At 33.0% G+C, this 72,089-nt stretch overlaps 4 protein-coding genes and 1 pseudogene across 4 annotated transcripts; 4 read left to right on the top strand and 1 right to left on the bottom strand.

Annotated features, from left to right (window-relative positions):
- The first annotated feature begins 4,221 nt into the window (after nucleotides 1-4,221).
- LOC7467615 (adenylosuccinate synthetase, chloroplastic) lies at nucleotides 4,222-6,840 on the top strand. The gene is made up of 4 exons (XM_002323425.4): nucleotides 4,222-4,623; nucleotides 4,742-5,434; nucleotides 5,792-6,103; nucleotides 6,407-6,840. The coding sequence occupies exons 1-4, from the start codon at nucleotides 4,324-4,326 to the stop codon at nucleotides 6,575-6,577; spliced, it is 1,476 nt and encodes a 491-aa protein (XP_002323461.1). The 5' UTR covers nucleotides 4,222-4,323; the 3' UTR covers nucleotides 6,578-6,840.
- Nucleotides 6,841-21,586: 14,746 nt separating this feature from the next.
- LOC7465309 (L-type lectin-domain containing receptor kinase VIII.1) lies at nucleotides 21,587-24,130 on the top strand. Its single transcript, XM_024587291.2, has one exon. The coding sequence runs from the start codon at nucleotides 21,763-21,765 to the stop codon at nucleotides 23,911-23,913; it is 2,151 nt and encodes a 716-aa protein (XP_024443059.1). The 5' UTR covers nucleotides 21,587-21,762; the 3' UTR covers nucleotides 23,914-24,130.
- Nucleotides 24,131-35,987: 11,857 nt separating this feature from the next.
- On the top strand, nucleotides 35,988-38,060 carry LOC7465307 (DNA-binding protein S1FA). The gene is made up of 2 exons (XM_002323423.4): nucleotides 35,988-36,249; nucleotides 37,529-38,060. The coding sequence occupies exons 1-2, from the start codon at nucleotides 36,196-36,198 to the stop codon at nucleotides 37,742-37,744; spliced, it is 270 nt and encodes an 89-aa protein (XP_002323459.1). The 5' UTR covers nucleotides 35,988-36,195; the 3' UTR covers nucleotides 37,745-38,060.
- Nucleotides 38,061-48,694: 10,634 nt separating this feature from the next.
- On the bottom strand, nucleotides 48,695-55,334 carry LOC112324434 (cell number regulator 8). The gene is made up of 3 exons (XM_024587059.2): nucleotides 54,768-55,334; nucleotides 49,537-49,739; nucleotides 48,695-49,071 (listed from the first exon to the last, which is right to left on the bottom strand). The coding sequence occupies exons 1-3, from the start codon at nucleotides 55,048-55,050 to the stop codon at nucleotides 48,832-48,834; spliced, it is 726 nt and encodes a 241-aa protein (XP_024442827.1). The 5' UTR covers nucleotides 55,051-55,334; the 3' UTR covers nucleotides 48,695-48,831.
- LOC18106218 (luminal-binding protein 4-like) lies at nucleotides 51,918-54,166 on the top strand (annotated as a pseudogene).
- Nucleotides 55,335-72,089: the final 16,755 nt, after the last annotated feature.

The following is a 72,089-nucleotide window of genomic DNA, read 5'->3' as shown; positions in this document are numbered from 1 at the left end:
TAAGAACACTAGACTCAACATCCTTAGGTCTAGGATCATCCCAGATCCTAATGTACAATAGAGGAATCTAGAGCTATCATCTCCCTATGTCTTACGTCAATCAATATTAATGTTAAGTAAAAAAATCATTTAAGAGTTATTTATATATCAATCAATATTAATGTTGATTATAATGGTTGATCCCATCGACATTAATATTATATACAAAATGGCGTAGAGTCGTCTTCTATAGGGATGTGATACTCCTATCAACATTTAATGTCGTGTAAAAAGACACTTACATCAACATTAATATTGACATAAGAGACTTTCTCTTTATTTCGATGTGAATAATGAAAATACTTTTTACCCCTCGAACAAAAAGAAGAAAATTCAAGAAACAAATGTTATAAATACTATTTGAATGACCTTGGTAACAAATTCACAATTTTCAATCTCTTACAATAGATTCTCAGTATTCATCATATACGAGCTAAAATGAAACATTCTTGTTCTTAGAATTTAATATTTATTTATTATTTTTCACTATAAAATCACTGATTTAACTAACAAATGGTCTAAAAAATCACACCTATAAGGATTGTTTTGTAGAAATCCATGCCTTTGTCATTCACCCTCTAAGCCATCTGTTCGAAAAAAAAAAGAAAATTAACATAAACAAATAATTATCAATTATCCAAACACTTAAAAATTCAATTTCCCTAACATATTGAATTCCATAGCAATCCATCATTAATTAGCCAAAACACGGAATATGAGAGACACACCAAAATAGCAAACATTTGTTTTTTTTTAACATACATCAACGTCCACCGTGACACCAAATAAATATACATACATCCATACCAACATACACCAATACATTGCCGCAGCATTGGACAACAATTGCGCCAGCCTTTGAAAACAACAGTGGGGAGATCGCTTGAAAACAAAAAATAATACTATTTTCGGATGCTCAAACGCGCTTTCTTTTGACTAACATTAAAATAAAATAAAACCAATCATCTCTTCATTCCTTTTCTATTTCTAAAACCCGCAACTCTTCAATTATTTTAATATTTTTTAATAATTTTAATATACTCATGTTAAAAATAAAAAAAAAATCTAAATAAATTTAGTTTAATATATTTTTAAATAAAAAATACTTTTAAAAAAGATTATGAAGTATAAATCAATTATTTTTAACTGTGAGGCATTGGAATCGGAAAGTTTGACTAAATAAATGTTGCGTTGAAAAAATCATGACGGGCACTGGAAGTTTGGACCGATCATTGGACGTTGAAGTGTTCATTTGACCTTGACCAGGCAAATAACGAAATACTTGAATTGGAAGTTTATATTTAGTCTGTCTAAGACAAATTCAAAACCAAGCCGAACAGAAATTTAATAAAAATAGGAGAGAAAAAACCGTCCAAGTTTCAGAAATAAAGCATAAAAAGAAAACAATGGGTTTCCGCCGTGGTTTTTAAGAGCAAACGTTCAGTTAGGGAAAAGTCAGTTGACCGGTGGCGCATAGGCATTGACATTAACAGCCATCGTTTGAAAGTGCTGGCGTTGATTTGGTATCTATGTTAGACTTCAACCCTGTATAAAAAAATTTAGAATTTTGTTAATTTTTTTTTAAAAGTTCAAAATTAATTTTTTAGTTTGACGGTATTTAAATTAAACAAACAAATAATCTAAATTGACATTAAATTTTATCTCCATGTCACTAGTAATAATTACAACAAACTTAAGACTTTATCACCTCGATCGTCTTTTGTTTAGTTTATACATTTAAATTTTTAAAAACTAGTTTAATAAGTTTATATAAAAAACATATTGAAATGATGTGTGTTAAATATATATCATTTGAACTAAATAATTAAAATGTTATTAAATCAACTATCTTACTTATAAAACTTTTATTTGTTAAATTGTTTAGTTTTATGTGGTTGTTATACAATTTTAAATTAGATATTTCACACTTGCATTTGAGAAGCTAAAATTTTAATTCTCAATATTTGGCTATTGTTTATATAAAAATTATCATGATTTCAACTTAAGATTTGATTGTCCTAATGAATGATGTTTCAGCAAATATCATCACCTTTTGAGATACATCGTAAGAAACTTGAAAAGTTCAATGGAATGAACTTCAAGAGGTGACAATAAAAAATAATATTCTACTCTTGGTTGAAAAAGCGCTAAAACTATCATATAATAAATCTAATCTCATTATTGTTGTAACTATGGACACATGAAATCATAGAAATTTTATATGCCAAAACTATACCTTAAATGGATCGGACAATATAATTTATGATATGTATAGTTCAATTAAAAGTGTATAAGCACTATAAAAAGCTTTGGATAAAAAATATAAAGCTAAAGATGTTGGTATGAAAAATTCATAGTCTGCAAATTTCTAGATATCAAGATGGTGTATTCAAGGACCATGAAATGTCAAGCTCAAGAGTTTTAACTTATCTTACATGGTATTCATGCTGAAAATATGGTTTTGAGTGAATTCTTTTAAGTGTTTGCAATTACTAAAAAATTATCACTATATTGAAAAGACTTTAAAGACTATAGGAAGTATAAACACAAGGAAATGAAAGTTAAAGACCATATTTTGAGGTTCATAATAGAAGCGGATAGCATGTTATTTAATAGGAGAGCTTATACTTCTTTAATGGCCTGAAAAACATATAGTTAAACAAGTGGCAAATACCCACAATAAAAACCAAAAGAAAATGATTATTGTGAAAGGGAAGGGAATTACCAATAAATTCAATGGAAAATGTTTTATATACACTAAGATTGAACAGTTAGACAAGGATATCAAAAATAAGAATCAATAAAGAAACCCTAAAAAAAAAAAGAATTGTTCAAGTCAATGTCACCGAGGTTAATCACCTCATAAATGAAGTTTTGAAAATGAATATTTGTCTGATGTTATTTTCAAAGTCAACCTAATCAATAATCTTGAGTAGTGGGGGTGTTTATACTAGTACAACAAGGTATGCATACGCTGAAAAAATAATATTTTCCTCTTATAAAGAAGTGAGTGATGAATATTTGTACAGAGAGAATTCATCAACCTTTAAGATATTAAGCATCGAAAATTTCATATTGAATATGACTTCGAAATAAATTCTTTCCCTCATCAATAAACTTCATGTTATTAATATTAAAAAGAATTTAGTATCTGATTTATTATTGAACAAATATGGTTTTTCAGAGTGATAAATTTATACTAAATAAAAATAAAATATTTGCATGAAAAGGGTATCTTTGTAATGACCTTTATAAAATTAATGCAATAACTAAAATGAATACGGATAATAATAATAATAATAATAATAATAATAATAATAATAATAATAATAATATATCCTTAAATAATCATGTAAAAGATTAAAATACTCTCAACCCTAAGGCTTCTTATTTTTTCTTCGAAAGGTAAAAATATAATTTCATTATAATAACGAATAGTATTTTTTATTTGTATGTAAAATAATTTCTCTACACGTTTTAGAATATTTGTAATTAATAATTTTTAGATTCCTTCCCTTGAACTTGCATTTCTTACCACATTTCACACAACAATAGTTCAAAGTTATAAAGAGATGGTATCCCCTGAATAATTCTCTAATTTTCCCCACATGTTTTACCTCACCTCCTTCCACAAGATCATAACCATTGTTTCATCATTGCATACCCAAAATTTCTTCATTTGCTTTGATGGGTTTTAAAGAGTAGAAAATATTGGAAATTGGATCTTGAGGAGGCTTTTTTTGTATATAAATTATAATTGAGATTATGGGTTTTTGATGGTGTTAAGAGTGATCATGAAAAAATTAAAAAAAAGATGAGAGACTTTAATTTTAATCTTTCATATAAGAATTTAGGGTTAGAGTTACGATTTAGAAATTAAGGATATGTATTTAAAAAAATAATTTAATTATTTTTTTAATTTAAAAATCTTGGTAGATTAAAGATATAAAATGTAATTTTTAAAAGAATATAGATAAAGTAAAAATAAAAAATATATTGGTTTAGTTTTTTTTGCAATTTATCTTACAAGAAATCAACGAATTAATTACATTTTAGGAAAGGTCAAATCACCCTCAGAAGTCTGATTGACTGTCACAAATCCCAGCGTACAATCAACGCCGAATCCCACACATCACCACCTCACCCATTCCTTCTCTCACCCGCCCGTCACTCAATCACTCCCCTCTCCCGTAAGGCGTAAACCCTTCGCCCCTCAAAAAAGAGCGCCTCACTTTCCTTCTTCCTTTTCTTGAACTCCAACTCTGCTACCTCTCAGTTTTCACTATGAACCTCTCCTCTCTCCGCCTTGAATCCAACCCTAGGTGGTCCTACCATGCCGCCCACTTCCCGGCCCACCACGGGCTCAACCCCAGTTTCCGAAGAAACTTCGTATCATGCTCGTCCATCAAACCCTCTGCCTCTTCCTCCTTAAGTGTTGCCGAGTCATTCACTAGAGACTCAGCTAGTCGAATTGAATCATTGAGTCAAGTTTCCGGCGTCTTAGGCTCCCAATGGGGTGATGAAGGCAAAGGCAAACTGGTCGACATCTTGGCCGAACATTTCGACATAGTTGCTCGCTGCCAGGTTTTGCTTCATACCCATCTCACTTATAGAACTGAATTATTTTTACTTCAAATATCTACTGGGATTTCTGTTTTTTCTGTTTTTTTTTTAATTTATTGAAGTTACGGTTAATTTGCAGGGCGGTGCGAATGCCGGTCACACTATTTATAATTCAGAAGGAAAGAAATTTGCATTACACCTTGTTCCTTCTGGAATTCTTAACGAGGATACTCTTTGTGTAATTGGGAATGGGGTTGTTGTCCATTTGCCAGGTTTGTTTAAGGAAATTGATGGGTTAGAAGCTAATGGGGTTTCTTGTACGGGTAGAATATTAGTGTCTGATCGTGCACATCTGTTGTTTGATTTTCATCAAGAAGTAGATGGGCTTAGAGAAGCTGAGCTAGCGAAATCTTTTATTGGGACTACTAGGAGAGGGATTGGACCATGCTATTCGAGTAAGGTGATTAGGAATGGGATTAGAGTATGTGATTTGAGGCATATGGATACTTTTCCGCAAAAGCTTGATGCTCTGTTATCAGATGTTGCTTCGAGATTTGAGAGTTTTAAATATGGTCCTGAAATGCTTAAGGAAGAAGTTGAGAGGTATAAGAGGTTTGCTGAAAGGTTGGAGCCGTTCATTACTGATACAGTACATTTTATGAACGAGTCCATTGCAAAGAAGAAGAAAATTTTGGTTGAAGGTGGTCAAGCTACCATGTTAGATATTGATTTTGGAACTTACCCTTTCGTGACTTCCTCGAGCCCATCAGCTGGTGGGATCTGTACTGGTCTTGGCATTGCCCCCCGAGTTGTTGGTGATCTCATTGGAGTGGTAAATAGATACTTCCTTTGTTTATTTTAATCTTTTTTTCTTACCACGTTTTAGAGCCTTTTTGTCCTTCTCTTTTGTATTATTAGTGTGCTGGTGATTGCTACAAAGACTTCATATTTTAGCACAAGAGATTTTCATAGTATACATGATAGTTCTATTGCTTTCTTCCCAAGAAAGATTTTCCTATTAGGAGATTTAGATGAAGCTTTTTGGAAAATGCATTGATAACATTTGCCTTTTAAGTTGAAAGAATACGAGGAATGTGTATTGATTATAGTATTAATAGATAAATAGTAACAGATAAGGTGGAATGGCTTATGATGCTCATTCTAGCTTGTTGCATCAATTTGCTTGCAGGTAAAAGCTTACACTTCAAGGGTTGGTTCTGGTCCCTTTCCTACTGAGATATTGGGTCAAGGTGGTGACCTCCTAAGGTTTGCTGGGCAGGAGTTTGGAACAACTACTGGTCGACCTCGTCGTTGTGGTTGGCTTGATGTAGTTGCGTTGAAGTATGTTTGTCAGATTAACGGCTTTTCTTCTCTGAACCTCACCAAACTCGACGTGTTGTCAGAATTCTCTGAAATCCAGATAGGTGTTTCTTATAAACAAATTGATGGTACACCAGTGGAATCATTTCCAGGAGATCTCTGTCTCCTTGAACAATTAAAGGTAACCTTATCCTTTCCCATTTTCAGATTATATTATAACCAGCCAAGTTTATGAATAAAATGGGCATGGTGGACGAAAAGCCATGTTCCAACTGTTCTTTCTTCATTTTATTGTGGTCCCAGCTGTAAAAGCAGTTTTAGTTAATGTTCAAGATAAATTTCATCATCGAAAGAGTTGAAATTGCAACAGTATAATACAAATATCTATATCTTATGCACAACTGTAAAAGGAGCATTTTTATGTTACACTCTCATCAAGTGTCCTGTGGAACTCTCTAATTCATGTGCTTCCAATGCTGTTCAGGTGGATTATGAAGTCTTACCTGGATGGAAGAGTGATATTTCTTCCATCAGAAAGTATGCGGACCTTCCAAAGGCTGCACAGCAATACGTGGAGAGGATAGAGGAGCTTGTTGGTGTACCTATTCATTACATTGGTATTGGGCCGGGACGTGATGCTCTCATATACAAATAATATGATCATAACTAGATGTTCTGGGGGGTTTTCATGTTCATGCAGGTGAGATGAAACTCATTACCTTAGCACATTTAATCCCGATTATGATGCGGCCTTTTTTTCTGGGCGAAAGCCAGGATTGTTAATTTTTTAAAATGAATTTTGATAACTGTTCTGTACTATCCATTTGAAGTTCACTTTGTATCGCATGTTCAATAATTTTGACACATACGCTAATGTTTTATTGTTTACCTCTATTTTAAAAATTAAGTTTGAAGGCAGCTATCAAAGGTTCTTCATTATAGTTCCCACAAATTACTTTAGCTTTCATATTAAGCACTAGTTGCATTCATAATTCCACAAAACTGTATATTTTAAGTGATGCAGAGAAATCTTACTGGTGTTATGGATGGAAAAACAATTAAATATAATAAATCAATTTAATCATAAATATCAACACAATAATTATATTAATATTAACCATTTAAATTTTATACACCACCATTAAAATTTAAATGACTAAGTCAATTTAAATAACCACCCCTACAAAACTTCACTCATGGATCATCATGTGTGTGTGTGTTTGTCGCGCTCTCTCTCTAATCACCCAACAATTTTGTTCTTATGTATTAAACTTCATTCATGGATTATCATATATTTGAAGATAAATTTCCATGATTGGTGATTAATTTAATGGCTCCAGTTCTATTTGCCTTGATGATTGAATTACTTGTTGGCATATCAAACCTTTACTAATGAGATTTGCAATGTAGTTTTTATATTTGACAAAATCTAAAAATATAACCCCATGAGATATCAAATATCTGATGGATTTATGTCTAACGGTCACATGCCTTCTTTTTTCATTAAAATTTTCACTTTTAATCTTAGTTATAGGAGCTTGGCTATTACAATGCATTGATATAAATAATATTGGTTTATAAACAAATGGTATATAAGAAGGTGTTACTTGATGTATAATATTATGCAATTCTAAAAAATAATTCTATCAATAAGAGTAAAGTTATTTTAATCCAACAAAGGTGTACTAACTACATCTTTTCTAACACTAAGAACATGAAAAATTTCATCCAAAGTAAGAATTTTTTAGATGACAACTCTAATTTGACTTGGCCTTCTCCTAAGACTTGAGCTATAATTTCATTCCCCATGCTCATTGTCATTAGAAACATGAAAAACTTTATCAAAAAGTAAGTTTTTCCATATGTAACTCTAATTTGACTTGGTATTCTCTTAGGACTTGAGCTACACCATCATTCCCCATACTCACAATTCTTGTGCATGATACTTGATAATAAAATGAAAATCATATTTTATCATTACACATATGAACATTAGGCCTAGAATCCAACCACCAATCATTTAAGTTAAAAATCCTATTTAACTCATGGTTAGAAATAAAATACCTATGAGTTGTGAAAGAAGAGCTGGCTTCTATATTTAATAAATTGTCGTATAGTTTAAAAGACTCTTAAGATTCTAAAGTTTTAGATGCTCGACCAAGTTGATTGTTGCATTTGTTAGCAACATGATTGTATTTGCCACAAACCCAATATTGCACCTTTTTTCTTACTGTATTGTTACTTTTAAGCCTATTAAAATTATTATTATTGTTGTTGTAATTAAATTTTTTTTTACCGTTTTTCTTAAAAGTCTTAGACTTATGTTTGAAAAAACCCTTAACAACATGTGTTTTAGCTTGAAAAACATATTTTTGTTGTTACGAGGCATAATTTTTTCTTTAATCCTTAAAACAACAAGCAATTCATCAAAAGTAAAGTTTTTGGGTTTATGTTTTAAACCTCTAGCAAAATCACTCCAAGAAGGCGGTAATTTTTTAAGAAGAGAAAAAACAAGAATTATTTAATTAAGTTTCATTCCCTTAATTTTCATATCATAAATAAATTTTCAAACTCATGAATTTGATCAGAAATATATTTTTCATCAACCATTTGAAAATCAAGCCAGTTATCAATTAAATACATTTTTAGACTTTTTTCTTCTGTACAATATTTATATTTGAGTGCATCTCATAATTCAAAATCAGTTTTAGTATTACAGAAAATAAGATAAATATTATTAGAAAAATCACTTAAAATTTTATCATGATATAAAATATCTTTATTAATAGAATCATCTTTACTAAAGAAAAATACATCACTTCAAGAAACTACATCAGTCGATTTTTTAGCACCTTTTGTTTTTATAACCATTTAAAATCACAAAAAAAAAAAATCAATTTTGTAAGCTAAAATTTTATTTGTTGTTGCCAACAAAGAAAGTTTTTACCAGAAATTTTTTCAGGTTGGTTAAATAATAAATTTATGATGTTCATAGCAACAATCAAGCAAACAAATCAATATTTTTTTATAGATAAAGTAAGGGAAGTAACATGTTTTTCTTTCTAATATTGTTAGGAAAATTAAAGATATTTGAAAGAATTAGGCAAATAAATTCAACCAAGATTTCCGTTTCCTTTTTCAACATTTAAATTGGCAATTAAAATCAATAATAAAATTAAAATTAAAAGTAATTATGGAAAGAGTAAGGGTTTTGAAGAAGTCTAGAATTGTGGAACATAATAACGCTACTTTTAGAGAGAAAACATCCTCTTTGTACAAGGATAATTTTGAAGATACAACAACCTGTTCGAATTTTTTAGATGCAACAAAAATTTCCTACACCTTTAAATCACTTTTTTGCTTGCTTAATTAATAATGTATCAGAAAAAAAATATAATAAAATTTAAGAGAAATATAAAAAAATAAAATATTAAATTATGTGTAGTGGTGTATAAAAAACTAAAATAAAAAAATATTATTAAAAGTTTTGATGATGAAAAGAATATATATATACTCAATAAATATATCTGTTATCAAATCTATTTGAAACAACTAAATGTATAATAATTTAATTTCATTATAAATATCAACACATTAATCATATTAATGTTGAACATTTAAATTTTATATGTCACCATTAAAATTTAAATATATCTGTTATCAAATCTATTTGAAACAACTAAATGTATAATAATTTAATTTCATTATAAATATCAACACATTAATCATATTAATGTTGAACATTTAAATTTTATATGTCACCATTAAAATTTAAACGGAAAAGTCAATAAAAGTTACTAATTACAAGAAAAAAGCCATTATTAACTATAATTTTAAATCAACATTCTAGCAGAGAAGGCAGACCATAGTTTACTCGATTCATGGCTTCCTTTCCACATTTACCTCCATTTATCCTTGAGGTCTATTGCTCTGCGGCCTTCCATAAAATACATAACTACCATAATGTAAAATGCCCCTTCCTTGGAGCTTTTCTGGCATTTGAATATTTCATGCAACCCTTCCTGTAACAGTAAAAGCAATTGCCAGTGAAGTATCGAGGGAAAAAAAATACCGAGAAGAAAGCAGGGAACAACCTGTTCCTCCTGAGCTGTCCACGGAAACTTTTTATGCCTCAGTCTGTTGAATGAGTGATGTGATGTGATGTGAAAGTTGAATGAATAGTCTTTTCTATAATGCACAGTATCGTAAACACTGATGTGTTAAGTTTATTTGTAATATTATCCAAAATGAACTCGGGGAACAATCATTTTACTATTTTTCTTTACACTATTACGGTATTACCTCATATTCAAATACATTATATTATACTTTAAAATACATAAAAAAAATACTATACATGTTCTATAGACTTAGATTTATTGTACTATGAACCACACTGTAGACATAAAATGTTTGCACTGTGAACGACACTGTAGCATTATGAAAGCGTTATCTTTATTGTTTTTTAGTCAGAAAATGTTGTTGGGTCTTGCTTAGCATGACCCAATAGCGTTGGGTTCTGTTGACTATGAACATAGACTCATTGCACTGTAGACTACACTAAAGACATAAAGTGTTTGCACTATGGACGATATTGTATCACCATGAGACATTGTCTTTTGTGTGTTTTAGTCAAAAAGTAATACTGGGTTTGGTTTGACAGAACCTAATAGCGTTAGATTCAGCCTCCAGCAAGACTCAATATTGTTGGGTTTGTTTTTACAATCAAACCCAAAATAATTTTAGATATGGTTTAACTGCTAGACCCGAAATATTTAATATGTTCTTTATACTTTTTATATTTTTTTATATTTAAAAAATAATTTTATTGACCCAACATAAAAAAACAGGTAAATATTCTATTAACATTGCTTTCTTGTGGTCTTTACAGTATTACCTCATATAAACATTGCCTACATGTAAATTCTATCCTACTTTTTTTTGTTGCTTTAAAATTTCTAATTTGAACAAACACAATGCTCGAGGTAAGCAAATTATGGTTTATACCATAAAAATATAGTATTATAAGAGCACGTGACGTCTGAGCGGTTCACACGACGCTCATATTCCGGTGCCGACAACCAGAACCGGTAAATTCATGGTTCGGTGACCACGCACACTAGCGGCTCCATCCCGTTCAGCGCACATGCGAAGCGGATAGTAAGATTAATTTAAATGAAATATATCGTCAATTAATTTGTTGTTGCTTATAAATATATTTAACTTGCAACCTTTTTTTTTCCTTACAGGCTATGTCTCTTGGACATGAGCCGAGTCCAATGGAGCTGTTTGTAGAGACGCACGTGCGGAGTCAAGACCTCCAAAAAGGGATGCAACAGTTCGTGGACAACCGTGCTCAGCACTTCATGGCATGTTCGTTCAATCATTTTATTTCGTAACTTATTATTTTCTTGAATTGAATATGATGATTTTTTAAAAAAAATTTCAGGAGACCTATAATAGCTGGTTGAGGGAGAGATATGCGGGCGATCCTTCGACCCATCCGGATTTCGATCCGGATTTGTGGATGGAGGTAGGATCGTCTGGTGGACCCGATAAAAATCAGGTCTAAGGGCTCTCCAACACTACGGCTAAAAACTTGCAGTCGACCCGTAGTGTCTCAACCGTTGGGAGCTCTCCATCAGTATCAAGCACCCGTCTGAGAAATTCGTGGCCTTGAAACAACAATATGAACGACTCTCGATGGATTATGATCATCTCCGTCAAATGGTCATGGAGATGAGATCAAGGATGAGTGATGACACATGTGCAGCCCCTTCTTGGTCTTACAGTCTCGGGAACAACCAGCCTTCTCCTCCTCCTCCTCCTTCAGCTCCGCCGTTATTCTAGTTTAATTTTGTTTTTGAAATACATTAAATTTGTAATGAATATTATTTAACATTATTTTTTTATTTTTAATGTTTAATACAATTTTATTTGGTTATTTAGTTTTTTTTACTATTAATAAATAATTTTTAAAAAAATATTTTAAATAAATATCAACGGCTTTACATACGGATCTTGGCCGTCGGTATTTTACCGAGAGTTGCAAAAAAATTACCACCCATGCCACAATTACCGATGGAAATTTTCCGTCGGTGATTACCATTACTATTGCCGATGGATATATTCCATCGGTATTAGACAGAGAGTTCTGAGATATTTACCGCCCATGCCACAATCACTGACGGATATTCCGTCAGTGATTACCGTTGAAAATACAGACGGAATTATTTCGTCGGTAAAGTTCTCGTGGGAATTTTTTTTTAGTGCACTTCGCCGTCTGTAATACCGTCAGTGTTTGGTTTTTTTTATTCCCGATAGAATTAGCGAGGGAATGGGAAATTACCGACGATCAGTATTCCAATGGACGGATTCCGTCAATGAGACCGTAGGTAAAAATGTTACCGACGATTTGCGTGCCTCACACCGACAGAATGAATCCGTCAGTAAAACTGTTTAATGGTGTAATGTATGTATGCAAATGACACAAAAAAGCCAGTTAATTTTCAATAAGTCAATGTGTGATCTTTGTCCCTGCAAAGAAAGGTTGTTTTGCCGCAAAGAAAGGTTGTTTTGCCACAAACAAACAAAATAAAAACTCATGTTTATTCTTCAAATTACTGCCAAAATTTGTAGCTAAAAAAAAAAATATAGTCTCATCTAACTAACCTCAATGAACCCTTTTTGGGTTGCAAGTTAATGGGCCTAAACTAGTAATCAACTAACATATGTTCAATAATAAAATAAACCCATAAATAATGTCTAATGGGCCAGAACAAACCCAAACTAAAAATAATTATTCAAAATTAAATAATAAATAAATAAAATAGGATAATAAAAACAGAGTTTTCATGCAAAAATTCCTCCATATAGCCTGAATCTCCAATTTCCACACATTCTTGGCAGATTTCAGTCTTGACTTCAAACACGTCGTTCTCTTTTGTCTAGATGAATTATTGGGCCTACCATATATGGTCAGAAAGCTTAAGATGTGTAATTTCTATCCAAACTTGAATCGCAGAAAAGTTACACATGTAACTCCATATATGTCTCAAACAGTACATGAAGGTCGAATCTAGCAAATTTGACAAGATTTGTCTAGTAACTTTGACCCTCTGATATAATATATTTTCTTGTATCTAGTATCTCCCTGTAAAATTTTAGCTCACTCTGATGTACGGTTTGAGAGATATGTCTGATCTTGCAAAAATGATCAACATATATTTTAAAGCCAAATTCAGACATCACTGGGTTCGTATCATCATGGGTAAGGAATTTCTTCCATGATTACATAGTTGAGGTAATTTAACCATATACCATTGTCATGTGAAGCTTTACACCCTAAGCTAATTAAAAGGGAAATTGTTTGTTTGTTTTTTTAGACATGCGATGTGTCACTCTTGCTGGATACCATGAATGGAATTGAATAATAGAAAGCATCACAAAGAAGCTTTGGAATGAGAACTTTTTAAGTATGTAAATACCATAAAAGAGGCCCTCGAGAGTGAATGACTTATGACAGTCTCTTGTGCTGGTAATGTTACTATTTCAGCTAGAGATCCAATGTCACGATACGTGTGTACGATTTTTTTTATTTTAATGAAAACTTAATTATCATTAATATTACTTCTATAAATCAAGGTATAACGAGCAAATTACGTTTAGTTGGAAGGACCATGAAAAAAATGGTAGAGAGACAATAAGTAAAGCTACTAAGCAGTGGTTCAAGACTTCATACCTAATCACAATGTTGTCCGTATAGCCTGAATCTTCAATTTCTGCACATTTTTGGTAGATTTCAGTCTTGACTTCAAACACATCATTCTCTCTTGTCTAGATGAATTACTGAGCCTATTATATATGACCAGAAAACTTAAGATGTCCAGCTTTTATCCAAACTTGAATCGCAGAAAAGTTACATGTGTAACTCTAGATATGTCCCAAACAATACATCAAGATCCAGTCTAGTATATTTGACAAAATTTGTATAGTAACTTTGATCCTCTAAAATAATATATTTTCTTGTGTCTAATATTTTCTTATAAAATTTCAACTCACTCTAATGTACGGTTTGAGAGATGTCTAATCTCACAAAACTGATCCGTAGATATTTTAAAGTCAAATTCAGACACCACTGGGTTTGTATCATATAGGTCAGGAATCTCTTCCATGATTGCATAGTAGAGGTAATCTAACCATATACCATTGTCATGTGAAACTTTACACTTTAACTAACTTAAATTAATAGGCTAGCTAACCAGCTAATACTAATTAGAAAGGAAATTGCTTGTTTCTTCTTTTAGACATGTAAAACGTTACTCTTGCTGGATACCATAAATGGAATTGAATTAGAGAAAGCATCGTAAAGAATCTTTGGAATGGGAACTTTTAAACATGTAAATACCATAAAAAAAAAAGGCCCTCAAGAGTGAATGCCCTATGACAGTCTCATGTGCTGATAGTGTTGCTCTTCGGCTAGAGATCCAATGTCATGATACGCATGTAATACTTTTTTTCTCTTAATGAAAACTTAATTGTCATTAATAATACTTCTATAAATCAAGGTATTACAAGCAAAAAGTGGGAAATTACATTCAGTTAGGAGGACAATGAAAAAAAGGCAAAGAGATAATAAGTAATGCTACGAAACAGTAGTTCAAGACTTCATACCTAATCACAATGATAACATTTCATTACTACTTTCTTGCTTTCAGTCCATTGGCATTGACATTGAAGGAACAAATCCTTTTTCATGAATGAAGTTACCAGATTTCCAGTTTGACATGTAGCGTTTAAGGAAAAAATTTGTTTTGAACCAAATAGACAAAGAGAAACTCAAAAAGAAATTTGGTTGGGTTAAAGAAGTTTTATAATGATATCTACCATGATTGACTTAAATCAACCATGATTAATCAAAATCGACCATATCAACAATCGATCAATTCCTTTCCTAAATAACTAACCTTTGCAAAAGCCATTATGCATTTTTATGAAGATTAGTGGCATGAAAAAACACAAAATGATATGATGGCTATAAAATAAAAGGATGACATGGAAAAGAAAGAGAGGAGAGAGAAAAGAAAAAATAAAAGAAAAGAAAGAAAGAAAGAAAGAATGAGGCGTTAGAGATGCACCGGAGCTCCAATGATAAAACTCTTATTACCACCGAAAAGATATCGACGAGATGAATCTGTGGACACTATGGAAAGCCAACTTTGGAGTTTGTGGTAAGTCACACTACAATCTAAAAGCAACGATATGCTTACTTGCTAGCATCTCATTACTAGCTTTGAAGTTGGTTTTTCATAATGTTTATGGATTCGTCTCGTCGATATTTTTTCTATGATATTGAAAGTTTCATCATCAAAACTCTTATGTGTATCTGACACCTCATTTTTTTTTTGTTTCTTTCTTCTCTCTCCTCCTTTTTTTTTTCCATTCATGCCATTTAGTTGTGCATGTACTACATTGTAACTATGAATTTTAATAGGTTATACATGTGCTACATGCACAACAACAGGTCGCACATGTAATAAATGTGCAACTAGTGTTTTTGTATTAGAGTGAGAATTATTTTTTTTAATTGTATTAATTTGAGAATTAAGTTTGTCCACTATGGTATAATGGGAAAAAATACTCGATATTTGACGGATATTTGACAAATGAACTTTCATTTTTACACTTCTAATTATCACAGCACCGGAAGAGATTCTAACAACTGGTTATATTATTTGTATTTATAGAATAATAATAATAATCACTTCCATGCTTATGGAATTATTTACAAGAATTTCAACAATAAACAAGTTTCAAAATTTTAAATCGACTTCACTTAACATAAATTTTATGAGAGCGTGGGTAAAAAATTAGTTTAATTATATAAGTATGTCTTTGTGTTTATTTGTTTTTAAAAAAAAAAATTAATTTTGTCATGTTCAAGTTTTAAAAATCACAAATGAATTCTTGATATTTTGAATTCGTGAAAGAATTAATCTCCCATCTATGTGTTGATATTTCTTTTCTATCATTCTTTCTTAAAATTAATTTGTCGAAGGACAAACTTCTTAATCTATCAATACAGGACTCACGTTGTTCTTTGTTTTGACAAAAAAAATCTAAACAAATGTAAAACTTCCTCAATCTTTTTTGAAACAATATAAATACGTCGGAAGAATGGGTGGTTGGATTATAAAAGCCATTCTTACAAATTTTCAAGGTTGAGATTGCAACGAATCTTCCGTTTTGGCCTATTCTAATTCCATAACCATCCTTAATTTATTTTTTTTGTTAATTACTTTAAGTATCCGAGCCAATTTGTGCGTATCTCAATTAATTCCACGGGCCTTGAAGTTAACGACCATATAAGCTTTTAGTTACCATCATATTAACAATCACAAGGTTCAAATCTAAGATCACAAGAATAACAAATCATTTAGTCTCAAACTCTTATTATTAACCACTTACTAGATGATTATTATTTTTATTTTTATTTTTATTAGAGGTGTTTTTCAACACTTTTGGTTTGTCTTTATTGAAAGTAATATTGAATCATTTATGCTGCCCTTTATCAGAGGTTCATCTGATTTTTTTAAAACTAATTTCCACTAACTAAAAGTACACAATCAATTAAAAAAATAAAATATTTTATGTTTATAAAACAGAGTTAATAGTAGTAAAAAAATCACATGAATTATTCCAGTTAAGCACGTTACAATTTTATATACTAAAATAAACCAATATTTTATTATCATGGAGTGTTGATCATACACTCAGCTTTTCTTAATCACCGCATTGTTCATTCTTTCACGCTTATGATCCTTGTTTTATATAACTTGATTCTTATTTTCAACATTTACAAATCAGTCCTAAATCTTAATTTTTCTTACACTTCAACCCCTTTTTTATAATTTTTTGATATGCTAAAATAAGATTATTTTTAAATAAAATAATTAAAATAATATTTTAAAAAACATTGATGATCAAATAAGATTATAGATTTTTAATGGTAATGTTAGTATTATTTTATGATTAGTTATATATAAATGTAATATGAATATTTTTTAAAAATATCTATCATAAATATTCAATAAAATCAAAATATTAAATTTTTTTGCTAATTTTTATATAATCTTCTCAAATTAATTATACTTTGTTTTCAAGTATAGTCATATAAAAGACATAAAGGCAATTTTTTCTTTTTTATTGAAATGATGAACTTCCTATATAAATGTAATAAGATTTTTAAGAATTTAATAAATATTATTTATTGCTTAAATATAAATACGTGGCTTAGAGGGGGGAATTAAGCTAGTGTACTTTTCTATCCAGCATAATAAAATATTACATCCAATAAAATATCTTGCTTGGAATGGAAACAATTCTCGAGTACAGTGAAGTGCACTCAAGCCACCAAGCAAGTCCACTTCCATCCATCCCTCCTCGTGGACCGTCAGATGATATGACCAGAACGAGCAGCAATGATTAGATGTCTCGTGCACGTCCACCTAACGGTGGGATCCCATTTTACACCGCACCACATATATATACATACGTACAATATAATATTTATATCATAATGATTCAGTGCGTCAGTCCACAGCGCCATCATACGCTAGAGATCAATGTCGTAGGTTGGAAATCTCTCAAACCCACGCAGTCTCGTCATTTCACGTGCTTACGTGGGAATTAAAGGAGAGTGACGTGACTGGGGTCGTACGTACGCACCCTTGTGCAGTTTAGTGAAGGCCCCTGAATATACAGGATAAATTGGGCATTTAACATAAGAAAAGAAAAGAAATGAAATGTCGAATCAACACTTTTGGTCGTGACTGTAAATCAAATGCTACGTTTTTAAATTGTAACATCAATTAAATTTTATGGCTAAAATTTAGATGCATAAATATAGATTTTGATCGACTGCACCTACATACAATACTATTATATCTCAACTGGATAAAAAAATTAATTATTATTTTAAAACTATCATTACTCGTAATCGATATAAAATAATATTGATGTTCACCAACTTAACATCTTCAAGTTATTTCAATATCAATATTATTATAATTCTGTTTAAATTCATTACAAATAATGGCGGACAAATAGTTGCTTATATTTTTTACATATAGCATGCCTAAATTACTATTTAACAATAAAATGTTTCTCATTATTGTATGTAATATTAATGTTCATATCAGGAACAATAATGTCACCGTAATGATATAATATAAATATGTGATGAAAACATTTTGAAAAAAAAAGTCAAATTAGATTTTGGTCAATTGAATTTAATTTTAACTAAATTGTTTTATCCTCAATTCTAATTGGAAAAATGTATAGCAAATTTAATCAAATTATTAAAATTTAATATAAAAATAAACTTGACCAAAAATATACACAATTCATGATAACAAATCTAATTGATATATTCATACTCAATTGCATTAAATTAAACTCAAATTTATAGCAAATTAAAATAATTCAAAAAAAATATCAAATCCATAACAATTTAATGCAACGTATAATCCATCATAATTATACCACATTTATATTATATTGCATGAAATCATCAAGTGTAATTAATTATATTATTAGATAATTCCATCAATCCACATATAATATTTAATTCAACAACTTATTTAAGAGTAAACGCAACATATAATTAATTAAAATAATTAATTTAGTTTATTTTTATGTTCAATTATATCAAATCAATTTTAATTTGAGGTATTTATAACTAATTTATTATTAATTCAATAAACTCTAAATTTACCATAAATTATAAATCCAATCTAAATAATTATTTTATTTTAACTAAATTTAATAAGATCATAAAAAAAGATTGGAGTGGCAATGACAGCATAAACGATGACAACATAGGAAACAAGATAAAAATGTTTAATGGGTTTTTTAAAGATACAAGGGGTGACGAAAAGAAATGATTTGATACGAAAGAAAACTTAAATTTTAATTAATATCACAGTTAAAAATAATGATATTTAAGAAATGTTACTATTTATTTGGAAGCAAGATAAAATAAAAATATATAATATCACTAAGTTTTTTTTTAAGACTCCAAAACTTTAAATTTAGTGTGCTGATTAAAAAAAAGAAAAGAAAAAAAAAACCCAAAAGATAGGACTTTAAGCTTTTCGCTCCACAAAGTCGCGGGCACCCGTCCCCGTGTATGTTTTTTACATTTTTATCGAAATGCACGCGTTCTCCAGAGCAGTGAGATGGACGCGCTCTCGTGAACGGAAATTTGGGTGTTTTAGGGGCAAAACATGGCATAGGCATTACCCATTTTTGGATCAAAGAATTACTTCTCCTGCTCAACTTAGCTTTATATGACCGACGCCAAACGACGGCATCTTTAGTGTGGTTAATGTGGAAGCATCGCTGATCTGTTCCTTTTCTCTTGCTCCTTGTCAATGATATGATGTCACATTTTAAATAAAGAAAACCCACCTAACATATTATTCCTAAAATAAGACACTTGATATTAGATTGATTTTTTTAAATGTTTTAAAATAATTTTAATATTTTTTAATGATTTTAATATCAAAAAATCAAAATCATCTAAAAATACATAAAAAAACATTTATTTTATGTTCTTTAAAATAAAAATATCACTTGAAAAATAATTTGAAAAACACTTGGATCACATCACTATATAATATTTGTATATAGTAATCCTAAGGGGTGTAGCTCAACTGGTCAGATCCTGAGTTTGCTTCTTAGGGGTCACCAGTTCGAGTCTCACAAACCTCAGAGCCACTAGATGTTACATGATTGTTAGCTTTAGGGTTCGTGAGAGCGCAAGCTAACCCGAACACCCCGTTAATAAAAAAAAATGTGTATATAGTAAAGATGCTATGCTTATTAACCCATTGCATTTTAAGTGATTAGAATATGCAAACTGGATTAAAAAGAAAAAAAAGGGAAAATTTATCATGTGATCGATTGAGGTTATAATTGATTAGAATATGCATTTTGCCCAGAAATCATCAATGGATACCTAGAATTATAACCTCAATTGATCACATGATAAGATACCTAGAATTATAGGGTCGCCATATTTGAATGTATTTATTTACATGGTGATTAATTTGTTCTAATTCCAAAATCCATCACCAGTTCAGTTGTATAAGTTGTCAATGAACATTCCAACATCCATATTTTGTATAAGTTGGGCCGTGTAGATCGAAAATTATAGACACATAGAATCAAGCATTAGTTATATATATATATATAATTCTGGTGAGCAGATTGCCTAGAATTATAACCTCAATTGATCACATGATAAGATACCTAGAATTATAGGGTCGCCATATTTGAATGTATTTATTTACATGGTGATTAATTTGTTCTAATTCCAAAATCCATCACCAGTTCAGTTGTATAAGTTGTCAATGAACATTCCAACATCCATATTTTGTATAAGTTGGGCCGTGTAGATCGAAAATTATAGACACATAGAATCAAGCATTAGTTATATATATATATATAATTCTGGTGAGCAGATTGCCTAGAGTTATAACCTCAATTGATCACATGATAAGATACCTAGAATTATAGGGTCGCCATATTTGAATGTATTTATTTACATGGTGATTAATTTGTTCTAATTCCAAAATCCATCACCAGTTCAGTTGTATAAGTTGTCAATGAACATTCCAACATCCATATTTTGTATAAGTTGGGCCGTGTAGATCGAAAATTATAGACACATAGAATCAAGCATTAGTTATATATATATATATATAATTCTGGTGAGCAGATTGCCTAGAATTATAACCTCAATTGATCACATGATAAGATACCTAGAATTATAGGGTCGCCATATTTGAATGTATTTATTTACATGGTGATTAATTTGTTCTAATTCCAAAATCCATCACCAGTTTAGTTGTATAAGTTGTCAATGAACATTCCAACATCCATATTTTGTATAAGTTGGGCCGTGTAGATCGAAAATTATAGACACATAGAATCAAACATTAGTTATATATATATAATTCTGGTGAGCAGATTGCCTAGACAAACTGTAATCACGGACACCAGCCCAGAAATAAAAAAATGTAGTGAGGTACAATTACAAATGCTCTTAATAAAAGAAGAAGAAGAAGCTCAAATAGCACCAGCGCCTGTACATGCCATTAAAAAACCAAAAGATACCATGCACGTTGTCGATGTTCAATAGAGATTCAGCAAAAGACAGCCATGTTTATGTCATCCCATTAACATAAAATTATACGAAGCTAATCTTGATGTTTGATTAGACTGCTAAGCAGCAGCTCAAGTTTATCTATACTGTTTTTTAAGATATTTTATATATATATATATATATATATTTCTTAACTTTTAATACCAAACAATTCAGGTTTTCTGTACTTTCTCTTCTTTTTTTACTTGCATCAATAATGCAAACCAGGCATGCTTTGGATGAATCTCTCTTTTTTACCCTACTTTGGTCCTAATTAGCAACTCCAATTTCCATAAAGGGCGGCCATTCATGACTTTTACCGCTACGTGCAACCATGTAACCGTGCGAAGCAAACAAAAAGGACAGGAGGGGAAAAAACGTTTCTTCTTCACCGAAAAAATAACCGTTACATATGGCCACGTGTCAGTCCCTCACTTCCACCTGTCTTCTTCACCTCTCTTCGGATTCCCTCACTCGCACACCATTCCTTTGTTTCCTTGCTTGCTTCCGTTTTTGTTCTGCTTCCAGTTCTTTTCTCACTCTCTGACAAAACCCGTGAAGCGTTCTCAATCTCCTTCTCTTCACCTCTCCAATAAACCTCAAACAGTCAATTCTATAATGCTAATGTCTTGATGTCTCTCTCTTGCAAAACTTCGGACATTGGTACTTTACCCCTTCCTCTGTTTCTCCTCCTCTGTTTAGTACTGTTAACAACCAAAGCAACATCGACTGATTTTGACTTCGGTACTTTAACACTTAGCAGTCTTAAGCTCCTCGGCGACGCTCACTTAAACAATGGCAACGTCCGTCTCACTCGTGACCTCGACGTCCCCAATTCTGGCGCCGGCAAAGTTCTCTACTCTAAACCCATCAGATTCCGGCAGCCCTCCACTCACGCCATCACCAGCTTCTCCACTTTCTTCTCCTTTTCTGTTGCTAATCTGAACCCTTCCTCCATCGGCGGTGGCCTAGCTTTTGTCCTCTCGCCTGACTCCGATACCCTCGGTGCTGCCGGCGGCTTCCTTGGACTCCTCAACACCAACGACATGCCAAAGGCTGCTTCCAGTTTTGTGGCGGTCGAGTTTGATACTTTAATGGACGTGGAGTTTAAAGACATTAATGGGAACCATGTGGGTTTGGATCTAAGTAGTATGGTTTCTACACAAATTGGTGATTTAGGAGCTATTAATATTGATTTAAAAAGTGGTGATCTTGTTAATGCTTGGATCGATTATGATGGTACAAACCTAAGCTTTAACATTTCTGTTTCATATTCAAATCTTAAGCCCAAAGAACCAATCTTGTCTTTTAATCTTGACTTGGACCAGTATGTTAATGATTTTATGTATGTTGGGTTTTCTGGGTCTACTCAAGGAAGTACAGAGGTTCATAGTATTGAGTGGTGGAGTTTCAGTTCATCTTTTCAGTTAAGTTCAGGTTCTGAGTCATCTTCTCCTGTACCTCCACCTCCAACGGCTAGTTTGATGAATCCAACGGCCAATTCTGTTAAGTCCCCGCCACCAACTTTGGCTCCTAGTGGTTTAGAGTCAGTTGGTGGTAAGAGTGCTAAGTCTGATTCGTGTCATAATCAGCTCTGCAAGCAGGGTGCAGGGGCTGTTGCAGGGGTGGTGACTGCTAGTGCTTTTTTTGTTATCTTCGCCGGTGTTCTTATCTGGGTTTTCTCTAAAAGGTCCAAGCGTGTAAAAGAGTCAGAGTCTTTTGCATCAGAGGTTATCAAAATGCCTAAGGAGTTTAGCTACAGAGAGCTTAAATCAGCTACTAAATGCTTTAATGCGAATAGAATTATTGGTCATGGAGCATTTGGTATTGTTTATAAGGGTATATTGCCGGAGACTGGTGACATTGTGGCGGTGAAGCGGTGTAGTCATAACAGTCAAGGAAAGAATGAGTTTTTATCTGAATTGTCGATAATTGGGACTCTAAGGCATCGAAATCTTGTTCGGCTTCAAGGTTGGTGCCATGAAAAAGGTGAAATTTTGCTTGTTTATGACTTGATGCCCAATGGGAGTCTTGATAAAGCTTTGTTCGAGGCAAGAACGCCTTTGCCATGGCCACATAGGCGTAAAGTCTTACTTGGTGTTGCTTCTGCTCTAGCTTATTTGCATCAAGAATGTGAAAACCAGGTGATTCATAGAGATATTAAGACCAGCAATATTATGCTGGATGAGGGGTTCAATGCAAGATTAGGAGATTTTGGATTGGCCAGGCAAATTGAGCATGATAAATCGCCAGATGCAACAGTAGCTGCTGGTACAATGGGGTATTTAGCTCCCGAGTATCTATTAACAGGGAGAGCAACGGAGAAAACCGATGTATTTAGTTATGGAGCTGTGGTTCTTGAAGTGGCTAGTGGGAGAAGACCCATCGAAAAAGAGACCAGTGGGGTTGGGAAAGTTACGCTTAATGGGAATTTGGTTGAATGGGTTTGGAATTTACACAGAGAAGGCAGATTGCTAGCGGCAGCTGATGATAGGCTTGAGGGTCAATTTGATGAGAGCGAGATGAGGAGGGTTTTGCTGGTTGGGTTAGCTTGTTCGCACCCTGACCCAATGGCTAGACCCACTATGAGGGGTGTGGTCCAGATGCTCGTGGGGGAAGCTGAGGTCCCTCTTGTCCCAAGAGCAAAACCTACGATGAGTTTTAGCACTTCACATCTCTTGTTGAGCTTGCAAGATAGTGTGTCTGACTGTAACGGTATGATCACCATTTGCACTTCCTCGTCAGAAAACAGCTTCATAGGTGGTGGTCATGACCTTGTCTGATCAAAGTGAAGAAACGGGCCCCAATCTTTTGTTTATTGACTCATAATACATATATTATTATTATTATTATTATTATTATTATTCGTTTATGTATGTATAACACAATAACATCCATTGTAATCACAAGGTCTTTAGGGACATTTTTTTTTTTAATTTTTGGTTTTAAATTAATGTATCCTTTTTGGTATAATAAAATGAGTAGTGAGGGCTTCAACTATAGCTATATACAAAGAGAAATGGTGGAGGGTCATTTTCTTGCTTTCATTGGATGATTGTTCCTTCGTGGAAGGGGTGGGTAGTTGCTTTCACAAGCAAGCTTATAGTCAAAAGTATAGTGGTTAGTTAGAGATATGCTTACAGGAAGTGAAGTTATTATTAAAAAAAACAAAAAAAAACTAGTGAGATTATTACAATCCAGTTACGAATTATTGTAAAATTCTACTGTATTTCACAACTGTTATATAGATCGTTACTATACGCCAACGCTTTGAATCAAATCCAATATGTGCTAATAAAACTGACTGCGTGATTCGTTACTTGGCTCTATTGTCGATTTTCTGCGTTTTCCTCCATTGATAGTTGATTTCAAGAACAGGAGAAGGTGTAGGTTTGAGTGATGTGTAGCCAGAAAGATTCAAGAGTCATGTCCAAAGGCCATAAACAAATACCGGACAAATACAAGGAGATGGAATAAAAATAGAAAATCCAACGCAAATGCTCAATGCCTACTCTGTCGTTTGTGTGTAGAAAACAACGAAAAGACACCTCCCGAAACTCTTTTGTCATTTTTTTTTATTTTTTTATTGTTTTTGCAAGGTTACTGATAACTAAAGGGTAAGCCTAGCGCCACTCCTTCGAAAATAAGTTAAATAAATCGTGGGGTATCTGCCCATTTCACTAGCTAGCAAACAAATTTGCTCGGAACTTGACAATTCTTCTGTGGAAATACGAACAGCCCTCCCCAAAATGCCTCCATGTTATACTCTCTCTGTGTTTGTGGCCCAGGTCCAGCAACGCACCTTGTCATGTATATCAGCAGAAATGAACGGCCGTGTATTGGCTACTTTTCAGATATCAACGCTGGGACTGATTCCCCAGCCTTCCAAATTTTGGGAGTGCAGCCAGATTTTCCTGCATTCATAGATTCGTTGTCACAGAAAGATTATAAAGCACCATCTCCCATAGATTCCATGACCTTGTACTCATATTCACATGCGGATAGGTTTTTTACCTTGGTGTATCGACAAACATATTTGTCCTGTTTCTTATTTGTCTGATAGTAAAACAATTTGGTGTCTGAGTTGTGATAATAGTAACAAGTAAGATATTGATTGGGCCAAAAATAAATTAGGCCCAACCGAGCCCAACAAGAAGGAAATAGGAGAGAGAAGAGAGAAGCCTAATCAAGGCTAGAAAAGAAGAAGATAAGAGAGAGAAAAGAGAGGCTTGACAAGGCCCAAGTAAGAAAAGAAAAGGAGAAGAGAAAAAATTAGAGGGCAATCAAGCATAGGTTAAAGGAGAAGAGAAGAAGGGAAATGGAGAAAAAGTAAAAAGATAGCTTAACCTGGTTCGATAACAAGCCCAATTGGGCATAAAAGAAAAGAAAAAGAAGAAGGAAAGAAGGCATGAAAAACAAGAAGAGAAGGAAAAGGAGGGAAAAAAGATGGGGGGGGGGGGCATCTACATTGGAGATTTTTCAATGACACATGAATGTTACCCTTACCAAAACAAAGTAAAAAACACCAATTAAATGACAAAGCATGTCTCACGCAGAATCTGAATACAGTGGGGAAGAGCATGTGTTGGCACTTGTCTTACACTTGCCAGATACACCTTTTATTTTCTTCAATTTCAGTTATTAATTCTTTTATAACTTTTCTATTCAATCCTAATTCGGCCCAACCGATACTAATAAGGGAGAGGAGAAAAAGGAAAGGAAAAGAAAAGAAAGAGAAAAAAATGGCCCAACCTTGGCTCAACCGAATTCACCAAGAAAGTAAGGGAGAAAAATAAAAAGAGAAAGAGAGGGAAAAGGTGGCCAACCTAAACTAGTAAGCATAACTAACTCTCTTTGTGTCGACAAATCTCATTTAGACATGACACGAGGTTCAAGGCATAGTATACTACCATCGTCCTGAATTTTTTATTTTACAAGTTATTAGTGTTGGCGCACACTTGAATTCTCATATTACGAGTTATCAATACGGTGCCCACATGAATTCTTTAAGTTGTCAATATAGTGCTTACCTAAAAGCTATGCATCACAAGTTGACAAGATGAGCACCTACATGAACAACTTGTCCTAGCAAGCTAATTACACGAGAGCTCATGATGAATAAATATTCTCCATGGTTACTCCTACGAATAGATTTTCTATTCTATAGCACATGTGGCCTGAGGTGTATATGTATCAAAAAACCACCAATTATAAAAGACAACACAACAAATCCATATAATTAAACCATAACATAAGTTCTCTTACATTTTTATTCTTATTCTTCTACATATTATTTTCCTCCTACGCTTTGCTAATTTAGGTATTAGAGGGTCCTATGTTCTATATAGGAGAATTGTTTTGCAGGAGAACGTGCATCATCAGTCCAAACCAAATAAAAATAATTTCAACCCACTAAATAGTTATAGAAAAACCCGTATACTTTTAAAGTTTTTCCAACTTTGTTAGATACTATTTATGTGTTCGCACTTCGTTATAGGTCAAAGCATGAAAAAGGCAGGAAAATCAAACATTCCTAAGATGGTAATAAACATATATGTATGATTTCTTTGAATAGAGCAATGAAACTAAGATAAAGATTGGAAAAGCCTAAAAGGAAAGTCTCATTGTAGACATTAAAATATCCATCAATAATTGAGGTGTTGTGAGCCTTGAAGATTCATAATCCTTTGAGTTTATGGCAGATTGAAATGTCTGGTAAAATGGAGCAAATATGTTGCCTCCTATAACCTCAAAAACACTACAACTCCCCAAAATCACATCTTTTGGCATGCCTTTCTTCTTCATGTACTCTTTTAGATTACTAACTATTGTCTCAATTAGATTCTCATAAACTCCATGGAATTTATTATATCTTGTCACATGGGTTGTTACAGCTAGAGGCCCTTCAAACCCTATTAACACTTTATTGTTTTATAGATTAACATAATTGAATGGTGTTATAACATGAACATTGAATTGAAATCCAAGTACTTATAGGAAATAACACAAATTTGAGTTCATCGACCATATAATTAGAATCATATAATAATGATAGAACATAGAACTACATTTACAATTATCATCACCAATATAAAACAAATTTCAAATCCTGTATATTTTCTTATAGTAAACGGTGAAACAAAAACTAACTCCTTAAGCCAAAAATCCAATCAATATGAATTTAAAAAATTAGTGAAATTATTTCTATTAACATAATTTAGCTATCATAACAATGTATTTCAATTAAGAAACATTGAATGACCGGAACTAAAAACTTCTACTCCTACTAAAACAAAGTTTCATAAGAGTCTACAATTATCATCATCAATAGAAAATAAATTGCAATGCCTTTATATCTTCTTATAGGAAAAGGTGAAACAAAAACCAACATGCTCTTTAAGCCAAAATTTCAATCGATATGAGCTTAAAAATTAGTGAAATTAAAAGAAACTAGAAGGGCTCCTCCTTTTACTGTAGCACAATTATTGTTCACAGTCTCACAAATCATTATGGCTTGGAGCAGTAATTTTTTTTCAAATTTTCAATTTAATCCTCAAACTTTTATTTTACACAATTGAGCTATTTTGAACATAAATTAACACCCAATTTCATTATTTTTTAGGAGAGAGGGTTGAATTGAAAGACAGGGGATGGAAGTAGAAAAAGCAAGTAACAGAGATGACAACTTTAAAATTTATTTGAAAAGTTCATTTTAGTTCCCCGTCTTTTTTAGATATTGGTGACCAGTCCCTTTAATTTTAGAAAAATTAATTTCAGTACCAAACTGTATTTTCTTATTTTTAAGTCCTTTTCAAATGGCCGAATTCCAACATAGAAAAAGAAAGTTGTTGTTGTGATTATTCAAGCCATCAAACGATAGATTTTTGTGTTAAATGGTTCTATATGATAATGAGAGTTCAAATTAGATGTTTATTTTTTTTACCTTAAAAATGCCTAAAAATATCTGAACTCCAAAAGATTTTTGGTTTCGGGTTGATTTTGGGTTTTGATACGGTTTTTCATGTTTTTTGAGGTCATTGATTGGTTTAATAAGGTTTCTATGGTGTTTGTTTAGGTGTTTTAGGTTAAAAATTGATTGAAAATAAGTTTTTAGAAGTACAAAAACAGCAACCTTGTTTTTCTGGCCACCACAGTGGCTGGAATCTAGGGATTCTAGATGACGGATCGTCTATTTTTTTTTTTAAGTAAATTAGGGCGAATGACATGAACTTACAAAAAAAAAACCCCAACAACGCCTAGCCTCAATTTTTTTTTTTTAAATTTAAACCTTTTTTATATCTTTTTTTAAAACAATTTTGAAGTCTGTAATTTACTCACTGTGATTTTTTTTGCTTATTTAGTATTTTTGAAATATCAATTATTTTTTTATTATATTGGATATGTTTAATTTTTGAAGAGGTTAGTATGATTTAGTTGTACTGTTTTTATATTTTTTTTATATATTAAATTTATTTTTTTTAAATAAAAATATTTATCTTTTATAATATTTTTAATATGTGCAGCCTTGCACAATCTTTTTCCTTTTATTTTATTTAATAAATTTTATGTGTGTGTCATTTTCTATAACAAATTGATTTTAATAAACAAATTTATTAAACATAATCAGGTAAATAACCCGTGTTGTAATATTAAACATCTTGATCTAAATTTGTTTCTTAATTTTTCCAATTTTATTTTTATTTAACGTTAATAACTTTTTTTTTCATTTCTATACACAATGATTCTTGATTTATTTAATTAGATGCATGGATAAGTTTTTCGAGTTATATTTATGAGTTTTTTTATGTAAAAAAACAATTTGAAAAATTCTACATGTTTAATTTTTTTTTTTTATCATGTATTGATGTTTTTAGCTTGATCCTTAATTTTTTGGATTTCTGATTCTTTTCCTTGATCATTTTATAAACGTTTTATTGTTTATAATTTCACCATTCAATTCAAGTTTGTAGTATATATTTTTTATTTTTGTTTTGATCCTCATTCTTTTGATTTTTATTTTTTTTGTTAATGTTTTTATTATTTTCAATTTAACTCTCAAATTGAAAATTTTATCTTTTATTTTTGATTTAAACTCTCATGCTTTTAATTGCTATTTTTTATTTTAGATTTTTTTGTGTAATTTCTTTTTCCATTTAATCCTTCAACGTTTCATTTACTAGGGATCGAGCTTCACATTTTTTTCATATATAGTGTTTTTCATGTTTGATGACCTAGGTTACGAGTATGAAAAGTTAATTGATGTTGACGTCTTCTTTTGTCTTATTTTCTTTTCCAATACAATTGTTCAACATTATTTATTTTTTTTCCTTTTTTACAATTGTTTTTTGGTACCATACTTTCATAGAGTTATCCCGATCTCATGTATCAGGTCATGAGTTTCGCGTGGTAACACAGTTTTGCCCAAGGCAATATTTTAATTTTTTTTTATTGTTGTCTTATTTTTTTTATTATATTATCAAATTAATCATGATTTAACCTGGTTATCGAATCTCCTTACTTTTTTAAAAACATAATCGTCTCTTAAACTTTTTTTTTCAGGTGAGAAAAAATTTGGTCCAGCCTATAGTGTCTTAGTGGCCACCAATCTAGTTATATGCTATTAATATAATTTAGCTATCATAGCAATGCATTTCAATTGAGAAACGTTAAATGACTGGAAGTGAAGAATTCTACTCTTATTGAAACAAAATTTCATAACTTTTTGTAACTTTGCATGGAAAAAATTAGAAATCCAAGTACAATAGTGACAGAGTACTAAACAACACCAAATGGTAGGGATGAAAATGAATACTCATGGATCGGGTTTCACAATACCCATACTTAAACTCAATTAAAAAAACTAGACCCGAACCCGATCGAGTATAAACAAAACCTAACCCAATAGGGTTTCAGTTTTCCAATTGATAGTCATTGCACATCCATGCCCAGTTAAGCCTAACCTGAACTTAGCCTGATAAATTTGCATTGATATAAACATAACAATTCGAGAATCAATTAAATTTGCATTGATCAAATTTATTTATACACAAGATTATAGATAAAAAGGGACAAGTCTCACACATATGAAGCATCTAAGGAAATAAAATCCATCAAGATCAAATACTAGAACCAATACAGCAAGTCAGTAACAAATAACTCAATATACCTCCTTTTTAAAAATAAACCAAAATCACCAGAACTAATACATTAAGAAATAAAGCAAATTCACCAGAACCAATAGATAAAACTCAATATACCTCCTAAAGCTCCTATCTTGTTTTACATGAGAAAATAAAATCCATTGAGATTAATCACCTTGAAAGAATAGAGAGAATATTATGGAAGAATGGCTCAACCCTTTAAGGTTGGGATTCTGTTGTATTTATAGTCATTATACAAGGCCATGCAAATTTGCAATCAGTTATACAATAGCATATTATTTGCCTAATTTATAGCCTAGACATTAGCTAAGAGATATAGTCAATTGCCTAAATTATAACTATACAATTTGTCAATATCTCTGTCAATATCTTGAATCCTATCATGCCCCCTCAAGGTGATGGGGAGGATGCCACAACAACTTGTCACTAAAGAAACAAAATGTTGACGAAGGTAATCCTTTGGTAAAAAGATCAGCAAGTTGATTGTTGGAGCGGATAAAGGAGACCTGAAGGAAGCCAGTCGAGACAAGCTCACGAATAAAATGGTAAGACAACTCAATGTGTTTGGTTCAAGCATGAAAGATAGGATTGTGTGCCAATTGAGTGGCACCCATGTTGTTAGAGTATAGTGTGCAAGGCAGGGGAGTGTGAAAACCAATGTCTCGAAGGATATAAGAAATCCATAAGAGATCTGCAGAAGCATGAGTAAAGGCTTTATACTCAGACTTTATGTTAGAGAGTGCAACAATTAACTATTTCTTGGCACTCCAGGAGATTAGATTAGAGCCAAGAAAAATATAATGGCCCATGGTGGAGTGGCGAGTATCAGGGCATCTTGCCCAATCGGCATCAACAAAGCAAGATAAATTGGGAGACACATTGGCATAGAAACAGATACCAAAACCAAGTGTACCTTTAAGGTAACGTAAAATGCGTTTAACAGCTTGGAGATGAGCATCACATGGAGAGTGCATAAAGTGGCAGACTTGTTAAACAGAATAAGATATATCCGGCCGTGTAAATGTTAGGTATTGAAAAGCTCCCACTAGACGAAGATATTCATGAGGATCAGGTAACAAAAGGCCATCAGACATATAGAGTTTGCGGCTAGAGATAACAGGAGTAGGTTGCGGTTTATAGTCAAGCATACTGGCAGACTTAAGTATGGACAATAGATACTTAGTTTGCGTAAGCTGAAGTTGAATGGAGGTGCGATGGACCTCAAGACCAAGGAAGTAATAAAGTTCACTAAGGTCTTTCATATGGAAGCGTTGAGAGAGTTGATTGGCGAAGTGATTAATAAGAGAATCTGAAGAACCTATAATAATAATATCGTCAACGTAGACAAGAAGCAATATGGTACCAGCAGATGAATGATTGGTAAAAAGAGAATTATCAGCCTTGCTAGATTTAAAGCCAAGGGAAGTTAAGGCTTGACTAAAACTCTGAAACCACACGCGTGGTACTTGACGCAAGCCATAAATTGATCGATGTAGTTTGCGAACATGGTCAGGAAAAGAAGAGTGGATGAAACCAGGAGGTTGTTACATATAAACCTCTTCAGTTAAAGCACTATGTAGAAAGACGTTTTTGATGTCAAGCTGTCGAATGCTCCAATGACGAGAGAGACCAATTAAGAGAAGGATGCGAACTATTGTGGCTTTAGCAACTGGACTGAAAGTGTTTGTAAAATCAATGCCCTGTTCTTGATTGAAGCCTTTAGCGACAAGACGTGCTTTGTAACGTTCAATGGAACCATCAACTCGTTCCTTGATTTTGTAAACCTAACAATAGCTAACAACGTTCATAGAGGATGTATGAGGCACTAAAGTCCAAGTCTGATTATCAAGGAGTGCATGATACTCATCTGTCATTACAGAAACCCAATGTGAATCAAGGCTGGCAGCTTTGAAGGATGAAGTTTCACGGGGTATGGAGGATGTAAGCAATGCAACATAACATTGGGGTAAGGGATAATTATTGGCACAAAGAGCACGGGGTTTGCAGATGCCAACTTTTGCACGAGTAATCATGGGATGATGATTGGAAATAATCGAAGTTGGAGGGGAAACAGGCGGTTGGATGGCAGACTGGTTGGGTGCAACACAACTATTAGAAGTGGTGGGGGGGGGGGTGAAAGAGTAGTAGGTGATGGAGATTGAGCAGCAGGAGATGTAGATGGAACAGTAGGGGATGAAGGTTCCACTCGTGGGGCAGTTGTTGATGCATTAAGAGGTTCAACAGTAGATTGTGAATGACTGAGCAAGGCTGGCTCAAAGGTCAAAGCCAAGGGTAACCGTGGGGGAGGAACATGTGGGGAAACAGTAGTGGGTAAAGCAGAAGATATCCCATAATGAAATTCAGTTTCATTGAATACTACAAGCCGAGAAATGAAGATACGGCCACTAGAGGAATCCAAGTAACGATAACCTTTATGGATAGTGTTATACCCAATGAAAATACAGCGGCGTGTTTTGGGAGTAAGCTTGTCTTGACCATAGTCACCAAGAAATGGGTAACAAGAACATCCAAAAGTCCGGAGTAAAGTGTAGTCTGGACGAGCACCAAAAAGAGCCTCATAAGGGGACCGTCCTGAAAGGACCGGAGTTGGCAACCTATTAATTAGGAATACAACAGTAGAGAAAGCTTTAAGCCAAAAATATCGCTGTAGCAATGCCTGATGTAAGAGAGATAAACCAATTTCCTAAATATGACGATGCTTTCTTTCAACTATACCATTCTGCTGAGAAGTATGAGGGCAAGAAACCCTTAGAGAAATGTCATTGGTATCTAGAAATGAACGAAAAACTCCTTCAACGAGTTCTTTAGCACCGTCACACTGAAATAGTTTTAAACCTTGATTAAATTGATTTTCACCCATGTTTTTAAAGCTGGTAAAACATGTAAGACTATCAGAGCGACACTTTATAGGATAAAGCCAACAATATCTGCTATAATCATCAACAAAAATAATGTAAGATAACCAGATGTAGTAACAATAGGAGAGGGACCCCAAATATCACAATGCACCAATTCCAAAACATAAGTAGAGAGTCTACAGGATAAATGAAAGGGTAAGTGTTTGCTTTTCCCAGCCGGACAAGCATCACAAAACATCATAGAGGAAAGTTTATCCGAAGTACAAATTAATTTATCAGAAACTAACTATTGCGGGACTTTTGAACCAGGATGGCCAAGCCGGCGGTGCCATGTTGAACTAGGAGCAGCCTTAGCAGTGTGAGCAACAAAGGTTGCGTTATTGCAGGAAAATTTGCGAAGAGAACAAGAGAGTGCATGAACTGGTATCGGGTAGAGATTGTCTTTAACTAGCCCCTTCAAAAGTGTCACCTCGGTTGCCAAATCCTTTATAACGAAGCCCCATGGAAAACAAGCAAAAACACAGTTGTTATCTTTTGTCAGTTTAGCAATAGAGACAAGATTTTCCTTTAATTGCGGAACCACTAGAATACCATTCAAAGAAAGCGATTTGGTGCCCATATTGATTGAAGAGTTACCAATATGTGAAATATAGAGAGAGTCACCATTACCAACATACACACCTGAGGTAACAGTAAAAGAAATAGGTTGTTGCACTAGATCAATATGAGAAGCCATGTGATTTGTGGCACCTGTATCTCCAAGCCAAAGAGGTGAGATACAATCAGGAGAAGTCTCTGTTGGTTGTGGCGAATCAAAGACATGAATACCAGCAAACTGAGTAGATATATTATCACTGTTGTTTGAATCAGGACGAATATAGCGATAATTGCAATTAGAAGCAGAATGGCCTTCCTGTTTGCATATTTGACAGTGGCCACGATAACGTGACCTGCCAAACTGAGAATGATTGTATCCAGTATTGAATCGGTGTTTACCATTATACAAACTATTACTGAAAGTTTTATTAGGGAAGCCAGCAAGAGGTGGGGAGGGACGAGTAGGATACTGACCAAGTATGCTTATAGATGAACCACCAAAATTTTAAGAAGCAGTACCTTGCTTTGGTCGATTTGGGCGACGAGAATTTCCATGAGTAATATTATGGAAAGATTGATAATGCTGTTGAGCGACCAAAGCATGATGTGAGAGTGGAGTCAATGGTGGAGTTGCACGTCCATGAATACACTCAAGTTCTTGTTCATGAACAAGAAATCGTGTGCGAAGCTCTGTGAAGGAAATTGGAGTATGCCGATTGGTAATGCCTTGAGCAAATGGCTGATACTTTAGTGTATGAGCAAGACCACGCAGAGTTCGCTTTACTAATTCACTGTCTGGAACCGGTTGGTTAATGACAGCAAGTTGATATGCAATATCTTTAATTTTGGTGAGGTAAGCTTCAATTGACATATCATTTTTTGTAAGTGTCAAAAAGAGTATTATGCAAGATATCAGCACGAGATAAAGTTTGCTGATGAAAGAGCGTTTCTAGTGTGTCCTAAGAATCCTTGGCGATATTTTGACCTAGAACCTCCGCGTAAGCGGTTGACGAAAGCGTATTCTTAATACCACCTACAACAAGTTGATCAATCTTAAACCAGCGAGCATATTCTGGATTTGAAGAAGCAGCGCCGTCAATAAGGATGGTTTTTGAAGGAGGCGGATCAGTGCCATCAATATGGCCATATAGGTCATTGTAGATGAGGAGAGGAGTGATTTGATCATGCCAAAGCAAATAGTTATCAGCATTAAGGTGAGTAGAGAAGTTATTTGTCAAAGCAGCAAGAGAGATGAGAAGGCTGGAGGAGGCGACAAAGACAGAGGAACGAGCTGTAGGAGTGGTCATTGTGTGAGAAAGAGATTTCCTTTAAGAATACGCAGTCAGTGCTCTGATATCATGAAAGAATAGAGAGAATATTGTGGAAGAATGGCTCAACCCTTTAAGGTTGGGATTTTGTTGTATTTATAATCATTATACAAGGCCATGCAAATCTGCAATTAGTTATACAATAGCATATTATTTGCCTAATTTATAGCCTAGACGTTAGCTAAGAGATATGGTCAATTGCCTAAATTATAGTTATACAATCTATCAATATCTCTGTCAATATCTTGAATCCTATCACACCTGATTGAATACAGAAATAGAAAACTTGTTATACTTTCATTTTAAAAATAAACCAAAATCTTCAACCATATAATGAAACACACATATAATTCTCATGCATACTACAAACAACAAAACCAGAAAAAATAATAGAAGTTTCATGGCTGACTTTGAAGCTACAGAACCCATACTTTGTCTTCCTTTAAAACACCACCTTCATCGCTTTAATAATTCCTTCCTTTAGGAAAAAAAAACAGAGTGAAGGCTTTTGAGTTATTTTAAAGGAGAGGAGACTGGAAATATAATTTTTTTTTTTTAAAAAAAGAAAGGCCTGTGTGAGAAAGAAGCCTTGGAAAGGAAGTATAATGTGGGAGGGATAAAAAAGAAAAGGGAAGTCGGTTGAGAAGGCAGAGGAGCAAGTGAAAAGTGGAAGCTCTATTTTTTTTTTTATATATAATTATATATTTTTTAATTATTAATGTGAATGTTTGATCAATTTACGCGTAACTCGACTAATCTCACGGGTCCTAAAATTAACGATCATATAAATTTTTAGTGATTCTGAGATTTATAAGACTTGAATCTGTGATCTCTAAAGAACAAATTTAAAACATCATATATAGTTATAATTATAATTTTTTTAGTCGTCGGAGTAAATGATTTAGTTCGGTGGTATAACAATATTTATATCCAATCAAAACGCTAAAAATTTAGAGGGTCAAAATGAAGTCATTAAATAAATAGCTTCCTTCAATTTTTGTGGGTTATAGATCTGCGCATCTCTCCTTCCGTTTTATTATTCCTCTCTGGAATCTTCAAATAGTCCAATTAGAGGAGCGAGGGGCTGATCTCTAGCAGCCATGGCTGACGATTTCGAGTTCTCTGATCAATCTCCTCCTTCCTTCCAGAATATGGTACGCTACTTGCTTTTACAGACTTCAATTTTCTCTCTCGAAAATTCAAATCCGAGATCTGTACTAATAGAAATGAATTTTTAGGGTTTTAGTTCAGAGATATTTTTTTTTATTCAGAGATCTGTACTTGTTTTTGGTATTTTAGCTTCTTATTCGTTAAGATTTTCTTTTATTGCTTATTAGATCTATAAATCTTAAAGCCTTTTCTTTTAATTAAAAGTAAAGGCGAAGGGTTTTGTTTGAGATTATGTGAAAAATCTTATTTTTCTTGTTCTAGTCATGTCGTGTTTGTTTAAAATTCTATGTGAGTAGTTGGCTTTTTTGTTTTAATCCAAGGTTGTGTTTTGATAAATAAAAAAAAAACCGTCCTTGAGGACCTAGGTTTATATGCTATGGTTGAAGATGGGAGATTTTCTCTGAATGTAGTTGAGCTCACGCTGTTTGATTCGAAACTGTTGGTAGACATAGACCTGAATGCAAGTATGTGACAGAATTGTAAGAGGATTTGTTAATTGTTAGTGTTTCACTTATAAAGACGACTAGCACTTCTTGTTTTATAAGTCAGTTTAAGCCACTCTACAATCTAATTCAATAATTTGTATCAGAGATTGCTTGATACCAGAATTACCCATTGTCATTTACTTGTCACACCTTTTCGATTCATTTGCTTTGTCAGATAACCATTTCTTTTGCCATCCATGTTTTGTTATTGTAGTCACTTGTTGTGAACTTTGTGTGATTGCTTGTTCTGTTATTGTTCTCAATAACTTGATGGAATTGTGAGGAGAGATGGTTGTAAAGATGTGTGGAGATACCGCATTCTCTTTGCGTTAAATTCCCATATCATCTATGTAACCTATTCTACTTCCATGATTATTTATTTTGGAATCAAACATTTGGTATATCGATATATTTATATATCTAAATATGGGTATTTGAGCATTCTGATACCCTCTGCAAAATGATGGGTTATGCTTGAACAGGTTTAACCTAGGCACATATTAATCTGAATTGGCATTAGAACTCTATTGAATTGCACCACTATTTAGTGAATCAGCCTTTTTATGAAAGTATCAGGATGAGTCCTCTTAAGGAAGATTTTAAAGGTAAATTTTTTGGGTTATGATTTCTGTATCATGTATAGATTGTCTCATATGATTGAAGTTGTTTTTACTTGGAATATTTATTGGTGGGTTGTGCTTGTCCTTGCTTCCTGTTTCATCTTGTTTGCTGTACGATGTTTTCTCACTAGAATACAATTAAATTTTATGATGAACAGGGGAATGTGATCAAGGATGCTGAGCCTAAAGGGTTAAACCCGGGGTTGATAGTGCTGCTGGTTATTGGGGGGTTACTCATGTCATTCCTAGTTGGAAACTTTGTACTTTACACATATGCGCAGAAGACCCTTCCTCCGAAAAAGAAGAAGCCAGTCTCAAAGAAGAAGATGAAGAAGGAGAGACTGAAGCAAGGTGTATCTGCACCAGGAGAGTGAAAAGTTAAGACTAGTTTTATGTTAGTCCTCTCCGTGTTGAGCTGTTGTGTTCCGAATTTCCCCTTCTTTGATGTCGGGAGAGCTGTGTCAGTTATGTTTACCGCTTTCATAATTTTAGAAATTAAAACTACATAATTAGAAGTTAATATTCTAGTTTTGGGTAGAACAGGAGTTTAAAAATGACGATTGTCTTTGTAATGCGGCCCCTGTCATGGGAGTCATCCTCCTCTGCATTGTTTCCGCTTGTTTCAGGCCTTGTAGAACTACTAAATAGGCATTTGAAAACCAATAAACCACTAAATTTATCAAGGAAAAAGGTTGTTGCTGATCTCGGAGCCGGGCTGCATTTTGCTATTGCAGACATTACTGTTGTAGCAAATCATACTGCAAAGTGGGTCTTAACATTTAATTTTTCCCCCAAGTTGCCAACAAAAATTATCATGGTTCTAGCGGGGAATGTAAATTTGATATTCCCTAAAACCTTACATTTTTCACAAACGAAGGAATTTCCTACAGAAGCGCGAACACTTCACTCCCATCAATTTCAAGCACACTTTAACTCCCCAAGTTCTTTTTATCTTTTCCTTGTAATAGTTGTTTGCTATTGGTTTCTCACCTGTATTTAGTCTTTGATGGAATTTGCACACTCACTTGAGGGTTGAGGGTAGATTAGCTGAACTAATTCAAAGTTCAGCTACTAGCTTTATAATTACAACTTAAAATATATGTTATTGAAGTTGGGATTACTATGACTGCTGGCACCAGACTTCCCTGTCCCAAAGACAAATGTGCGTTGTGCGAGGAGGCTAGCGTCCTTGCCATGCGTTGTGCTTGCGAGGTTATGTGGTTGAAAGGAAATGGAGGATTTTAGGGACTTTTCCAACCCGAAAAATTCTCGGTATTTTATCATAAATCACCTAACCCATACGAAGACTAAACATAGAAAGTTGCTCTCTCTCTCTCTGGTATTTTTTAGTAATTATCCATAAAAATAATACATACATACATACATACATACATACATGTATGTATGTATGTATTATTTTTATGGATAATAATAATACATACATACATACATGTATGTATGTATGTATGTATGTATGTATTATTTTTATGGATAATTACTAAAAAATACCTTATATATTTTGCTTTGTTTTTGTTTTCAATCTAAGGTTTAAAAAATTGTAATTTGCCTATGTGGTAAATGAGAAAAATCAAATTAGATGAAAAATATTTTTGTCCTCGTATATAATAAATGTAAATTTGCAAAATTATCTCACAAAACCTTTTTTTTTTCTCTTCCAAACATGCTCTCTCTCTCCAATAACACGACACACCCGTATAAAAACATTAAGTATGAAGCAAGATCTCTTCACACAAATATCAAGAGTAAAAACCTCTTGTTGGTGTTATTTTATTCAACCTTTTTTGAAATCATGAAAACTCCTCAATTTGATATATTAGGGTTACTATAGGCAATGACATTTGCAAGAAGTTTGTTTGGTGAGATGTTAGATTTATTGGACTAGTATGATTTATAGGTATTGTAATAATGGTTACGTTTTATCTGCTAGGGTTTTATTTGACATCATGCTGGAAAAAAACTTGATCTTTAGAAATGTGATGATTGGTGGATACTGTCAAAATAAGCAACACCATATTAACTTTTCAAACCCGTGACGCGGATTATTAGACCAAAAGCATCCTATTTAAAAAAGCAATGAAGCTCAATTCTCAACCAATAAAATATTAAAGGATAAAATTAAAAAAAAAAAGCTTAATTTTACTCAAGGATTCAAAACAAAAAATAACAATTAAGAAAATGAGGATCAAAATTAAAATAAAAAAACTAAATTAGAAAACAAATACAAATTTTTTACTGAAGAGTGAAATTGAAAATAATAATCAATTTAACAAAAGGACCAAATAAAAAATTAAAAAATAAGGATCAAATTGAAAAACAATAACATATCACAAATTGGGATTGAATGATGAAATTGAAACAAATATAAAGTTTACAAAAAGATCAAGAACAAAAATTAAAAATTAAAAGAAAAATTATCGAAGTTGACATCTTAATAAATAAGAAGACAACTCTAAGATTTTAAATGACCACTGTGATTTTCGAGAGGAGGAGAGAGAAAAGTGAGAGGAGAAGAAAAAAAAAATTATTGGTATCGCATCAGTACTCCACCATCATAACACGTCATCCCAAAAGCAAGATCTTGATGCAAAGCTTCCATCGTAACCATGTAAACTGGTTTTTGGCTGCCAGGAGGCTTGCACCGCTCGAAGAGCATGGACGCCTTCTATATGCACCCGCTACTTCTTGTTTTTTAATTATATTTTATATTGATTAGAATACCAAATTTCCCTTCATCCAACATAATAATAACAATAAAAACCAAAATGAAAATACAAAAAGCTCATTGACACCAACCTCCCACACACTAACGCCTGCGTTCAACACACCATCTATTTCTTGTTTTTTAAATTTATTTATATTTATTAAAATACCAAATTATCCTTCATCCAACCTAATAATAATGATTAAAACTAGTATAAAAATACAGAAAAGCTCACGGACGCAAGTTTACAAATTTATGCTTTCAATGGTATTTTGGTTATTTCACTATACTCTTAAAATACAAAAACACTTATTTATCTTCAACCAATCTGATAATGGCTAATGGATCTTATGAAAAGACCTTATTACCCCCAATACTCAGGTCAAGGATTTTTTTTTGGGAATAACAAAAACGTCATTATAGTGTTCTAGTTAATATTATCTCTATGTCTATATAAATAGTGTTTTTCCAAGGCCTATTAGGTTTTATTAATATTAGTATGAACAAAATAAAAGAGTTAAGGGTTTTGGTGGATACTTCTACTCTACTAACATTTTATTGTGAATAGTGTTGCTTAATGAACAATGCTTTTTTTATTTGTTATTTATTTTTGGTCCCTAGAATTTATTTCTTTTGAATTTCATCTTTTATGTGATGTTTGTTATATTTTATGTGTTGATATTTCCTTTTTCTTTTATTTTCTTAAGAATTCAATTTATGTAATGTGATTTTAAAATTGAATTAGAGGTCATTTTCATGAAATAAGATTTTAATTTGTTGTGATTAAAGAAATTAAAAGAAGAAGGATAAAAATATAGAAAACTAATAGGGCATTATTTCATGTTTGTGAAAAAAATCCATTTTCATCCATAAATTTCTCATTTATTCATTTTTGGTTCCTTTATTTTAGGTCTTTTTGTTTAGATCCTAAACTTCATTTATTTTATATTTATGTCACATTCTATCACATTCATTTTTAATGGTTGTAATTTTGGTTTTTCTCACCAATTTAATGGTATTTTAAGACCGAAAATGGATTTATTTAGATACTTATGGTATTCTTAGGTGTTTTCATGTGAAACTTTGGTTGAAAATGGATTTTTTAGATCCAAAGACTTAGATCCCGACTTTCTGACCACTAAATCTTTACTAGTAGATAACATGTCACCTACTTATTTTTAAAAAAATAAGGGTTATTCACTCTATTAAAAATAAAAAAGCAAGAAGGCCAGACACAAAGACATAGCAATGCAGACCCACTCACACCTAGGCTTATTTAAGTTGGGCCAGGGTGTGCGTCTAATTATCAATGCTGAGTTGCTTGGTCTCTTTTCATACAATATTTTATTTATTATAGTTTTTTATATATATAATATTAGCAATCATTTTGTTAATTATTATATAAGAATCTAATATGCAAATTCTTTTAAATATGTGATGATGAATATTAAAAAAATTATATTTTATTATATTTCATAATATTTTCTTAGATTAATTATTTTCCCTTCAATTGCGTATAAAATATCGAGACATGATTCTCAATGTTTTGTTTTTTTTTTTTAAAAAAACTTGCTTTTCATATTGTATTTTAACTTCAAAATATTTATGATAAAAAAAAAAAAACAAGTTTTAGTTGAAGAAAAAGGAGTGCATTAATAAGGAAATGTAGTTTCAATTAAAGAGATATATTTTTTTTTGATGTATATTTTAAATTATTCAATTTTTTTAAAATATTTAAATTCACATTACTTTTAATTTAAAAAAACATGCTACTAATAAAAACATATTTTGATAAAACAATGCATGAATAATTTGTTTAATAAAAAATATTTTTTGAAAAATAAATCATAATTTTTCACACAAATATCCATTTTGAGTATAATAAAAACCAAATAAAAATAAAATTTGAAAACACCCCCACAGCATTGCGCAGTTAAATAACGCGTTACGGTCTTTTAAAATCGCAATTATTTATTAAGAATCCATTGTTGCGCTATCAAATCTTCAATATTTGTTTTTGTTTTTTTAGTGATTTTTTTATGGGTTTTTGAGGAGAAAATTTTAAATGGAGAGCATTTAAATCTAGAAATGAAGAGCATTTCTAGACACCTTCCTTGCTTTCGGTACAGATACTAAAAATATATTATTACATTTAAAAGATAAAAAATAGATAAATGAATACATTATTATTATTATTATAGAGAAAAGCCTGCACTGGGATTCCCTTACCAACAAGCACAACCAACTTGATAGAAACAACCTTGTATGTTTACTTACCATATCAGTATATCTGGAAGCTTAAATTTAAACTTAATCTATAGTAGTTGTTTGCTCTTTAATTAAAAGTAATCAACTGGCTAATACATGCACTTATTTTCATTTAAACCAGTGTTTTATTGACTAATTCAGCAGGGAAAAAAAGAGAGAGGGTCCCATGGTACTAGGGGTGAGCAAAAAAACCGAAAAATCGATTAAACCGAGAAAACAAAAAAAAATAACCGAAAAAACCGAACTGTGAAAAAAAACCGATTAAACCGGTTAGAATTTAAAAAAAACTGACCGGTTCGGTTTGATAAGCCTGAAACCGAAAAAACTTAACCGAAGCGGTTCAGTTTTTTTTAAAAATACAATAAGCATCCCCCCCTAAAAAGCCCTTACAAGCCACAACTCTCAAATCTCAATCTCTCACACTCTCGACTTGATAAAAAATGAATTCTTCATCACTTTACAAAAATTCATGGCTAGATCTAGATTTCTAGTTGTCTAACAAAACTTCAACAAGTCTTCAATCTTCATCTTCAAATCTAATAACTCAGGGACTGGTTTAGTGTATGCTTCAAATCTAACAACCTAGGGACTGGTTTAGTCTATGCTTCAAATCTTCATCTTCAAGGCTTCAATGTTTGTTTCCTCTCATCGCGGTTTTGTGTTTTTTTAAGGTTGAAGCAACTCCTGCTGTAATTCCTGCTAAGATTGAGAAGAAAGATTAAAGCTTTGTACATCATGGGTTACTGTGCTATGTTGTTTACATAGAGCTCTTTACTTTAAAAATTTGTTTTTTGTTTAACTTTTATATTGGTCGTTTAGTTTCTTTCATAACCATTTTGCAATGCTTGGAGACGAGTTTGTGGTTACTGAAGATCGATTTAGAATAATGAAATGGCTCTTTGCTGTATTTTATCTGCTTGCAGTTGTTACATGTTTGAGATTTGTTGTTTGTTAAGTAATTAGGCTTTTGAAATTGTAGGATTTGTAGGGAAGAACAAGAGGGAAGCTGGAGAAGCTATAGAGAAGATTGTTAAAAAAACCCGGTCGGTTTGAATATAGGTTTTTATGGTTTTTATGTTAAAAAAACCAAATCGGACCAAACCAAAACCAGTCGGTTTGAAACGATTTCGGTTCGGTTCCGGTTCAAATTTTTCAGTTTTTTAAAATTTTATTTTGGTTATTTTTTTAGATAACAACCGAATCGAACCGAAAATGATCACCCCTACATGGTACTATGAGAAGGATTAATTTTCTTGGGGTTTTGGGTTAGATAATTAATACCCTTCCATTTAGGGTGTGTTAGAAAAATATATGAACATAAAATAATAATATTTTTTTTTAATATTGTCATGAAATTCGATGTAATTGTTTAAATTTGAAAAATTCAAACCCGATTATTTGTTTAATCATAGTTTTAAATAAAATTGTATGAGAGTTGTTTGAATATGACATTGTTCATTAGGTAGGTCCAAAGAAAAAAAAATCAACTCAATACTGAAAGATAAAATTAAATAAAAATCTCATATTGAAGGATGATATTGAAAAAAAACAAAGATAAAAAAAAGGGAAAAAAACCAAAGGAATAAAAAACTTCATATTAAAGAATTGATTTGGAAGAGAAAAAACTAAAAGATTAAAAAAAGGGCAAAAAAACTTTTATTATATGATTAAAAAAAACACGAGGTAATTTACTATTAATCCAATATTGAAAGATAAAATCAAGTAAAATCTTATATTAAATGATGAAATTAAAATAAAAAATAAAAGACAAAAAAGGGTAAAAAAACCCAAAAAATAAAAATAAAAATTTCATATTAAAGGATGTAAATAAAAAAAATAACTCAAAAGATAAAAAAAAATACAGGTAGGACTCAAATGGCCAATAAAAAAAAGCCATGAGTTTATTGAAAAAGCCCTGACGTATGGGCATGAAGGAGGCTAGTGCGCCTAAACTTTTATTTCTTTTCTTTTTATAAGATACAGATGACATGTTGCATGTCCTTTTTTATAAAAGAAAAATACATGAACGACATGTCATCTATTATCTAAAAGAAATTATTTGCTTGCACTAGGATTCAAATGCAAAACCTCAAAGTCAAGCTACATGTTAGTACTAAGCTACAACTCAAAGCTTGTTATTAAATTACTAAAATAATATATTGACCTGGTTTACTATTTATATGATCAATTAAATTGATCCACATGTTTTAATTGTATTAATAATGATAATTTACAATATTAAATTTGTGATACTTGACTGCTTTTTTTTTATTGGTTGATTTTTTCTGTTTCCATATCCCAGAGAAAAAAAAATAGATAAAAAATGCTAAAATTATTAATTTAAAAATTAAAACATGTGGGGTGAACATTGTGTAGCCGACACAATTCATCCTTTCACAAAACACTGTGGATGAAATGGGCTAGGCTTTTGGTTGAAGGGAATTATTGCGAAAACAAAATTTCAGGTCAACTGAACTAAAAGTTTTTAGAATATCAATTTTAGAAGAATATAAAAGTTTTTAGAATATCAGTTTTAGAAGAATAGTTTGTTTATATTTAAAAACTTACTGTATTAGGGACTGCAGAAGAGCTTGGGAGGTTTGGCAGGAACTTTAGTTTCATTAGAGCAACTAATTTTCTTAGTGGGAATATTGTTGACTAGATTATCCAGTAAGTGGATTTAGACCAGGGTCATTTGTTTCTTTCAGCCATAGTTTCGAAACCTGACCCGGTCATTAACCCGGTCTAGTGATCCGGTCACGAGTTAGATGGGCTGAATCGGGTCAACCTAAAAAAATATATTTTTAATTCATTCTTATATAATTATAATATTTTTTCTATATTTTTTTAATTCATTCTTATTATCAATACATTAATATTTTTTTAACAAGAAAAACAACCACTCCAAATTCCCTCACCCACCATTTCGCACGTTTTTTCTTCTTTTTGTTTTTTTTTTTGCAGACATAAACTATCTCGAAACTTTTTAAAAGCACTTCTCTTTCCCTTCCTATGTGTTTTGATGATCGTAGGTTCACTTCGAAACATATAAAAGTTCTTATCATCGCAAATTCAGACCCTTTTAACAGTAACTACCATCAGCCACCACCAAAGGGACTAAACCATCAAAGTTTTTCTTTTGTTATGGGGAAGAGAAAGAGAAGTAGTGGTGATCATAACAAGACCAAATGCACTTCTTCTTCGGGTAATGTATCAGTTCTCTTGCTTCTTTAAATGATTTTGGGGTTGTTGAGAAAATAGTGGCAGATGAAGGGAGTTTTGAATCTTGATGATTGAATCAAGAACTGCGAATCGATGCCTAGTCAAGAACTGCGAGTTCAAAAAAAAGGCAAAGAATAAAGAAAAGAGAGAGTGAAATAAAGAGATTCGTTAAGAGAAACAAGAGTTTAACCTTATTGAAGGGATCAAGAGTCTTCTGCTCCTCTACTCTTGGCGATTGAAATTGTTTTTCTTTATTAGGTTTTCTCTGTTTGCAATTATAGCAATTCTGCATCAGTGCATTGTTCATCTTCGTCGTTTGACCTCTATGCATATAAAAAAAAGTAGACCGGGTCTCAGTCGGGTTTACTCGGGTCGGTCGGGTCCCGGGTCGACCCACCAGGTCGACCGGGTTTCGCCGGGCCAACTCCCAGGCGGGTTTTTGCTTAGACCCGGACCGGTCCCATGCCCGGATCGGCTAGATCCGAGTTTCAAAACTTTGCTTTCAGCTTTATGGTGGATTTGGAGGCAAAGAAACTGTTTTGCTTTCAAAAACCACTATGAAGACAATGTTTGGTTGAGGAGGAATATTTGGAGAATGACTGATGATTTTCATATGGCTTGGGGGGAAGATATGAAGGTAACCAAAGAAACAATCCAGATCTTGTGGCAACGGCCTCCTTGGAATTTCATAAAGATTAATGTGGATGGTAGCTTTCTCGGTAACTCTGGTAGGATTGGAGCTGGTGGTTTAATTAGGTCCAGTGCGGGGAATTTTCTTGTTGGATTTACTGCCTTTGCAGGAGTTGCTTGCAACCTTCTTCCAGAGTTACTAGCTATTGCTAAAGGACTGAAATTGGTTTGGGATCGAGGATATCATAAGATAATCTGTTACTCAAACTTGAAGGATGCTATTGTTATATGCTAATCAAGTGAGTTTCTATAAGTACTTGGCCCTAATTTTAGAGATTAAAGAATTAATAAATAGAGACTGGACTGTCAGAATTGAACATACATTTAGAGAGACTAATTTTTATGCTGATTTTATGGCAAAGCTTGCAACTTCCGGCGACAATGGTTTGATGATCTGGGATGAGCCTCCTCGAGGCTTGCAACAACTTCTTCTAGCAGATAACATAGGAATTAGCTTCACTAGAGTTGTTTAGTCTTTTTTTCATTGTTTCCACTAATAAAAAAATATTTAACTTATTGCGCCAATCACTTAATAAGTTTTTGCTTTGTAAGTATTGTAAAGAAATGATATTTATTATTATCTAATTTTTTACCTTATTTTTTTTTTAAAATCACCTAGTCCTATCTACCAGCTCAAAAACACCAAAAAAAAAAATAAAAAAACTTAGACCCATTATTCTGAAACCAGCCACCAGCTACACAAGAAAAATGGGTGACCCACACTAACTATTACTACAGTCCAGCCTCCCTCCCTACACACCGACCTCTCTCTCTTCCTCCACAAGCAGACACCATTATCAAAGGAATCCATATCCAGCACTGAATCAGCATATTCAACCTTGGCCTCCCACAAAAAAACCCAATAAACCAACCCCCATTTCTTTCATTCTGGCTGGATTATCCATCATCCTTGTCTTCAACCTCCGCCCACCACCTACAACCTTTGCTCACCTCTTCACCACCACCTACAACCCACTCACCAGACACTAGCGTAGCCCAACCACAGCACCTCCAACCTATGGACTAAAACGCCCATATGCACGCGCGGGCCTTTGGTTCTTTCTTTTTTCTAATTATTTTTTTAAATCAATGCTGTTTTATATGGTTTTTTTTCTTTATTTTTTTTATATTTAAATTAATAATCCTTCTTTCTTTAACTTTTTTAGAAGATAATTTTTTTATGTATTTAAATTTTAAATTTTTTTTTTCTGATTATCTATAATTTTCTTTAAAAATCTATATATATATATATAATTATTTTATTTAAAAAACAATATCTAACCCCCGGTAAAGTTTATATCAAATATTTAATGAGATTATTGTATGGTTAAACTAAAAAACAAAAAATATAAATAATTAAGATGTAAATCCATAACACGTGGCTTCATTTAGCGCCAACATCAAATATTACATACAATGGGCGCTCAAATCAATTAGAATGTTTAGTGGATAAAAAAATAATAATTCATTTTTTAATTATTGCCGAGAAAGGTTAAAGGTTGAGCAGTGTTATAATTTTATATATTATTCCCTGCGTTGTAGTTTAGATAAATTTTATTTTTATATATAAAAAATATTCAAGTAATTTTGATATATTTTTTAATAAAAAAATTATTATGAATTAAAAATACGATGTGAATGATTTTTTTTATAAATATTTATATAATATCATATTAAATGATATTTCTTTTTAAATATTGAAACGATGATATATCTAATCATCGTAGGTTAACTTGTCAAATTTACAATACAGGTTATGAAACTGCGAGAACTCTATAAAAAACAAATTAAACTAAATTATGAAGGTAAATTTCCAATTATCCTAATGAAGGATAAAAAAAAAATTAAATTAAAAAAAGATAAAAAAACCCACCTCATTCAAACTAAATAAATTATCAAACTCATAACCCTAATCATATTAATTTCATAAAAAACTAACAAATTTTTTTTTAAAACTCAATTCCCAACTAATCTAATTTTAAAAAATAAAATAAAATAAATATCAATTAAAAAACAAAACAACCTAAATCAAACCAAACTAACCTCTTAAACCCATCACTTAATGAACCAGTAAATATCGACCGTTCACGTCGCTTCCTTTTTCATTCATAGTGAGAAATAGTCCGCAGGTTTATAAACGAAAATATCTATAGCAAAAAGAAATAAAATAAAGACTTTTCTTCTAAATAGAGGGATTCGTATGCGTACATAATTAGTATTATATATATATATGAATTATTAAATATAAACCAAACATTACTAGGAAAAAAATATTCTGAAAATCCATACCCCAAGCATCCCTTTAAACTTAAAAGTAACGTGCCTTAAGCACATCACTCGACACTTGCACCAAAACACTTCAATGGATAATTATAAACATTAAATTTAGGACAGGTTTCCATAATTATTTTTTACAAGTGGCGATCAAAAGTGTCCATATTTATTTATTTATTTATGCTTGGAAGATCCAACAAAACCACATGGTTTCCAGAAACTTTAAACATCACACCCAAATATGTAAGAACAGGATATAAGTTTCTAATGCTGGGAAGGAAGCATTCAAGCCCCACGTCCCATGGATTGCTCCCCAGGAGGGATCATAACCAAGACTGGTTGAGCATTGAAACCAGGATGGAGTACCCTACGACGAATCTCGCGAGCTTCCTGGCAAAGAGCACATGTGTGGCAGAAAAAATGAGTTGCAAAATCACATGCTGATTCACACTGCTCACGTTGCAGACCATCTTCCACAAAGCTTCCACAGCAACCACATGACCTATTAAGTGCCTCACAGCTACCCTGTTTCACATTAACAGCCACAGAAATTAATGCTTGAAAGGCAATCTTTCTAAATTTCCTTGATTTACAAAAGCAGGGAAAAAAAAAAAACCGATGCCATCTTATTTCCTTACAAAAAAGAAAATTTCAAGAGTCTTGAAGCCCTACCACCGGGTATAAATTGGGAAAAAGAGCTTTTTTCAACACGTAATTGTGCACTCATAGCCAAAAAAAAAAAAAAAAACTGCATCAATATAGCAATGCAAATGTAGACCATTTCTTGGAACAAGTCTAAATTAACTGGATTGGAACTCATATAAGGGCCCTGCTCCTTGAAAAGGAGTGGAACTGTAAAAGAAAATGAAGTTTCAAACACATAACTAATGATTACAGCAGAGATGATAATAAAGCTACACCAAGAATCAGAATTCAAAATCATGTTTAAATTGCAGATATACGGGAGCAAGTCTTAGGGAAATAACTTGCCTCTAGGTTAAACTTCCGGCGGATAGCTGTCCGGCTAGGATATGAAAACCATGGTGCAAGGCAATTCCCACCCAAAAATGAGCTGCCAATCAGGTACAAACCATAGTATGACAAGCAGTGGGATGCAAATGTTCCAGGAGTAGATCCAAGTCTCTCAGCATTGCTTCCATACAGCACGCAAGGGGCAATGCTTCCAAGAAGACCTTGCACAATTGAAAAAAAGAAAATGAAGGGATTGTCCACAATGATAGGTGGGGTTCTTGAACAAATTGATTACATGCACGCTGAAGGAACTGTTATGGTAAATGGATTCCAGAATCTGGAATCATTGCATGCTAAATGCTTCCAAATCAAATAAAGGCTTCCAAATAAGCTAAAAGCTGTTATGGTAAATGGATTCCAGAATCTGGAATCATTGCATGCTAAATGCTTCCAAATCAAATAAAGGCTTCCAAATAAGCTAAAGGCCAACCCTCCTCCTTTAAATATGTTATACCATGTTCTTTAAAGATCATCCACCCATAAAAATACCATCAAATTTCTTATGCAAAAATAATTGCCAAATGAAAATGAAATTTTTGCTTAAATTCCACTTGGAAAACTAATCTAGTGTTTTCTATTACTTTGGATTTTATGAGAACAAAGTGGGTGCATCTAAGTATAACATAAGGAAACACAACCAACATACCTATTGAGCTAAACCAAGCTTGCATCTACTTTCTGAAATATCTACCAAGCTAGATTGAAGTTACCCAGAAAAATGGGCAAACTTTCTGAAATATCTACATACCATGCACACGTATGAACATCACATAGAGAAGCAACAATGTACAACAAAAAACAACAATGAATTTGATATCCACTTACTATCGTGCACATAAAGAACACATAATACCAGAAATTTACTAATAGAAAAACAGAAACCATCATGTAAATCTCCAATTGATTAAGAAATAAAAAATTGCCAATTGCTATTATCATTATCATGATACAATTTGCAGATTAGACGATCATTGACCAAAGACCGTTACAAGTTGAATTTGGGAGAGCTTGATTCAATGGGGAAGATACATTAATGGCAAAGTTTCAACTATTTTAATTAATTGACCGTTCATTAGATACTGTGTTGGTGTGTGTACACACCATTTCAGTAAGTCCACACGCGGTGTTTTTATTCCCTTGTTATACAAAGCATTTGGTTTGTTCTTTTCAGTTCCTTTTATTGTCCTAGTCATTTCACATGCTGCCATTTCTGATTCTATCAGCTCAAGTCTAGAGGATTGTTGTGGCTGTATATACGCATTGTAACAGAATTTGTTTTTTCATGAGAATATTATGAAGTGATGGATTAATGGAGAGCCTGGAGTTTAGGAAACCATAGACTCCTTCTCTCTTCCTATTTAAACTAATTGTTTCTACCCTTGCTACTCATCTAAGAGCTTATACTCCATTTGCACTTCTGGAGAGGATCCAGATTGGTGCTATTAATATTCAGCTTGCAACAAGTGACATCAGAGCGGTCAATCTTCGGACCCTGAACATGATGACTGATACTAAGTCTTGAGACGTGTTTGAGGAGATTAAGGATCTTCTTCATGGGGTGATGGATCAAAACAGATCTATTTTGCAGAAGTTGGAATGAGGTCACTACCCCTACAAGGCTGTTGTGATTGCTGAAAAGAGCATCGACTTTACATCTCCACTGTTACTTGCCATAAGTGATAAGCAAGATTCAATAAACCAGAAGTTAGCTTTTAATATCTGATGAAGGTGCCCTACCAAATTCTCAAATATCTAGCTTCAAGGAGAAGGTTGCTTTGCCAAAGAAACTGAATGGCACCTCCCCAACAATAAAATTGATGATAAAGTTACACCATTTGTATTTTCTTCTCCAGTCCCAAGTGATCCATCTGTCCCAAAACTGAGTCTATCATCAGATGCCAAACCAGAGGGTTTCACTTTACGCCTGTTGCTACTGACGCTACTAGTTTGGTGACTAGAGACCCTATACCAGATAAAACTGAAGATAAGATCAATTTGAAGGCTGGGGGTTCCTTCAGGGCACCTGAAAACATGCCCTCTTCTCCATTTGTTTGGCTTCTTGCTTGTTTCTCACACACATTCAGTACTAAATCAAATTTGGCTCTCTGCCAAATCAATACCAATTCACCTGGATACTATCCGGATTGGTGCCATCAATATCTGATGCCTCAGTTTCATTCCTCGCGAATTCATGGATCAAAAAGTGTGGAAGATGATGAAGCTATTGATGAGGGTTTGCATGCTAGGAATTCTATGATTAATATGTGTATAAAATGTGGGTTTTTGGAGTATGAGAGAAAAGTTTTTGATAAAATGCCAAGAGGGATGAGACTTCTTGGATGGAGTTGATTGCTGCTTATGCAGGAGTGAAGAAAGGAGCGGCAATAAAGCTTGCTGGTGGGATTGGAATGATAGTGGCAAACACAGCAGATAGTGGCGAGAAGCTAATTGTTGATTCTCATCTTCTGCCTGCTACTAAGATTGGTGAAATTGTTGCCATTAAGATTAGAGGATATGTCAAATTGAGTCAATATCTAACTGCAACAATTCTATTTCATGGAACGATAATTGGGACTTCACCTGCAGCTCCTAAGGTTGCAAACTTTCGAGCTGTGGTCTGAACTATTGGACACCAAAGATTCTGAAGCTAGATGTCATTGCTCTTAGTGTTAACATTTTGGCTGGTTGAACTAGATTTGTTGGACCAACAGATTTGGAAATTGATCCTAGAAGGGTTGAGTTCAACATCATATCAAAATACTACTTTCTAGGATTAGCAGTGACAGCAGAGGGTGGATCAAAACTAGGAACTGTGATTGACATTGATCCTGGGACTATTTACTCTATGTGGCTGTCTCTCAAAAAGGACATGGACAGATTATAGCCAATGATCATGTCCAAACTACAAAGGATGCATGCATCATTGCCGGGCTAGATGTGCCTCAGATAATCAATGAGCCAACAGCTGCAACTATTGCCTATGGCTTGGACAAGAAAGGAGGGGATAATGGTGGTGGTACATTTGATGTTAGCATCTTGACTATTGATAGTGGTGTTTTTGAGGTTCTTGCTACTAGCAGAGACACCCACTTGGGAGAAGAGGACTTCAATCAGAGATTGATGGACTGTTTCATCAAGTTGATCAAGAAGAAGCACAACAAATACATAAGTAAAGATAAGACAGCTCTTGGGAAGCTTTGAAGGGAATGTAAGAGAGCTAAGAGGGCGTTGAGTAGCCAACACCAAGTTTGAGTAGAGATTGAATCACCCATTGATGGCATTGATTTCTTAGAGCCGATAACAAGATCAAGATTCAAAGAGTTGAACATGGACTTATTTAAGAAGACACTGGAGATAGTAAATCAGGCTATGGATAATGCAAGATTAAAGAAGGCTGATATCAAGGAGATTGAGCTTGTTGGTGAAAGTAAGAGAATTCCCAAAGTGCAAGAAATGTTAAAAGAATATTTTGATTGGAAGGAACCTAACAAGGGTGTGAATCCATATGAGGTTGTAGCCTATGGTGCTGCTGTTCAAGATGGAATTCTTCGTGGTGAAGGCGGAGAGGAAACCAAAGGCCTTCTACTTGATGTTACTCCTCTGAGTCTGGGTATTGAGACAGCTAGGGGCATGATGACAAAACTAATCCCAAGGAACACTGTTATACCAACTAAGAAGTCCCAAATCTTCACCACCTACCAAGAACAGCAAACCACAATGTCTATAAAGGTTGATGAAGGTGAAAGAAGCTTAACCAAGGATTGTCGTGAGCTTGAGAAATTTGATTTGTTTGGCATTCCTCCAGCTCCAAGGAAAATGACCCAGATTGAGGTCACATTTGAGGTTGATGCCAATTGTATTCTGCATGTGAAAGCCGAGGACAAAGCAGCAAAGAAGTCTCAATCTAGAACCATCACCAACAATAAGGAGGGTCTAAGCCAAGAAGAGATTGATAGGATGGTGAAGGAGGCTGAAGAAATAGCCAAGAAGGATAATAAAATTTGGGAGAAGATTGATGCTAGGAACAAGTTGAAGACTTACATCTACAACATGAGAAGTGCAATCAATGATAAAGACAAGCTTGTTGATAAGATTGATTCAGATGATAAAGAGAGGATCAAAACTGTATTGAAGGAAGCACTTGAATGGTTGGACAATAACCAAAATGCAGAGAAGGATAATTATGAAGAGAAGTTGAAGGAAGTAGAAGAAGTTTGCAATCCTGTCATAAAACAAGTTATTAAAAGTGTGGGAAGTGCAGCTTTGAAGATGGTTAAGGAGGGTCGAGTGCAATTCAACACCATTCATGGCCTCATGGAAGATCATGCCAAGCCTGACTATGCCACCTGTGTTTAAGGTCTTCATGGATGCTTCTATCAAGTAGATGACCCCATCTGGTGCACTTGTCATGCTAACACCCCTACTAGCTGGATCCCTTGTGTTTGGTGTCCAGACTGCCATCTCTGCTTCCAACGCTGGTGGTGTATGGGATAATGCCAAGAAATACATCGAGACTGGTGCTTCAGAGCATGTTCTGATCCTATGGAAGGGGTCTTTCACCTTCGAATGCAACCGGGGAGTTTGGTGATGATCTTCATCTAAAGTTTCCATAATTTTCCCTTGAGGGCAAGGGCATTTTCAAGGAGGGGAAATGGTGGCAGAGCTAGATTCTAAGGGGAAGATACAATAATGGAAAAGTTTCAACTATTTTAATTAATTGACCGATCATTAGCTACTGTACCAACACCGTTTCAGCAAGTCCACCTGCAGCGTTTTTATTCCCTTGTTATACGCAGCATTTGGTTAGTTATTTTCAGTTCTTTTTACTGTCCTAGTCATTTCAACGTGTAGCCATTTCTGAAGTGGATATATTGAAACTGAATTTGTTTTTCATGAGAGTATTATGAAGTGATGAATTAATGGTGAGCCTGGAGTTCAGGAAACCATAGACTCCTTCTCTCTTCCTGTTTAAACTAACTGTTTCTACCCTTGTTACGCATCTAAGAGCTTATACTCCATTTGCATTCCTGGAGAGCATCCAGATTGGTGCTATTAATATTCAACTTGCAACAAAGACATATGATCCATTTCAATCATTAATACCAAGAACGACCCCAATTGAAAGAATGTACGAGTAATTTCAAAAAATGATAAATTAATCTACCAACGCACAGAGATTAAAGACTTACAGACTTCAAGATCGCTGCTACAGAATTCATCGTTGCGACCGAGGCAACAGAAAAGGCAGGAGTCCCACTGAGTCCGTCCCATAGGCTCACCCATCACGCTGCCATGAATCAACGGAAGCCCATTGACGGTACATCCATATTCAGCGGTGGCGGTCTTCGCATCAGCAGAAACCTTGGCGGGTTTCTTGTCGTTGTCTTCAAGGTTCTTCTTCAACAACGGGCTTGATTCCTCTCCATCATTATTATAGCTGTTGAAGCTTGGGTTGTTGTTGTTGTCCGTCATTTTTGAGAGTACGGAATCGAAAAGAAAAGCAAATACCTTTATATTGGATTATATTTCTACAGAGAAGGTGAAAATTGGAAAGAGTGAAATGGCAGAGGAAATTGGATCTGAAAATTTCAAGGAAATGATGTTCTGTATAAACGAGTCCGAGAGTCAATTACTTCTAGTTCTTGACTTCTTACTAAATGATATATATATTTTTTTAATATAAACCCAACTCTAATGGTTAATTTAATAATTCATTGACAAGAGGCTAGCAAGCATGTAGGTTGGATTTTAAATTAAATTAAATAGTAATCGACATGATCGATGTTTAGTTAATTTGGCTTTTGAATGATGATTAGGGCGTTTGGAAGTATTATAATTATGGTTGAAAGTATTTTTTATTTAAAAATATATAAAATTAATATTTTTTATTTTATTTTTAAAAATTATTTTTTATATTAATATATTAAAATAATATAAAAATATTAGAAATATTTAATTTTAAATAATACAATTTAAATATTTAAAAAACATGATTTTAGCTGTATTTCTAAATACTGTCTATAATTTATAGAATAATTCAATGATTTATTGATTTAAAACTTATTATAATTTGAATTTTAAATTAAATTAAGTAATAATCCAAACTAATTGATTTGGTGAGTGAATTTAAAATTTAAAAAATATTTGATTTCTGAAAAATATTTCTTGAAATAAATATTATTTTAAAACTTGATGTTACTTAAGATAACCCAAAGTGTAACTTGAATTTAATAAATTATTTATTACAAAGAAGAGTTTCGAACGAAGAGGAGGGCACAGAAATAAATAAAGAGATGCTACTAAAACGACAGCTGAAGTGCCGTGTCAATGGTTGTCTTTACAATTAAAGTATTTACAATATTATCGATGACATGACCCTTTGTTTTTATCAGACTAAATTATTCTTAGCCCCTAAGATTTCAACTCCGTTGCCTGAATTTTTATTTCACCGAATTATGAGCTGTTGACACAGCTTCTGGACTGCTAAAGCACTTCAAGACTGGAGATGGGCTTGCAGCAAAGGGTTGAAATTTAGATTTTTTAAAAAATATATTAAAATAATATATTTTTTTATTTTTTAAAAATTAATTTTAATATCAGTATATTAAAATGATTTAAAAACACTAAAAAATATTAATTTAAAACAAATAAAAAAATAAATTTTTTTTTAAATATTTTTAAAATACAAAAACAAACAAAATATCTATCATTAGATATTTTTATTTTAGCTATAGAAAATGTAATTTCTCATGGCCAATCTAGTCTTGTAATTCCAATGGCCCTCTCATCAGAAAATACAATGAAGTTGTATAGGGTTATATGTTTTTAAAATATTTTTTATTTAAAAATATATTAAAATAATATTTTATTTTATATCAATATATTAAATACAAAAATACTTTTAAAATATAAAAACAATCATTCCGTTGATGATTATATTCACAAGGATAAGGATAATGAGTAATTCTTGATATTAGCGTAATGTCTGATCAGTGAAATGACAAGTACTCAATCTGCAAAACCTTACACAATATACTCTGATGAGACAAAATAAAATAAAATAAAATAAAATAAAATGATATTAAATGGAAGCCGACATCCAGTGGCCATTTTACGGTTAAAGAATGTGGAAAGAACTTCAGGTGAAGATATTGGGGATATTTTTAATGTTAGATAGCATTGCTCCTCATTCTTCATAGACAAACAATACTATAAATTAAAATTTTGGGTTCAGGGTCAAATTATTTTTGTTAATATAATTTTTTTTAATATTGTTAATATGTTTTCTAATAAAAAATTAATCATAAACTTCAAATATAATACATATTAAATGATATCTTTTTAAAATATTGATATGATAACATTTTGGATTATATATTTTTTTTCAAATATTGAGACATGATATGATAGATCTAGGTTAATCTATCAAATTTATGATGTGGGTCATAAAACCGTGATAACCCTTTAGAAAAAAAATTAAAATAAATTATCAACGTCAATGTATAATCAACTCAATGTTAAATGATGATATTAAAAAAATTACAAAAAAACTATTCGAGTCAACTCAGGTCAACCTATTAAATTTGCAACTTGGGTTATGAGATCGGGATAGGTCCATAGAAAAGAAATTTTTTTAAAAAATTATAAAGTTCCTTTTCCAATAGATCTAATGTTGAAGGTTAAAATCAAGAAAAGAAAACTAAATCTATAAAACCAGTACATAACCCAACAAAAAAAAAAAAAAAAACAATTACGAAGCACAATTTCCAAAACAACCTAATATTGAAGGATTAAATTTAGCCAAACCTTTTAGTACTTTTTTAAAATTAGAGGTTAATTTCTATTAAAGAAAAAAAATCATTCATCAACAAAAAATTCTTGGCAAAAAGTAAAGTTGTTGATTTCATTTTGCTTGGTGTTTTGTTTTTTTAATTAAAATGATAGATTTTGATTTTAGAGCATTTTAATGTTTTATTCCGGGATCTTTTACCGTACATTATTACAATTCAAATAAAAAAAAATTAACTTCAAATTATACTATACAGAAACAATATTAACCATCTACACATATTTTTAAAAATTAAAACAACATGAAATTCAAGCAAGTGGGTTGGCCTAATTTGTAGGCATGTGAGAATAAGAATTGACCAGCCTAAATCTTTTTATTATTATTATTATTATTATTAATAATATAAATATTCAGATCAGCTTATATATATCTCGATTAATTTTATGAATCCTAAATTTAACAACCAGCCTAAATCTTGAGTTTAGTTCACATCATGCTTCAAAATATGTACTAATTTTGAATCAATTGATAAAAACTCTTCAAAAAAAAACAAGAACTAAGCAATCGTATTTTACTAGACACAACCAATTCCAAGAAGTGAAGATATCTCATCGCTTGAAAAATACATGTAAAAAAAAACAAAAAGGAAACGAAAAACAACAGGGTTTAGAAACTGTGGCACCAACATGGTCCTTAATGCTTAAGAAAAAAGGTAACCCATAGATCCAAAAAATAAGGAAATGAGACACATTATAAAAGTCAACTAATAAAGATAATTTGAAGAACAAATCCCAATTAATTAAACTTTTAAAAAAAAACTAACAAAGAATCAAGCAGGGGATTAAGAGACTTACTTGATGTAGCACTTAGGCATTGAACTAGAAACAATCCCCCAAATACTTGTCATGGAAATCAAAAGAGAAATTAACAAGCCAAATCAATGTGTTCTATATCGTTCATCTCAACCAAACCTGTGACATATACAGAATAAAAAAATCAACAGTCCACATTGCCCTAAAAACTATATGATCCTCTCCGATCACCGGCCTTCTCTTTACCTCCACTACTGCTTTCTCCTTCTCTACAGCTTGCGGTTGCTTCACCGCTGCTGATTTCGACTTTTCAATGGGCTTTTCCCTAAATCTTCTTCTGGGCTTTCTTTTCTCTCAATAAAGGTTCTTGAACTTGCTTTCAACATTCGTTTGGTTCTTAAACCGGTTTAAAGTCTAGCTTTGAATAAAATCATGAACTGGGACTACTAATGGAGAAGCTAAAAAAACCCATCAATATAACCATAAACGCTAATTAAAGAACATGGATAGGATTCTGAACAAAACGATATGCCAATAAATAAACAGTCGCAATAACAGCAACAACGTTGAAGATATTAAAGTAAAATCTTTCTTCTTTTTCTTCCTCTATAGTAGCGGTAGGTGGGGTTTCAAGAAAGAACATAATGGTGGTGAGATAGACAACAAAAAGGATGAGAACAAGCATCATAAGAAACTTTTATCCAAAACAGAATGAATGACATCTTGGCTGGAATTTGAGCCAGAAACTAAATGCTCAAGAAATTAAATAGAAGAGAACAACAAATATCGATGTTGATGGCTTCTTAGATAATTGTATAATGGATGAAGGTATAAGAACACTTCCAAATGACAATACATAGTAAGAAAAAGAAAAGTAGTTAGAGTTCTTAGTGTTAATACAACAATTTAATGAATAGAGTGCTATAGAAGATGATGGATTAAAAATACCTTGTAATATAGAAGTAGGAAACCATGAGGAAATTACATCCATAAACATGATATTCACTGTACCAAACTCTATTGAAGCCATTCCTAACTTGCTACCTTATGTAAACAGTGATTGTTAAGATAATGTAAAGAACAATACATAGATCATTGAAATTAACGGTCAAAACTAATGGTCGACCAACAATCAAGTTTTATATTTTCTAAATCAACATTGGATGTAATTTAACTAAAAGGTAATTTTCTAAACCAACATTAGAAATAAAGAACAATACCTTGTAATTTAACTAGAAGATAATGGACAAAAATTCAAAATTTAGGATAATGACTAGGTTCAATGTTTCAAGGCTTATATTAAACCAATTTAAGTATTACCCAAACACTACCTTAACTTAGAAAAGGTACAGTTCCAGCCAGGGCTTTCAGATCGGGCCTGTGATCCTCAATACACAGCCCAAAAGGCATGAATGGGCTCAAGGAAAACACCAGACTAAAATTTATTACTCAAAAGGCAATAGAGCCTGGTCCAAAAAACACAACCCAAATGCAAGTAATGCTCATTGACAAATCAAAACAAAACAAACATGAATAGCACTTGAGGGTCTAGCTACTGTGATCAATCGTGTGACTTGTTTCGCCTCCGTCCCGGGTTCGACCCTCTATGTGCACGCCTGTCACCCCCGCGGTGCCTTACCTGCTCCTGGGCTTGCAGGATGTCCAGTGGGCCGTGGGGAATAGTCGTGGTGCGCGTAAGCTGGCCCGGACACCCCATGTAAATAAATAATAAAAAAAACAAACATGAATATATTTGCCCACAATTTTACTGTTTTTTGCTGCTCAAAATCAACAAAAGACATACGCTCACTTCATGCATTTTCCTTTTTTTTTTAAAAAAAAAAAAACGATCCATATCTTCCCCAAGTCAAAAGTAGTTAACACTCAGATTAAAAGAAAAACCAACTGCAACCATAAAGTCTGCTGCTATCTCTTTAGAAAACACATGATTGTTATTCTTGAGGGGCACAAAAAAAAAAAACAAAAAAAAACTAGTAAAATTACAGGAACTCTCAAAGTGATAAATGGGTGAGAGAAAGAATCTTACCTGTAATTTTAGTCCTTCAGCCTTGCTTCCAGAGGGATACGATAACTTATAATGGCATGAAGCTTTCAAGATTTCTCCTTTGGCAACGTCAGTGTGGGTCTTTGCTCCTTACTGTTATTTCTCCTTCCTTTTTCACCATCGTTCTCTTCTTGTTCATCCCTACTGTGTCTACTTCGTAAGTGAAGTTAAGTATATATGGCGTGAAGTGTATTGGGGGGGGGGGGGGGTTTGCTAACAATGGAGGCTGTGATGTGCACTCGCGTGTGTGTATAAGTTTTCCAAAACTAGGGACTAAGGCTTGAAATGAGTATAGGAAGTGTTTATTTTTTCATGACACTGTTGTTTTTCTCTGACTTCTTTTAGTCCCCTGGCGCTAGAGGAAGGGTTGATTTCGGTCAAAAAATTGAGAGAGGAGCTGCTGGCAACAGTGGAAAAGGCTGTGAAGAGGTGTGGTTTTAGGGCAGTGTTTTTTACAGTGGAGATGGTGCTGTGTTTGGATGCAACCAGGACGGAACTAGAATTATTTGTTAGGAAAATTCAAAATTAATATAATAAGATATAATATTTATTTTAATTTATTGTATATGAGTTATAAAACAAAACCTGTATAATTTAGTTTTATTCAAATAACTTACTACAAACATATAATGACCTTTGTATAAGGTAAAAGGTTTAGAGCAATACCAAATTGAATCATAGCAATGAAATTAATTTCATCTTCATAATGTATCTATCACTTTAATGTTGTTGGTCTTTATATCTATCAAATATAAACATACAAAGTATATAAGAAACATTAACTAAAGCGAAGTATTATTTATGTTTGATAAACTTTGAAATAAAGCAAAAAAATAATAAAAAATGATTCTTACATATTTATTTTAATTGTGCTCGTTGTTCTTTTATAGAATAGAAATCATCGATTATCATATCAATTGTGAATTTTTCAGCAATTTTTTTTTATATAGACAATCAAATAATTTGCAAGAAAATCATCCTCCATCCGATTGCGAAGTCTTGTTTTAACAATCTTCATTGTTGAAAAAGCTCGTTCAATAGGTTGTGAGTTATCAATATTTTTTCTTAAAAAAAAAATCAATTCTTCTTATTTTATTCATGGTTCAATCTAAAATCAAAACATATATTGTAAGAAAAAATTAATAATTTTGGTGGCTCTGCTAAAAACAAAATATAAAAAATCCAAGCATAATCAAAACAAACCAGTAAAATATATCTAATTAATTTAAAAAAATTCACTATAACTAGAATTCAAAAAATAATTGGTAGAACTAGCTGATCTAAGAAAAAAAAAAGAAGCAAAAATGGTAGAATTATATATAAAAAAAACATCATCAAATTATTAACAAACATCTCAAAACAAAACAAAAATAGATTTTAAATTTAAGTTACCTTATTTTGTTTGATAAAAGATAAATTAATTAGTGGCTTTGTTTTAATTTTTTTATAGAAAAATTTTACTCGCGATTTGTGTTTTTATTTATATTTTTGATCTGCTGCATGATTTATATTAGGACAAATTAAGTGCTCTATTTTTTATTTCATAAAATAATATTTATTTATTTTTCCACGTAAGTCAAGAGTAAATTCAAATAAAATCAAAAGTAAAGTTAATGCCCACTCTTTAAAATAAAATATATAACTTCTCCTCATATTTCATTACCCAGTAATGAAACAAAATTAAAATGTGTCAAGGGAGGGCCCGGGCCCCTGCTTGCCCCCTTGCTTCCGCCCTTGGATGCAACACGAGAAGATGAAGTGCTGGAACCGGAGGCTGAGGACTCTACAGGTGCTGGACTTTTGCTGGAGGCACACAGTGATGCGCTGTTGGACTGTCGCCGGTGCAGAGGAGGAGCTGCCGTGTAGATAAGCTGAGGCTACTGATGCTGAGGAGGAGCAGTCGGCCTGAGATGCTGCTGGAGCTGAGATTATCAGGCTGGAACGAAAGCAGAAATTACTGATGCAGAGCTTGGAGTAGGGGAAGATGAAGCTGATGAAGAGTCACAATTGTTGTTATCTATTCTTTACCCCCATAAAATCAAGAAAAAAAATAATGAAAAAAAAATCCAAAAGTATAAGAGAATACACAAGAAAAGAAAGAGTGAGAAAAATTAGGAACACATTGGTGCAAACTAGTAGTGAGCTAGAAGCTTTGAAAATCAATTTCAACAATTGCCGAGAAAAAGCTGATATGTCTTAAAAAACCCAAGCTGAATTAGAAAGCCAGATTAAATAGTATGAAAGGATATACAAGAAGCATGTGATGTTAAAAAGTGAACCGGCTAAAGTAAAAGCCAAAGGAAAAGCTGTTAGGGTCAAAATTGATTTGGATAAAATAAGAAATGAGATTAACCTACTAGAAAAGAAGATCGATAAAGAAAATGTTGAGGTAAAGCATTTGGAAGAAAAGAACGAATTGCTTAAGCATCACAACCAAATGATTGACACCAACAACAATCAACTGAATAGGAACAACATGTTCCTCTTGGAAAATATGAGAAACATGAATAAGCAGATTGGCCGAGCCTTTGTCTGTGCTAAAAGAAACCAATCATGATTGAGACTAATGCTTTTCTTAGGGACATAGAAAACAAAGGTTTTGCCTCTCTTCCTGTAAACGATGATGATGATCATACTAGATTTCATATGTAAAAGTTTTATCAAATATTAATGAAAAAGGCTTAGATCCAACCTTGTGAGCCATATCTCTTTATGATGAGTGTATATTTTAAGGATTGACTCAAATTAAATCGTCTCTGCAGCTATAAAAGAATTGAAACCCTACCTATTTATAAAGGAATGATGGCCATATATTAGCCTGGGGTATAACTAATCTATATCTAAAGTACATTATCATGTATAATTATACATCCATATGCATCTACATATATGAATTATGGAATGTGCATGGAAAATATTCTAAATTTAGGTCCCTTAAATCTAGTTTTCCTTTAAAGAGTCAAAAGTTACCAACATCTAACGATGTTAAAGAGGATTTGCCTAACTTTCAATTTAGAACCCTAATTTTTAGAGTTTAAGCAAACAGCATGTCATTCATTGCTAATGAAAAAACTAAGTGGCATACCATATGTCCCTGTTTTATTATATTTTTCAGTCTTGAAGGCTGATCGAGTTGCCACCTTCAGCTGAATGAATGTGACATCTTTGACCACCCCAGGGATTCCAACCACCACTATTCGACACAAGAGCTTCCTGTCTATAAGGATATGCCATATTTGTTCAATGTTTGTGCCCCACATGCCATGTAGAAGCTTTCAAATTCTTGTTCTAAGGTAGCCTTGTCTGGTTCAATAAAATTTAGCAGTGTTACACCCAACTTTGGATCGATGGTGGGAAAGCTACAGGCCACCAAATCAATCGTGGTTTGATCTAGTTGAAGAATAACACCCAGTCTATAAGATCTATATATTGGTCTACTTCAATGATCCTTTATTTTCCAACATTAATTCATTGAAGGTGCACCCCTAATTAGCCATTTTCAACCATGTTTCATTATAAAGTTCCCAACTTTTCTCTAGAAGCTTTAAGAGTTTGTTAGACATCCAGAGAAATGGAAAACAAAAGAAGAGGAGAGAAAAAATATTTCCTAACAGATCAGAGGAAAGAATCCCGTATGATCTAGTTTTGGAAAATCACATTCAAACCCACAAATGGTTTCACAACCACCTGTCCTTTTGAGGCTATAAAAGGAAAAGAAATCACATTGAAAAGATGGACCCTGGAGACAAATAAATAAAAAAGATAAAAAAAAAGAAAATACATAAAAGTCAACAGAATACTTAAAATAGAATTGAAGCAAAGGTGATAAAGATTGTGTTTTAAGAAGGAATGAGGGGAATCTAGATCAATCTGAGATAAAAAAAAATCTAAAAATCAAGAGGAATGAAGCAAAAAATCCAGAAAAGAAATCAACGTTCTCTTTATAAGGTAAACCTTTAAACATTGATGAAGAGGTAGAGATCAATGATCACACCCTCCCCTTTATTTTATCTTTGAAATTGTTGCTTATAATGTTTGTTATGCATCATTTAAAGTCTTTTGTTAGTTTAAAAGCCATGATATTGTTTTTTGAAATGTTTAGGCATGCTTTGAATACAACTTGTACATGCTCAAGTATTATTAATTGTCTTGTTTTGATGTGTTAGAATATGATGATGAAATGGTATATGATAATATATAATGTTATTTTGCAAGTTTAAATGTTTAATTAATCATTTTTGAAGTCATAAAAAGATCTGTTAAATATTGATGTTGTTGTGGTTTAGGTTTGTTTTAGGGTAATATATAGGATATTTGAACTCATGGATGATAAGTTTAATCAACAAAACAATATTTATGCATAAAAAGATGCAATTTTTAGCTTGCTGAAGACATGGATTTTGCTTACTGTTTTGCTCTTGATTTGTTGATTTCTTGTTTTTTTTTTTTTATGGTTTAAGCAAGTTGTGTTGAGCGTGTTTAAGCTTTGGTTGCAAGGTTATGGTTGTTGTTTCTAGGTTTTAGGCATTTCTTGGGTTTAAAATCTCTGCTAGGCATTTATAGGTTTTGTTAGTTTCTAGGTCAAAAATCTCTTGCACATGCGTTTTAGCTTTGACACGACCAAAAGATTGATGTCTTCTCCCAAGTGCAGGAGTGTCGAAGTAATAAATAACCCGGTAAGACCGGGGTCGAACCACAGGGAGGTTAATTGTATAAATTATAGATAACAATAATACAACAACAACAATAACAACAATAATAATAATAGTGAAGAAGAAGAGGAAGAAGTTGATGAGAACTTTGAGATGGAAGATTAACGTAAGGATTAGACAATGATAACAACAAATGTCAAGGTTAGAGGATCCACTAATGGTATTTCAAACAAGTATAGTATAAACTCTTTTTATTCAATTGGAAACCACACACAAAGGAGGTTCCAATCAGATTATAAATTGTTAACATTATTACATTAGTTATCTTATTCGAATAATGCTAATACTTGTAAATGTTGTCAGGCATTCATGATTATAACTTATGTTAACAACAAATCAAGTTCCTTTCATAGCTCAGGTGTCGGTTATACCATACAGTATGGGCTATGAAAGTGCCAAGTATTTGTTGTACCAAGTGTTATACAACATAAATCTAGATTAACCATTTAACAAGCAAAGTATTAAAAGTGAACAAGATAACAAATATAGACCATGTTAGTATCCAACATTAAGGTCCATGTTAAGTTTATATTATACTTATTCTTACACCATTAGTGTACCCTTTTCACCTTGACATAATTAACTTAGCAACACATAATGAAAGAAGGAAACATAAATAAACAAGGAAAGGAAATGAAAAGCATAAGCAAGAAATTAATATAAGCAAAACTTAAGCATTACAAAATATAAAGAGAGAGCAAGAGCATGATCTTGATCTGAACACCAAGATGCCTCAATACATGGCAAATGCCTCCTTTTATAGGCCAAAATTCGGAACTATTGATTTGTTGACTAATTGATGAGTGGGTGGCCACATCTTGACTTGGTGACAATCCTTATCTTCTTGTCTGCCAAAAACGTCATTGATGATGTCATAATTTGAACAAACTTAAATCATGAAAGTTCTAGAGAATTGTCTCAGCTTTCCAAGGTAAAAATTTGAGATCATTTGGACTTCTAGAACTCGAGATATGGGCTGAACACTAAACAGTGTCTGGGCTGCAGGACAGATTCAGACTTCTTTGTTGTTGCTGCAATTTGGACTTGAAAACGGCATTTTTAAATCTTGGGCTCCACATGAAAGTTGTAGGCCTATGTCTTATATTTCCATCCATATAAAATGGACCTAAATCCAAGATCTGCAGCTCCAGATATCACCCGATTACCGAACAATATTCAGTTTGGACTGCACCAACATCTATTTTTTAAGTTTGGCCATCTCTTTGTCCTTTCAATTTCAGTACTTCAACTCATCAATCAATTCTTTCATTTATGTGATAGGCCTGCATTTAAGATGAACATTTACCATAAATTAAAGGTATCTTATATTATTAGATACGTTATTATAAAACATGCTTTAGTTAAGGAGTTATTGATACTTCAAGTGCAAAATAATGATATAAAACCTTGATAAAAATGCACTTTTAAGTACTAATCACACCCCCCAACCAGCTTATTACTAGTCCCTAGTAATCAAAGCGTTAAAATAGAAAAACTATTTGCAAATTTCACAAAGCAAGACATTCATCATTCAACTTCCATTAATCTATCCAGATAAACAAACTCTCATTAAATTTTATATATCTGCTCAATACCTCTTAAACAAAATATTATTAAACCTTCCTTTTTATGTGCTCAATGTATGAAAACATAGATGATGGGGCTTTTATTGGAAGAAAACAATATTCTGTTCTAATGTTTAAGGTTAACTTCCTTGGGTTGGGATTATTATCTTCCTTTTTTTTTTCTCTTTTTTTTTGGTATTTTTTTTCAATATATATATACATATACTTAAAACACAATGCATCTTTAACCCATGTAACGAGCTTTCGGCTAATGACTCCCAGACCAGTTGGTCTTAGGGCATTAGGTGTTGAGACACCCCTACGAGCTTAGTAACTCGGGTTGCAGATACTGATACGTAGATAGTGCAATGTTTGATTCCCTTAAGCTTTTCTCCTTAACCCATGTAACAAGCTTTGGGCCAATAGCTCCCAAGTCAGTTGACTTTAGGGTATTAGGTGTTAAAACACCCCTTCAGGCTTAATTGCTTAGGTTAGGGAGGCTACGAAACCAAACTTATCTACGCTTTTATTATCATCAATTTTTGTTGTTGTTGTTTTTTTTTTTTTTTTTTAAATTATAGACTATCCCTATCCCTTAGTTGTTACCTTTAACAAAAGAACATAAATAATGTAATAATCCAATGTGCAACCCACAATCATATGTTAAAGTGTGTGTGTGAAAATGAAGGTTTAAGAATACTTGTTAAATGAGTATATGAGCAGAATCAAGTGATAACAATGCGAGAGTTTGTAAACCTGAATATTTCAAGAAGTATTCTAATAGGCCTTGTTATGAATATTGCAAATGACCATTAGAAAATGTTTACTAAGATGCGTCTCAAGAGTCAATAAAATTCCCCCTTACTCTGCCATCCTAGTAAGAACAGTTTAGCCAAATGGTTTTTTTTGTTTTTTTTAAATACTACTACCCTCTCCCCCCAACCAAAACGAGACATTGTCCTCAATGTCCTAAGGTAGAAAGATAGAGTATAGAAGACATCACCTGAAACAACGAACACTGACAAACCTGAAACATACTTAAACAAATATAAGAAATAACAAAACAAAATAATATGCTAATAATAAAACCAAAAGACACAAGGATTCACAAACGAAGGCTCAAATCCAATCTAAGCTTTTTACGGCTTTCTGTAGTTGACCAATTTATGCGACTCATGGAAGGATCAATTACAGGGGTGAAAGATTGTAGTTTGTCGATCAATTGTTCAGCAGTAGCAGCAGAGATTATGATTTGTCGTGCCGAAGATGTTAGAAATACCTGTTCCACAGCTTGATCAAGAAAAGACAACAAATTATCATAAAAACCATTAACATTGAGCAAACCTATAGGTTTATGGTGAATGTGAAGTTGGGCCCAAGAGGAAATATGAAAGATCTCTTCCAATGTGCCCAAACCACCTGGTAAGGCAATGAAGGCATCAGCATGGTTAAACATTGCATTCAATCGATCAGACATTGTGGAGACCTGTAGTTCCTCTCCAATTGTTCTTCCAATGATGTCCCCTTTTGTTAAAGCTTCGGGGACGACCCCCAAAACTTGACTACCTCCTAAAAATACAGCTATTACCACACCCCCCATTAACCCAAGGTTGCCTCCCCCATACACTAAATGAATCTTTTTCTCAGCTAGTACCTGACCAAGATGATTTGCTGCTTCCAAAAAAAGCTATTTCCTTCCCAGGACTGGATCCACCGAAAATACAAATATTTTTTATGTGATAACTTGAGGGACCTGCCATTTCTACACACTTCTATATCTGTCTAATGTAAGGGTTGAGTAGAAATGAGGGGAAGGAAGAGAAGATTTTATAGATGAGGATTTGAAAATGCAATCATATCACCTAGATATAGGCCAGCTGGAGTCTCACACTCTCTCTCTCTCTTTATGTATTTATTTATTTATTTATTTTGAAAAGCATGTGTATGTACAGGTAGTTGTGATTGTGGCTCACATCTTCCCTTGGTTTTACGTCCAAGAACGGCTTAAACGCCCTCTATGAGTCGGGGATAGGCTTCCCATCCAGTTTTCTTAAAAACTGGCAAACAGGGTCTTTTTTAGTCAGATTCCCAAGACTAAGTCGATCATGTTCTTTATGGAATTGTGGCCATAAATCATGAATAACACGATGCACATCTCCACTAGGATGCGTCTCAAGGGTTAATAGAAGATTATCTAAAGACCCCTTACTCAGGCCATCCTTAATGAATTGTATTTTATCTTCACGGTTTATAGATACCATTCCTAAAGAACGACATGTTGCATTACAAGTCCATCTGGCACATCTGTGACAGACTTTCAGTCGTTTTGCATGACGTTTCTTTGCAAAAGTGCTTTTACCTGTTCCAGGCATGTGTGAAATGAAAGAATTGGAGGACTCACCTGATAATCGGACCTTTGCTTCAATCAGCCAGCGAATATCCTCAGGAATTCCATGATTCATTAACAACCTCAATCTTGCACACCTAGCATGGTAAATTTTTGTAATCGCATTCTAAGGCAAAGCGGGAAAGTACTTTTTTAATTTTTCAAGAGTGGTGTCCATTTTCAAATGAGAATTGGAGAAGAGATTCAAAGAAGAGAGAAAGAGCAAGGAATTGCACAAATATATACAGATATCAGTTATTATGGGAAACTGAAAGAACCGACTGAAATCACGGAGTACCGTTATCCGCCATTTGACCGGGGTGAGAGAGACTAACAAAACAAAATTCACACCAAAAAGAAAACACAAAAACAATGTGAGAAAAACAAAATAATCAACCTTTATCTACAGGATCATTCAAACCAATGGATTCATTTTCACTAGGAAAATTATCAAAGTAAGCTTTCAAACGATGTCCATTTCCCTTAGAAACATTGTCATTCTTTGGATTCTCAATATCAAAGGCCCCATAAGGATACACATGTTTCTCAATAAATGGACCGCTCCATCTTGATCTTAGCTTTCCAGGAAATAAATGGAGTCGAGAATTATAAAGCAAAACTTTTTGACCAGTATCAACTTTTTGACAATTTTCACAAGTTTTGCAGAATGCATGTGTGTCCTTGAACATGGTGGGCCAATAAAATCCATTTTGTAAAATTTTCGCAGCTGTCTTTTTTGACGAGAAATGACTCCCACATGCTTCAGAATGACAAAGTTTAATGACATTACTTACCTCATTGTCAGGAATGCATCTTTGAAATATTTGATCAGGACAATATTCGAATAAGTAAGGGTCATCCCAATAAAATTTCTTCACTTCGTTCAAAAACTTACCTTTGTCTTCGGTACTCCAGTGAGTTGGCAAATCTCCTGTAGCAAGAAAATTGATATTTTTAGCAAACAAAGGCATTGAATTAAGAGAAAGTAAGGATTCATCAGGAAAGTAATCATCGATTGTTGTGATGTCGGATGTCGAATCTGTTGTCACTCTTGACAAAAGATCCGCATTAATATTTTCGGTGCCTTTTTCATCCGTGATTTCTTCCTGAGAATAAATCATTTGCAAATCTTCATATTCATCCAATTTAATTTTACTCAAAGTAGATTCAAGTTGATCATAAACTAATTCTTCAATAGAATCTACTTCTTGTAAATCATTATCATCTCCAGGTTGCTTGCAAATGTTGAAAATATTCATCTCCAATGTCATGTTCCCAAATGATAGCTTCATCAGTCCATTCCTATAATTAATCAATGCATTAGAAGTTGCAAGAAATGGACGTCCTAAAATAACAGGAAATGAATTACATGCTTCAACAGGTTGTGTGTCCAAGACAATAAAATCCACATGATAAATGAACTTATCGACTTGTACTAACACGTCTTCAAATATTCCTCTAGGCACTTTTACAGATCTATCGGCAAGTAAAAGAGTTACAGAAGTTGGTTTTAACTCACCTAGATTGAGACTTTGAAAAACTGAATATGGAAGTAAATTCACACTAGCTCCAAGATCAAGTAAGGCTCTTTCAATTTTATGTTCTCCAATAAAACAAGAAATTGTAGGACAACCAGGGTCTTTATATTTCAATGCATTATTGTTCTGAAGAATGGCACTTACTTGTTCGGCTAAAAAGGCTTTCTTTTTCACATTCAATTTTCTCTTCACAGTGCATAGATCTTTCAAAAATTTAGCATAAGAAGGAACCTGTTTAATAGCATCCAACAAAGGTATATTGATCCTTACCTGTTTGAAAGTTTCAAAGATTTCAGAGTTGTGATTAACTTTCCTTTGTTTGGTCATGGCATGAGGAAATGGAAGTGCTGGCGGAGAATCAGTCTTTTCTTTGCAATGATCAGATTCAACCCCCTCCTTACCCTCAGAGATTGACTCATCATCATTCTCACAAGGTTCAAGAATGGGTTTTTCAATAACCTTACCACTGCGAAGAGTGATGACTGATTTTACGTGATCCATGTGTTGGCTTCCCGAACTACTTGCATTTGCATGGTACTGCCCCTTGGGATTTTGTTGTGGTTGAGATGGAAACTTACCTTTCTCTTGGAAACTGAGAGCAGTTGTGAACTTTGCAAGAGTATCTTTAAAATCTGTCATGCTTTGAGCAAGTTGAGTGTTAATTGCCTCTTGCTTTTCCATAAATGCATGCAATGTTTACTCAAGATTTCTTCTAGGAGGCGGAGCATAAGGAGGTGCATATCCATGAGAATTTTGGAAATTATGGTGTGCTTGAAACGGTGGCTGTGAAGTTTGAGCATTATTGTTCTCACTCTTCCAATTGAAATTTGGGTGATTTCTCCAACCAGGGTTGTATGTTTGCGAGTATGGGTTATGATTGGGCCTTTGGAAACTGTTTAATGCGTGGGCTTGTTCATGGAGACATTCTTTAAAAGAAGGCAAGGTTGGACAGTCATTGGTTGAATGTTCGTTGGTTTCACAGATTTGACACGCAATGTCTTGAACAGATTTTAATTGACCACTCTTTTTCAATTCTAGTGCCTCGACTTTTGTAGCTAAGGATGCAAACTTGGCTTGGAGGTCATGATCTTCCCTAAGGTTGTACATACCCCCACTAGATGTATGAGGTTGGGTTTTACTTGGTGCCTCATAAGTACCTGTGGTGTCCCAATTTTGTGCATTTTCAGCTAGCAAATCTAAGTACTCCATTGCTTCATTAGGGTCTTTATCTTCAAAAGTTCCATTGCACATCAATTCAACCATTTGCCTATCACTAGGAGTTAACCCTTCATAAAAATGTGAAACTAATCTCCATGTTTCAAAACCATGATGGGGGCAAGTATTAAGCAAGTCTCGATACCTATCCCAACATTGGTAAAATGTTTCTCCTTGTTTTTGAGTGAAAGTTATTATTTGTCTTTTGAAAGAGTTTGTTCTGTGGGACGGAAAAAACTTCTTTAAAAATTGTTGTTGCATATCATCCCAAGCACGAATGGATCCAGGTCTCAAATTTTGTAGCCAAGTTTTAGCTTTATCTTTTAGTGAAAAAGGAAAAAGCTTTAACCTAATGGTGTTCATGCTACAATTTGAGTCATTATACGTGTTGCAAACCTCCTCAAATTCCCTTAAATGCAAGTATGGATT

The sequence above is a fragment of the Populus trichocarpa genome, chromosome 16, assembly GCF_000002775.5.
Source record: "Populus trichocarpa isolate Nisqually-1 chromosome 16, P.trichocarpa_v4.1, whole genome shotgun sequence".
Taxonomy (NCBI): Eukaryota; Viridiplantae; Streptophyta; class Magnoliopsida; order Malpighiales; family Salicaceae; genus Populus; species Populus trichocarpa.
Note: the sequence above shows the minus strand (reverse complement) of the source record. Positions and strands in the feature narration are given on the sequence as shown.

Bases quoted from the DNA above. Each gene is read 5' to 3' on its own strand.
- LOC7467615 (XM_002323425.4), top strand. From the start codon at position 4,324: ATGAACCTCTCCTCTCTCCGCCTTGAATCCAACCCTAGGTGGTCCTAC. The intron at 4,624-4,741 runs GTTTTGCTTCAT...GTTAATTTGCAG, and splicing joins ACATAGTTGCTCGCTGCCAG to GGCGGTGCGAATGCCGGTCA. The intron at 5,435-5,791 runs GTAAATAGATAC...ATTTGCTTGCAG, and splicing joins TTGGTGATCTCATTGGAGTG to GTAAAAGCTTACACTTCAAG.
- LOC7465309 (XM_024587291.2), top strand. From the start codon at position 21,763: ATGTCTCTCTCTTGCAAAACTTCGGACATTGGTACTTTACCCCTTCCT.
- LOC7465307 (XM_002323423.4), top strand. From the start codon at position 36,196: ATGGCTGACGATTTCGAGTTCTCTGATCAATCTCCTCCTTCCTTCCAG. The intron at 36,250-37,528 runs GTACGCTACTTG...TATGATGAACAG, and splicing joins CTCCTTCCTTCCAGAATATG to GGGAATGTGATCAAGGATGC.
- LOC112324434 (XM_024587059.2), bottom strand. From the start codon at position 55,050: ATGACGGACAACAACAACAACCCAAGCTTCAACAGCTATAATAATGAT. The intron at 49,740-54,767 runs GTAAGTCTTTAA...CAATTGTGCAAG, and splicing joins TAGCAGCGATCTTGAAGTCT to GTCTTCTTGGAAGCATTGCC. The intron at 49,072-49,536 runs GCAAGTTATTTC...AATGTGAAACAG, and splicing joins GCCGGAAGTTTAACCTAGAG to GGTAGCTGTGAGGCACTTAA.